We start from the raw sequence: 70,217 nt of genomic DNA, 5'->3' as shown, positions 1-70,217 counted from the left end.
TGCTCAAAGCTTGGAAAACACCTCGGTAGGCTTTTTTTCCCTCCACTTATTCGCATGAATAAGGTGTTTTGTGTAACTCCTCTCTTTCTGAAGGGTTATGTCTCCTTTTCTCTTTCTGTTCTCAAAGTCGGGGGTAGTGGGCATGTCTTAACTGCCAGCTGTCTCTCTGCCATTCTTTAGCAATTCAGGCACATGGAAGCGGAGAAACAGGGTGTTCCGGTGACAGGGATTGGGTTGCTCATCGGCATTGCGCCGTCAGAAGGCGTGGCTGGGAAGGTACTTCAGGTGCTTCAAGTCATTGTTCCTGCTGACAGCTTGGCTTTAGAATTGGAATTCGTCCTTTTCTGTATCACGGCTCATTATTTAACACTCTTAAAACCAACAACATGCTATAAAACACCAACAAATTATTTCTGACCTTCCTGATCCCAATTCTAACAGTAAACATTTAAATAGGTATTACTTACTGATTTTGCTTTTGTCACAATTGGATTAGGGAGGACTTACATGTGAACTTAAGACTCATTAAGCTCTGGTTGGTAAGATCTGGTGCACTAGATTTTTCATTTGGGGCAATGAATCAAGAAAGTGTACAGTTCTCAGATTTATGCTTATAAGAAGATAGTGTGCCTCCAAAAAAAAATGTGGACACTTGAGACACTTAAAAATGCATGAATTTATTTCCATCATATGACAAAATATAAAACTGAGTGGCATTTGTAAACAAATAAAAAAATTTTTTAATACACACACATCTTTTTTTGAAAATAAAGTAATTCTTTAATTCAGCAATGATGCATTAAATTGATCAAAAGTAACAGCAAAGACTTGTACATTATTATTTCAAATAAATGCTCAAGAAATATTTCTTGAGCAACAGTAAGGACTGCAGTAATGGCTGAAAATGTAAAATTCAGCTTTGGATCACAGGAATTAATTACATTTTAAAATATATTAAAATAGAAGTCAGTTATTTTAAATGGTAATAATATTTCTCATTATTACTGTTTTTGTATTTTCGGTTGAATAATTAAGCATAAGAATCTTCTTTCAAAAACATCAAAAAATCGTACCTACCCCAAATCTTTGAACGTTAGTGTATACATGCATAAATAATATAGTTGCTTTCATATAAATATCTATTTATATCATATTTTAAGAAGTTAAATTATTTAGTATATTGAATTTTTGCATTCATTTTTATTAATATAATAATGTATTATTTTGAATAATATAAAATATTTTTTTCTCTTCTGATGCTTTACTGGGTACAGGAGGTTTCACAACCTCCATACACCAACAAAGACAGGATGTTTCACAAGAGTATTATCTACATGTGGGTCCTCACAAGGTACGTCATTTCAAAAGGCTATTCTTTTACAGCGGCCCTAATACTGGTTTTATTATTTCTATAGACTCACATCTTTTGTTATGTTTGTTGGTTTTTCCATCAGCACAGTATCAGTCGCCCTTGGAGCTCTCACACTGTGGCATGCTATACTTATCACCCGTGGAGAAACCAGCATTGAACGCCATATAAACAACAAAGAGACCAAACGCTTGGCCAAACGTGGAAAGGTGAGGGTGACTTCAGCCCATTCCGAATCAAAGTCTTGACTATTCTATCTGTTTAAACAACAGGGTGATTGGGATTTAATTTTTCTTATTTGAGATCTCTTATAATTACATCAAATGCTTTTTTTTACTTTTAACCTTTTTTCTATTTTTAAAGGTCTATCGGAATCCCTTCAGTTACGGTAAAATAAACAACTGGAAGGTGTTCTTTGGTGTAGAAAAGAGAAGGTGAAATTACACATTTTGCTTGCTTTTCGTGGCAGTCTGCAGTCTTTTAAGCTATGATTTAATGTAAATTATTATAATTTTCTCCACAGTCATTGGCTGACACGTATTTTCCTCCCCTCTGGACACACTCCATATGGTGATGGACTGACATGGGACATTTACCCTCTTAAAAAAGACATGATGCCAGTCTGAGACAATAAAGACTTGACTGTATTATTAGTTGACAATGACCAGCACGCTCATCAGGGTGAGTCTCACCCGCTGTGCCAAAGCTGAATGCAGATCCAGGGCCCTGCTAACACGGGAGTCTCCAGAGCCCAGATTTAGACACTGATCTCAATGGATGACTTTTGCTCTTTCTGGCCAAATGAAAGGGCTTGTCCTCCAAAATTACAATGCATTTGGATGTTTTCTATCAATATTTTGTAATGAAATCATGGCAGTTGTCTGTGATATCTATGGAAGATAGGTGTGTTGCCATGAGGTTCTTAATGTATGATTGTGTAAAAATTGTTTTAACACATTATTTATGTCACTTACAGTATCATTATTTAAATTCCTCCTAAAAAAAACTTTCAAAAAAATTGCCTAGGATTTTATTAAATGTAAAATAAATGTTTTTCACTGCATTTCTTGTTGATTTTTTTTTTTTTTTACAGTTTCATCATCTTACAATTGCTTTTATCCTTTCTTTTTTTCTTCTTTTTTTATATTTTTAGATGCATCACTATGCATTCTAAATCACTGCCTTTAGGTGGCAGTGTACTATCATTTACTATTTCAGAATCTTTTACTAACTGCTATGTTTTGGAAAACATGTAAAATATTGCAATATTTAACTTAATATTGAAAATTACATTTATATCTAATAGTTTTAAAAAAAATCAATATTTATTCAACTTTTAATTTATAAATAGAGACATTTGGCATTTTTTTTAAGATATTTTTTTCATGAAATATGACTAAATGGTTTCATATGATGGCAAATCAACATTTATTTGCACTTAATACCTGATAAGATTTATACAGTACATATTCTGACATGGCTATTTTTATCAAACAGCTTGAGTGGTTAAGAAGACCAAGTGTTACATATTATCAGCACAAAAGAAACACTAAATTTAATTTAATGTCCAAAATGTTTTGTTAATTTAGTACTATAGAGGCAGATAAAAACAAAATGTTGGAAATAAAGGAGAATTTGGTGAGCATTAGAGAAACATTAAGCAGTTTAACAGAAAATAAACAAAAAATAATTAATTAAAAGGAAACGAGAATTAAGAAAATATAGTGGCTTGCAACCACAGAATTAGGAAGCAAATCTCGAGTTTCTTATCCTGTTTTATTAAGCGTGCCGTGTGTGTGGGTGATATATATATATCTCACTCACTCGCTTAAGAAAACAGTAATATATATATATATATATATATATATATATATATATATATATATATATATATATATACTCACTCGCTTAAGAAAACAGGATAAGAAACTCGAGATTTGCTTCCTAATTCTGTGGTTGCAAGCCACTATTTTCTTAATTTTCGTTTCCTTTTAATTCATTATTTTTTGTTTATTTTCTGTTAAAAATAATGTGCACGAGCGCCCTCTAGTCACAAATTTACGACGTCACCAGTTTCATCCTTTAGAGCTCTAAAATGATTTATTTTTCTTCAGGAGCCAACTGTGGACTACATAGGGGAGGATGTATGCGTTTAACTCAGAGGACAAGTAAATAGTTACTCCATTGATTGCGTTAGTTAGTAATTTGTCTTCCTGGTGGAAGGTTTACTGATCAGATCAGAATCAGATTAAGTCTTAGACACATGTCGACTCAGCGGAATACGGGCTTGTGTCTATCCTCGGATAACAATGCATCTGACAACAGAACATAACAGTAAACTAGACATAAACTTTCCTCTGCAACAACAAAATATAATTTACTGACGTCACCAACTAGGGCTATTTACATTTTGGATCCGAAATGCACTTACTGAATCCATGCATTCAAGACCCTTCAAGGTCCTTATGTGAGTTTGAGTGATGGGAAGTTGTTTTGGAGTGATACGTCAAAGGTCTCGCCTGTCCTCCAGGAATGCATCCAGATACAGCACCAAACGAGGAGGTAATTGATCTGCCGAGCAATTCTGCTTGCAAATGGTGGAAATGCATCTGATGTTCCTTGAATGAGAAAACTTATTCGTCCTACTCTATCAACACTGTCTTTGCAAGCTTATTCTGATATTTTAGAGAATGTATCAATGTAAAAAGACAGTATATGGGAACCTTAGGTAAGGGGTTTAAATCTTTTTAGATGCCACAGACATTTAGCATGCAAGAGCATGCGAGATTTTATGTGAATCAAAGTTGTATTCATTTATTTTAATCTTATTTTTTATTTATTTTAAATTTTTTACACTGTTTATCTCTAAACTTTTCCAGAGACCCCTTAGCACTCCCCTGCAGTCCTCTGGGGGTCCCCAGACCCTATTTTGAAAACCCCTACCCCTGTTTTGCCCATTTTTAAAAAGGGCAGTTAATTTTCTTTCTTTCACAAGGGCAGAACTTACACAACCTATTAGTTCCTGTTGGAACTCTAACAACTGTAACTGGTTCCTCAAATAACCACAACATAAGGGAAAGATTCCTCATGTGAAACATATATTGAAGTTCCATTAATTTTTTCTTGACTAATTTTCGATGCACGGTGCTTAGAAGATTGACATATTAGATATACAGTGGTGAGTGAATTGTGGATTTCTTCTCTGCTTAAATTATAAAATGAATGTTCTTTCTTTACCTAGAAATCCAATTAAGATTGGGACATCTTAGATAAGATGTATATTTGTGGAATTGCTTGGGTTCACCTGCTCTGGACAATCCCGGGATTTACCGTTTATTTTTGACTCTTATTTTTGTCCTGGTCTAAAATAGAGCCAACTGGATTAAGTTTGTTGTGAAAAGTCACTCATACACCTAAACCCAAGCCAGAGATTGTAAAAGCAAGGCTAGAAGCTATCTTGGTGACCCGCTCTGATTTATATTTGTACGGTCTGTGTTATTTTTAGTTTCAGAAAACAGGTGATGGGCGTGTACAGTGTGCAAGAAACTGGATTTACAAGCTGGGTGTCAAGAGTTTTGCTGTGAGTGAGGTCTTTTAGCACCGTGCATGTGGAGTTGATTATCCCTCAAACCCCTGCATGAAGTCATAGGAGCGACTGTCCAGTCAATTTTCACTGATTAAAGGAATAAGTGAGCAGTCAGACCATGGGAGTTGCAAACTCGAGAGACTATCGACCAACGATAACAGTTGTGCTCAAAAGTAAGTAGCTTACAGCACACAATTTAGCTGTTTGTAAGATAAGATGTGATAAGATTGTTTAATGATACTTGAACTATTAGAACTGTTGAAGGTTGTTGACTTAATGTGTACATTAGCCTACTTGTTGTGTAGTTCAAGACCCTAAATTTAAAGACAATTTTAGCAGTTTTTATGGTAATATTATCTTGTTTGAAAATGTAGTTCTGTCACCTGTTAACTGGCCTGAGTCATCCTGCCATTGTTTACGGAAGCCAAATTAAATGAACAATTTAATCTCCTGTATTTCGTAATCGAAAAGGATTTGTAAGTCCTTAAGTAAGTCTGATTTGTATGAGTGTGGCACTCCAGCAATACCTTTAATGTTATTAATGTGTTAATACAGTACATATTTTACAGTACATCATGGACTTGTACTGTATAAGCCAAGTTTGCCAACATACATTTTGGTCTTTTTTTATCATAAGAATTCATACTGACTAGGTAAGTTTAGTACTTATGTCTAAATGGTTCTAAATGGCAAAAAACATATATTTATTTTGCCACCCAGTGTTAAAATGAAATGTTGCAGTGTGTTTGTTTTGTGGCGTTCTAAACTCTCGTCTGGCTAGGAGTGATGCATGATGGGAAAGAGGCCACTAAGTCCTGTTTTGCATCACTCGATTAAGGCTTTAATCTCAGACACTATAAATAATTTGTTTTTCTCCAGTGTATCCACTGCTTTGACTCGAGAGCAGGTTTTTATCACGTTGTATGAAGATTCAAAGTTTCTTCTGAAATCTTTACTGTGATTCTGTCACGTTTTGTTTGTATACAAATAATTAAGCCACTTGTCTGCAATAGCTTTCTTCCTAAAGGGATTTCCCTTTGGTCCACATGAGCTCATGTTCTTTAGCTGACATCCAGCTGGGCTGGCTTGACTGTTGGGATTTAGGTTGTGTTTTAGATGGAGATTTTTACCGCATTATTACATTTGATCTGTAATAATGGGTTCATAGTTCACTTAAGGGACAAGTAGTTATTAAACCGGCATTTATTGTGACAAACAAGAGTCCTGAGCTTAGATAAAATAGAATTATCTTTGCTACACGTCAAAGAGAAGCTTCTAGCATGGGAAATCTGTCTAGCCCCCCTGAATCTAATTTGTGCAAAAGCTGTGATGTTACATGTGTGACATGTATTTGTTGTCCTAGTTCTTTAACAAGAGGTCAGGACCCTTTTTGCGAAACAGGATTTTTACAAATGGCATCCGGATATATAAGACTGACCACTTAATGCATCTTTAAATGATCCGGATATTGCTTAGGTAACATTTCTATCTTTGTGTCTTTTTCTTCTGTAGGACGCAATGAGCCCCTGAAGAAAGACAAGCCCAAGTGGAAAAGTGACTATCCTATGACGGAGGGCCAGCTGCGCAGTAAAAGAGATGAATTTTGGGACACGGCTCCAGCTTTTGACGGCCGTAAAGAGATCTGGGACGCGCTGAAAGCTGCAGCCATAGCGACTGACTGTAACGACCATGAACTAGCACAGGCTATTGTAGATGGAGCCAGCATCACACTGCCTCATGGTAAACTTTTAAACGGCATTTTTAATTCATATATCACATGCTTCTATTTTGCATTTTATAAATTTAATGCAACTTTTTGTTTACAAAATATCTCATTATTAGATTTTTTTTTAAAAGAAATTATTACTTTTATCCAGGAAAGACACATTAAACTAATCAAATGTATCACGGTTTCCACAAAAATATTAAGCACCACAACCATTTTCAAAATTGATAATAATCAGAATCAGAATATTAGAATGATTTGTAAATGATCATGTGACACTGAAGACTGCTGAAAATTCATCTTTGCCATCACAGGAATAAATTACATTTTAAAATATATTAAAACAGACAACATTTATATAAAATTTTAATTTTTCACAATATTACTGTTTTTTGATCTTATAAATTCAGCCTTGCTGAGGATAAGAGACTTCAAAAACACTTTCTTGCCGACCCCAAACTTTTAAAACACTGTTGTGTATATATATCTACACATGCTAAATATACACATAAGCTGAATTATAGCTTTTGATTTGCTCTTTCAGGGTCTCTTATGGAATGCTATGATGAACTGGGCAACCGCTATCAGCTCCCTGCGTACTGCTTGGCTCCTCCAGTCAACCTGGTCTCTGAGTGCAACGATCATAATGTGTCTGAACACGCTGAGCCACAGGAGAAGAAAGAGAAGGAGTTCCAGCTGAAGGTGCGTCTCTCCACCGGAAAAGATCTTCGCATCAGCGCCACAATGGCCGATTCCATCCGTCAGCTAAAGAAACAGCTTCAAATTCAGGAAGACATTAATACCACCAATCAGCGCTGGTTTTTCTCTGGAAAGCTCCTCACGGATAAAACACGTTTACAGGACACCAAGATCCAGAAGGACTTTGTAATACAGGTCATTGTTAATCAGCCCATTGTTCCCAACTAGAAAGCTCATAAAACTGTGAAGCAGGACTCAATAAACTCACAGCTTTACGGATGCTTACAGTATATGTTTATGTTTCCATTATAGCCCACTGATCAGGTCGGAGTTTCTTTTTCCAAATGTGAAGCACAAACATTTCTTATAGAAACTTTGTAAAATTGCAGCATACTAAAGTGTGTTATACTAAATTACCGTAGATACCTTGCCTTCTTGGTTTTAATATCCATATGTTGTGTGGATATTAATGTCCATATTCTACATGGTATCATTTGCCTTGATCTTTGATACAGTTGTCTTTTGCTGAGCAAGCATAGACTATTTTCAAGAGGGTGAATTTACAGTGCAATCTTATTAAGATCTTATATATCTTATATATGTTCAATCTACATATAAATGGTTATTTCATCATGATGCCATTTTGATTTTGTTCAATCATTGACTGTTCGGAGGCTTATGAATCTTTCTGTTACGTCTGTGTTATCCAAAAAAAAAGAGATACTTGGTACTGTGTCCGATTTTGCTTTGCCAGTCATAAAATTTGTGTTTATGTTCCGAAGCAATTTGTATACATTTGTTTGTAGCTATGCTTTTATAGTGGTTTGTAATTTATTTTAGCACAGACAGGTTTATTTTATTATTTCTAATGTAAATGAATTTTTAATGAATAAAAATGATACGTTTTGTTTATTGTTGCTGAAACAAAGCAGACTTTAAAAACTTTAAATTGTACAGTTATTTCATAATGTAATATTATGTTGTTTCATTAAGAAGCAGAATTGTAGCTACTTGTGTATCTGGAGAAAAAACAATCTCACTATCTATATTTTACAAGTTTTTACTAAATTAGTTTTTTATACTGTGGTAAAACTGTAATTTTTGAGTTTTCTATTGAATTTTCTATTGAAAAAGGTTGGCTGGCTTTATTTACAAATTGGATTTTGTGGCAAGATGTCAATCACCACTGAGGATTTATTGTCTAATTTTTTTCTCGAATATGAGTGGAATTAAATAGCAATTTTAAAAAACACGTCAGTCTGTGTGTATCAGTGCATACCAGTGCATGGTTTATGTATGGATAAACAACCTGTACAGATATATTTCTCACTGACAAAGAATTCCTTTTTCCTTTCCTTTAAATGAATAGTTCACTTAAAAATGAAAATTCAAGTTGTTTCAACCATGTATGAATTTCTTTCTTCTGCTGAACACAAATTAAGATATTTTGAAGAATGTTGGGAACCAGACAGTTGATGTACCCCACTGACTTCCATAGTAGGAAAAAAAATACTATGGAAGTCAATGGGGTACATCAACTGTTTGGTGAAAAGAATAAAGAGATTGTAAAAATTGGGACATTTCAGGTTGTCATGAATTTAACATACAATTCGTCTTAAATAGTGGTCCACGAGTAGGAATGAGAATTTTAAAAAGTCATGAAATTCAATAGGAACAGTGGTCTTAAAGGATTTAGAGATATACAATAAATTTAAAAAAGAGCCGGAGAGAAGAAGTGATGACGAGGTTAAGGTTGGGACATTGTACACTAAATAAAACACTTAAGATGATAGGAAAACACCAGAGATGATTGTGTGAGATGTCAGGAGACAAAGCATATAATCCTGAGCTGTAGATATGAAGCAGAGAGAGATGATGATGAATAAGCAGTGAGTGGGTTGCAGGAGTTCACGTTGTATAAGGATTACTGAGTGTGCACGGTACTGTGTGTGTGTGTGTGTGTGTGTGTGTGTGTGTGTTTGTGTCCTGCTAAACCTATACATTATTATGGGGACAAAACGTCCCCACAAAGATGGCATTATCTGAAATCCTTGTCCATCTTATAAATCATAGCCTACTAAGGGATGTTTTCTGAAAATGTGAAAATGCATAAAGTTTTCTTTGATGGGTACGTTTAAGGGTAGGGTTAGTTTAAAGGGACAGAACATTTATAGTATAGTTTGTGCAGTATAAAAATAATTATGTCTATGGAAAGTCCCCATAAAACATGAAATCAACATGCATGCGTGTTTGTGTTGGTTGGTAAAGTACACTCCGGAGCAGAAGAAAGCGGTAATGCACCAATAAGTTGAATGTCATCCGCAGTAAAACAAGAAGGAAGAAGAAGAAAACGCATGATGATGACGCGTGTCAAGCGCGACACGCAGACTGGAGAGACCAACGTGCTTGTAGCACTGTAAGGATTTCCACCTGCAAAAATGGTGAAGTCTGGAAAACTTAAATCAGGAGCAGCCCAGAAAGTAAGGCGGTGGAAGAAAGGTCACAGTAGTGATAGCAATCCGGTGACATGTCGCTATCGAGAAGCCGCGAAGAGCCGATATTTTAGCCGTCCCTCAGGTGAGACTCTAGCCTGCGTGACAACACGTGGGTAGCTGATCGATCTTTGTAAACAAGTTAAAAATCATGCCTCTCTACTTTTAGAGAGAGACGACTAATTTATTTTCGCGTTTATTGTAAGTCACTTTAAAGCACAATATATTTTACAATTTCTGACAGTTATTAGGACTGCACTTTCTTTTTATTGTATTAATGGCTAGGGTACCATAATATTGTTTGATTGTATGATTGATGTAAATGTGAGATTCATCGAACCTCTTTCTATTTAAACAGAAAAAAGTGATCTGACAGTAGATGCTTTGAAACTCCACAATGAGCTTCAGGCAGGATCATTGCAGAGAACTGGTGATGTGGCAGGAGATGCCATGGAAGATCAAGCCCTCACAGAGAAGACCTCTGGGACTTTTCTAAGTGGACTGTCGGACTGCTCCAACATCACTTTTAGAGTTGTACAGCGCTACTGGGAGTCGAGCTCTGCAGCACACAAAGAGGTTTGTTGTCAGTTTATGGTCAGAGAGCTGTATTTGTTGTCATAATTGCTAGATTATCGTTATATGTGTTTAATTCACATTTTATTCTTCAGATCTGTGCTGTATTGGCGGCCGTAACTGAAGTGATTCGCTCTCAAGGAGGAAAGGAGACAGAGACGGAGTACTTTGCAGCCTTGGTAAATTAAAGTCACCATTAAATCAATTAGTTTTGCTGTCAAAATACTCAAAAGTGTCTACGCTTTCTGTGGATCAACCTATGAATGTCTTTCCATTTTCAATCGGCAGATGACAACATTCGAGGCTGTAGATAGCAACGAAGCACGGGCAGCTGTTGCCTACCTCCTTAACCTAGTCATGAAAAGGTGATGATCGGTGTGAATTTATAGTGTAGTGATTTAAATTGCCTTGGCCTGTTGATCTTGATAAGTTTATGTTTATGCTTATCTTCTCAAGGATGCCAGTTGCAGTGCTTCAGAAAAAGTTCTCAGACACAGCCAAAGCCTTCATGCATGTGATGTCAAACCAAGCCGATTCTGACTCTTTGTCCTGCCTGCGATGGGTTTGTACAAAATTTTTTTTTTTTCATAAATGCAACCCTATGGTGTTCTTTAACATCATACTTGTGATCCTCAGCAGTCTAAATAGCCCCTACACAATAAGTGTTTTTTTTTAATGAAATGAAGGGTCTATATTTTGTTTCAATAATATTTATTATATTTAAAGAGTTTCATGGTATTAGCCAATATTCAACTCTAAATTATGCACTGTTTCTATATAAAATAATACAAACATTTTAAATGAATACAATGTTTAAGTTAAAAACAGAGCAAAGGATTTTAAAATCCAATGGAAGTCAGACTAGACATTGTCAAAGACTACTAAATCGATTCGTGGCTGATTTGTAGTTTGTACCCCAAAAAATTACTTTCTGTTTTTCATATTTCCCATTTCATTTCTTGTGATCTTTGCGGTCATTTGACAGCCACAAGTGTGACTTTAAGACCATTTAGCCTTTTGTAATCAAGTCCACAATATTTTTGTGTTCAAGTGCCATTAAAGTCAGCAAGTTTCTTACCATTCCAATGAAGTAAAAATGTTAAAAATCTAAATGTAATATTTTGATCTAAAATGACCAAAGACCACCAGAGGTGTAACCAATGTAATGACATTGTGATGAGAGGAAGTCTGCTTTGTGTATCCCCTATTATTTTACACTAAAGTTGCTTGTTTCTATATTCCTCACAGATCTTATCCTGTCTGGCGACTTTGCTGCGTAAACAGGATCTGTCAGTGTGGAGTTACCCATCAACTCTACAGGTGTACCACGGCCTGCTGAGCTTCATAGTGCACCCTAAACCAAAGGTCTGTCTGTTTGATTACCATCCAGTCAGAGCTAGAATGTTACTGTTGTTATAAGATTCCTTTCACGCCATGTAAGATTTTAGCCATACACCGCTAGTTGTTATACACAATAGATACACTGTTTCTGTACCGCCACAAAGTGACAGACTATAACTGTTTGAGGTTTCTGAACCATGATCATGTCCTTGTGCTGCAGTTGCGAAAGGCAGCGCAGCAAGGCGTTTGCTCCGTCCTTCGCTTCAGCGACTTCATGTTCTCAGATAATGCCCCGAGCCACCACCCAGCAGCCGTCACCACAGCCAAATTCTGCTGCAAAGAATTGGAGCAGTCAGGAGGTCAGTTGAACTCATGTTCCTTCTGTCGAAATGCTCAAAACGAACAACAATGCCTGCTTGTCATAGCTGGTCAAAACCTACTCAATCTGAGGCGATCAATGAATATTAATAAAAATAAGATGATAATAAAATGAGGAAAATTACAAACAGTGCATTTCTTTGAAGGACCCCAAGTACAGTAAACATGGAGTTCCTCTATTTTTTTACAATGGCACTCTACTCTAACACCTCACTGCATATGTCCTTTGTTTTTGGTTGAACTAATCTTTTAAGCGTACATTTAATTTCCTATAGTTTTTCAAGGTTGTTAGCAATTCAAAATTTAGAATCAAACTACATAAGGTTAGTGTGTAAGCGCAGAAATAACCTTATAGCACCACCTAGCATCCAACCAGCGAATAATACTGGTATAACCAGTCTTGATGTGAAAATGATTGTCACCAAGTTTCTTACCATTCCAATGTAGTAAAAGTTAAAAGTTCAAAACATCTAAAATGAGCAAAGACCACCAGAGGGGTAACAAATGCCAGTATGACTGGTTTAAATGTTGATATGAAAAAAAAAAAAAATTGTGAATGAAAAGATTGTGCCATAAAAGTGATCTTGCCACAAGTCACCAAGTGTCGTACCATTCCAATGGAGTTAAAAATGTCAATATATCGTTTTTTATTTTTATTATAATGATGAATATATTGTCTTTGTATTTGACTCAAGGCAACAAAGAAGACACAACCACTCTCCATGTGCTGGGTCTGCTGAAGGAACTGCTGTCTGCATTCCCCCTGAACTCGGTCAAGTCTTGCTGTGAGACCCTTCTCCGTGTCATGACCCTGAGCCATGTGGTGGGAGAGCAGTTTAACTCATACATTTGTCATTTTTATTTGATTTCCATTCTTAACACCTGCCTCTGATTCTTTGAAGCTGGTGACTGCAAATGCAATGCAGGCTTTCCACAGGCTTTTCAGCAGCAAACCCAGTCCTTCCACTATGTCTGCAGAGCTCAATGCCCAGATCATCACAGTGAGTGTCATAATTGATAAACTCATGCATGTGAACACAAAAGACATTGTGCTGGATTCCATTATCTGATTTTTGCCCTTTAATTTCATCATCTTCAAATGTGTGGATTGACATATCTATCAACACCTTCCTTCCAGGCTTTATATGACTATGTTCCTAGTGAGAATGATCTGCAGCCTTTACTAGCATGGATTGCTGTAATGGAAAAAGCCCATGTTCATCTCTCCAGGTAGGTCTTTTCCAGCACTGAGTGTTTTGTTTACTAGCTTGGTGAGGAATCTTTCTCATTCCATTATCTTTGGGCTCTAGTTTACAGAGCTCTCTGAGTCTCGGTCATCTTCCTCGACTCTTCTCGGTCACCATGTCGTGTCTTCTATCCTCGCACACGCAAGTCGTCTCTGCTGCAACACAGACTCTGAAGGTTTGCCACATGTTGTCTATAAGCAGCGTAATCAGTTATTTCTCAGAAGTGAATTTGTCTTAGTGTTTTTCTGTTTTTTTTCTCTCCCTCCAGACTCTGATAAATGAGTGTGTAGCTGCGCGAATGGAAGAGATTGAACTTGTTCTAAAAAACACATCAACTGGAAATGGAGCTTGCGTCCTAAAGATGTTTCAGTGAGCCTACCTGTGACCCCCATCTATCCTAAAGTCATGTCCTTTTCTAGAGCCTGGTCTTTCTAAAAATCTGACCTCTTGTCTTTTTCAGTATTGTGGAGGAAGGGTTGTCCTATCGTTTTCATGCCTCTTGGCCGTTTGTGCTGCAGATCCTGGGCTGCTTCTACCGAGCTGCAGGAAAACAGGGTCATCCTTTCATGATAAAGGTATGTTTAAAAAAATAAAAATGATATATATATATATTAGGGGTGTAATGATATTCAAACTGAACCAAAAAACCCTGATACACCACCCATGGTACGTATCGCAGTACTCTCATGGCGTACCAAACGCGCCCAGCCCTAGCCCATTGTTGAGGTTGACCTAACTTTACATTATATCACAAAACAATTCTTTCTTCCTTGACATTTGATTAAATAGTAACTGGGGGTGTAACGGTACACGTCCCGCGAATTTTCTTCGTTTGCGCTTCGCGAATTTTCACGTCCCGCGAATTCGTGTGTCTTATGTGTACAAGACGAATACAGCGTTGAAGCCTAAACACCAATAATCGCAATAAGCTCCGCTTTTTGCTACTTTCGATAAGAAACAAAGTGTCATTTTACGAATTATGTCCATTTTATCACGACATTCAAACAATAAATGCCGTTTTGACACTCTTTAATGTGGCGTGACAAATCACTATACAGGCGCCTCAGTTTACATATTATATCTTGTGTAATCGCTCAATCAGTATTTCAACGGTGGAAAGAATTAGGAAAACAGCTTGTAAACAATATCCCACATAGCATTGCATTTATCTCAGGCAAGTCATTCAGTGTCCACAGCTTGTTAGTCAGCTAGAGAAAGGAACTCTTTCGCTAAATATATGCACTATATTAGCCTATATATTCATTATATTTTACTTAACCTGCTGTTAGTGATGTCTTGATTATTTAATATATTTTGAAAATGACAGCCAGTGTGTAATGATTAAATTTAACAACGATTTGGAGTAAAAACATATTTAAAAGTTAATGCAAAAACTGCCTTATGTGCAGTTTACATGTTTGCATAAAATTTGTTATTTGAGTGTTGATTATTAGATCTAAAAATAAATAGCAACTGAATTTAGGCTAATACTGTGGTTTCTGTTGTTATCCTTTAATATTATAGTAATGTGAAAGTAAGGGTTCCCTATATAGTTTACAGCATTAGCAGAGAGAACTTTTTTATCCTTAAGAAACAAAACTGAATTCATTTAAAGACAGACACAATTTGTTCAGTAAACCACTGTTTCATAAAAAAAAGCAATTATATGTAGTTTTCTTCTCCCCCCTGACATCCGAACCATGACGTCTTATATATAAATATATATATCAAAATTACCTGCATGTAATTACAGCTGTGATTAATTTATATAATTACATTTAATTTTTTGACCCTTCAAACCACCAAACCTGTCCCTAATCTTGTCTCTAACCCACCTCAATAGCACCAAAAGTGTTTTGCAATACAACATGAACACAATGAGTACATTGTACCTTATAATTATTCTTTTTTTAATGCAAGTACATAGTAGTTAAAAACGCCTATAAGTGTGATGATTATTATTTTTTTCTCTTTAGTTTTTGTGTTTGTTTCCTTGATCGTTTATTATCTGTGTGTGATCTTCAGAGTCTGCAGTCTCTCAGTGACCTGCGGGCCACCCCTCAGTTCCCCTTCTCTGGGGAGCTGGATCTGGCTGTGGGCAGTGCGGTGGAGAGCATGGGTCCAGAGGTGGTCCTGAACGCTGTGCCCCTCCTCATCACTGGAACAGAGTGAGTTACTTTGCTGATGCTTCTCAGTCTAAAAAATATTCTCTGAGTGCTTTGAATGAAAAATTAAGTTATTAATGTGATGAAATGTGTTGTGTATTTGTTTGTTTACAGTGATGACCTTGAGTTCCCACGCAGCTGGCTGATCCCGGTCATAAGAGATCACGTGAAGAACACTCAGCTGGCTTACTTCACATCACACTTTTTCCCTCTGGCAACCAAACTCAAACAGACAGGTTTGTAATGGACACATACACACTGTGGTTTACATTGTAATTTAAATGTTGCTTAGTGTCTGTATTACTGTATTAAATGCACATGCTTATCAATCAACATTTATTTTCTCATTCTCTGGTTTATATCAGCTGATGAACTGGAGCAGTCAGGACAGAAACTGATGGCAAAAGTGTATCAGACTCTACAGATGCAGGTCAGAGTAATGGTTGACACAGTTATGGTCAGAGTAATCTGCCATTCACAATGTATATCTGAAAGAGCAGTTAAAGGAGTAGTTGACCCAAACAGATTAGTCATTTTTGGGTTAACTATTAATTTAATAATCTTACTTATATCTTAATCAGAATGAAAAGCCCTTATTTAAACACTTCAATCATGAAAAAATAAAATAACATGCGATTCGCAAGAGCTGGTGCAGATCTGGTCCATATAATGATACAAACTTTCACAATAAATTGTGAAAGAGAACTGATTGAATCCAGACAAGCGACATATACTTTGTGAAGTATAAAATGGTCCAATAAACACTAAAATGTGACCCTGGATCACAAAACCAGTCACAAGTCGCACGGGTATATTTGTGGCAATAGCCAACAAAACATTGTATGGGTCAAAATTATCGATTTTTCTTTTATGATGTCAACATTACCTTGTTTTCTCCAGCTAATACGTACACAGAAACATTTGGAATGCTGAAAATATGTATAAAAAAACTGGATGAATGGTTTTATCCATTGTATTATAATCTAAATGTATTTGTGTTTCCAGATTTGGACTATGTTACCTGGATTCTGCACTAAACCCACCGATTTGTTGGCATCATTTAAGGGCATTGCTCGGTCTCTGGGAATGGCCCTCAATGATCGCCCTGACCTCCGCCTGTGCATTTGTCAGGCCTTGCGGACTCTCATCAACAAGAGCTGTGATACAGGTCAGCTGATGGTCTCAATAGTCAGCTGTGACTATTAAAACATTAGTCTCAAAATCTGAACAGCTCTTTGTTGTTTTTTATTCATTGCTTTGGTTTCATTTTCACTGATGACTGCTCATTGAGATTTATGATTGTGTATTTAAATCTGCAGAGGAAGAGAAGGCGGAATTAATTCGCTTTTCCAAGAACTTCCTTCCCATCCTGTTTAATGTCTATAGTCAGCAGCCTAAACCAGGAGAGATGGCATCTGCTAGGATGGCTGTCCTTGAGACAATCAGAGTTTACCTCAACATCACAGACCAGACGGTAAATTCATCTACCATATTTACAAATAAATGTCATAGGGGTGGGCGATCTGACGATATTATATCGTGATCAATCTTGAAAGACGTCCACGAAATACTTTTCAAGGGAATCGTAGAGATCGTGATCTTATATGTCCTCATAATATTAGGACTTTTATTTTGACGGCTCTGAGAACGACCACACAGCGGTCACATTCTCCGTCTTCATTAGTTGTGGTCTCTGTTTAACAGTTTTGTCGAAATACATTACTGGATAGAACTGTTAAACAATGTAAACTGTATACAAATAGTATCATAGCGTTTGCTTTTGTTATATTAGTAACAAAGGCAAACACCTATTAATACTTTATCATTTACCGTCAGCCTTCAGCATATACGCATTTATATCATTTAAACATATCTTTGAATATCTAATACACATTTAATTTCACAAACCTTGCAGGCTTAGTCGAATCCAGCTGTCAGATATTCTGAAGTGTACATTTGTAGCCTGCATCAACGTGTTACTGTGCGTGACTGTCAGATCGACAAACTTTAAACCCTTGATTTGAAACTATGCTGCGCTATATTCAGTTGCCCACTATGTCATATGCATGCTCTATGAAAAATGAGCTTATTTTGAAAAAATATGATTCCCAGTGCGCACAAATTTACCAGATTACTGAGTGCCCGGTTGTTTAAAGTGTTTACTTCCTTTTTATTCATATTTTTTTCCAAACAATTTCTTTATTTGTGAAAAATACTGTAATATGATTACAGAATCAAGAAGTTACAATCTAAAGCAAGTCGGTTTAATTTAAAGATTTATTTAATTTACTTCTATTTTGGCCATTCTGCTCTTTTAAGATATCGGCATCGTCCTTCAAAAACCAATATCGGTCGACCACTAGTTTGACTATTTTGACAACTGATTGTTTAATGCAATACTGTGTTTTAAATTGTGCAAATCGATCAGTCCATAGGCTTGTTCCAGTCAGGATATTCTCAATAGTACATCTTAAAATTGTGAAGATCATGATTGTTTGTTTTAAGATTGTGATATGAAATTTTGGGAAAATCGCCCAACCCTAAAACGTCATCATTGCAAGAATTACATTCTGGCCTTCCTGTAGCTTAAACAGTAGAGCATGCCATCAGCAACGCCAATATCATGGGTTCCATTCCCAGGGAAAGCAAGAACTGATAAAATGTGTACCTTGAATGCAATGGATAAAAGTGTCTGCCAAATGCATAAATGTAAAATGACATCATTGCAAGGTTGCTCTTGTTGTCAGTTGTAAATATTTCTTTCCTTTTGATTTAGATGGTGTGCACATTCCTGCAAAAAGCCTCGGAGAGACTCAACAGTGAGGACAGCTTCACACGGTAATTCAGCTCCACACACCGTCTTTCTTTGAGATGCATATAAAAAGGCAGAGACCTAGATGGAAACCTGAATAATGCATAATTTGAAACCACATGTTTGAGTATCAGCCTAAAAAATGTGTCGAGTTTCATTGGAATAGGTTTACATTTTGCATTGTAAAATAAGTGGCTCATATTTTGTAGGCTTGCAGTTATCGACCTGATTGTTGCAATGGCTCCATTTGTGGATGAACCATCTATGACCCAGACATTTGAATTGATTAAACCTTTGGTGGAGGTGAGAATCTTCCTATTACCATTTTAAACCATATTTTCACTCTTTGCATTGAGTGTGCTTCATGTCTTTGTACATGTGTGTTTATAGAGCAAGGATGCTGGCGTCCAGAAAAAAGCCTACAGGGTGCTGGAGGAGATGTGTGGAGGAGAGAAAACATCTAGTAAGGCTTTTGTTCTGGCGAATCTCGAGCAGCTGAAGGCAATGTTGCTGGGCAGCCTGAAGTCTGCCGTCTCATCTGCCAAACGGGTGAGAGCCATGAAAAAACACCACCAAGTAATCACATTTTCACTGAGAATGTGTAATGGAATAATATGTGGTGTTTTTTTTATTACATTTTTCAGCCTAGACTCAAGTGTCTGATTCACATAGTGAAGCAGATCAATGAAGAGCACCGTGATTTTATTACTGCTCTGCTTCCTGAGGTACGTCTGGCATTGAGCTCAGTCGGTAACACTTTATTTTAGTGTCCTTGTTACATGTACTTACCATAACAGTAGTATAACTGTAAATTAACCATAATTACATGCATCTAACCCAAAACTAAACCCTATTCCTAATCCTATAGTAAGTACATGCTGTTAATTCATTTTACTCAGCATTTAAATGCGCATTAACCGCAAAGTCTTAAATCCGAGTGTTATTCTTTATAAAAGCTATGATATTGGGATTTTTGTGTTTTTAGGTAATTCTTTGCACAAAGGAAATGTCTATCGGTGCCCGCAAAAACGCCTACACTCTTCTGGTTGAGATTGGCCATGCATTTTTGCGGTTTTGTGGGGACCCAAAAGGTGAAGATAAAATCTTAATATATTTTTATTTTCATTACTGAAATATATCTTGCTAAAAGTAAGAAATTCACTCACACTAGAAATTCCTTTCTATATACTAGTGCTATAGCCTGGAATAATAAACTTTGCTGTATAAAGCAGATACAAGTTGAAAGTTAAAAAATGTCTGGAAATAAGCCTTTGGCTTTTTTGTGTATTTTATCCTCGTCAGTTTTGTTTGAAATGATGTATGATCCCTCTTTGTACAAATTTTCTGTTTCAATATTGTCTAAAAAAAAAAAAAGAGCTGAAATAATGATCTATCATAATGTGTTGTCAGATGCCATCAAGGAGTATTTAGACCATGTGTACATTGGACTTACTGGCTCTGTAACGATGATCACCTGCACAGTTCTTGCCTTAACCAGGCTGGTGTTCCATTACAAAGGTGAGAGTGACCACTACTTAATCTCATTCTGTTGTTTTGTTGGGAATCGCTACTTACATTTTCTGCAGAAAAAGTGAAACTGTTGTGATATTAGTGATTGTAAAGAATCATTAAAAGTTTGTAATAGTTGTTTGATTGTAAAGCAAAAATAAATGTGGAAATGTTGTCTGGTCTTTATCTGCAGATTCCATAGACGTGTCCTCATTGGAGCTGCTGCTACAAAATGTCTGTCTTCTGCTTGCCAGCAGGACACGAGACATTGTCAAGGCCTTGCTTGGCTTCCTAAAAGTGCTCCTGTTTTCTCTAGATGTCAAGATTTTAGCCAGCCATGTTAATGTTATTGTAAGTGAGGAAGAGAGAGTGTGAAGTTCATATTTGAACATGTCTGAGAAGTGTCTAATAAAATGACCATGTTCTTTTCCCTTTTTTCTCTATCATTTTGCAGATGGAAGGAATCAACAATATGAATGATATGCGAAGACACTTTAGGGGGAAACTTAAGAGCATTTACACCAAACTGATTAGGAAATTTGGGTAAGCTTTGCGGCTAACCACCAAACATAACCACTCAGTCCTTTCTTTCTTTATATGGTTTTTCTTTTATTCTATAAACTTTGTATGATTGTAATGTAATATGTGTTCAGATTTGAGCTGGTCAAAAGCATGTTGCCGGCCGAGCAACACAAGGTCCTAGTGAATATCCGTAAAACGGAGGCCAGAAATAAGAGACGCAAACTTGTGAACAAGACAGAAGGGGACGGCTCAGACACTGAGGACGAATCACCTAAAGTGAAAGGAGAGAGGTACAGATACAACTGAAATCTTTCGCTTTATGATTTGAGTAATGTGGCTGTTTTATGTGGTGTCCATCCGGAAATATTTTAGGGCTTAGCTGACAGGATGTTCTTGATAGTGTGTTTTTTTTATTATTATTTGGTGTTGTCCACACGAATACGTTTTCATTTAAAAACGCATCTTTTTCTCTCCATTTTGACCTTCCGTCTACACTGAGACTGTTTTCATGTTGTAGTGTGGACCGTGAAAACAGGTTTTCAAAAACGATGATGCATGTTGAGTCATGTGATGCATATTGCATATTGTGATATCTATGGTTATCCCGGCATTGTTGTGCCTGCTGTTTACTTTCAGTGTTGCTAAAGATGAATGTTCCTTTGTAGAATCTTCATATTGCATTCTTGCAAAGATGACACAAAATGTACTCTCAATTTCTGTCCTTTGGCAAAACATAAGATTTTGAGTGCGACCTGTGCTCAACAGTGATTGGTGGAATATTTTACTAATATAGTGATTGTGCCAGAAAATTAGTGAGAGAACTTTGACTGCTCTCTCTGTGTCATCTCATGAGCTTTTAAGTTTTCATATGTGCAAATAAGGTGATTTAAGTGTGTTTACGATTCAGTGTGGATGAGCAACTTTTGGAAAACGCTAGTGTGGACGGGGTGCGTTTTGAAACTAAAACGCCTTTTTCACATGTTTCCGGATTAATGTCCATTGTCTCCTTTCAGTATTGAGGACATTCTGGCTGAGACTGATTCTGCTGACTCGGATGAAGACGAGAAGCCCAAGAAGGGGCTGAAGAAGCCAATGAAAAAGAAGGGCCAGGCCTGGTTAAAGGAAGGTGTGTCCGACGAACCACTCAACTTCCTCGATCCAAAAGCAGCGCAGAGAGTTCTGGGTAAGAGATCTTTCCAAATGTTCAGTTAGATTCAGTCATGATCAAATTAAATTCATCATGTACATTAATATATCTTGTGTATTTCGCTCATTTTTATTGATTTAGCCACCAACCCTAACCGAAAGAAGGCTAACAGAGCTGAGCATGGATTCAAGATGACATCCGATGGTCGATTGATCATCCAAGAAGAGAAGGATGATGATTATGATGATAACAAAGCTAAAGGTGGGACATGATCATTTTTGCTGAAGTTTATTGACTCACCTTTATTATTGCAATAAACCACTGTATGTTAATATGCATATATCCCTCCAGACGCTGAAATGGATGATGTCCTCGAAGAGGCAGGAATCAAAACTGTGGGTGTTTTATGCTTTTCACTTTCTTCATAATCAGAATTGAGAAATGTACAAAAAAGTTTTGTAGTGTGTGACTTAATTTTAACCTTAATTTTTCTTTGTTGAACAGAGGAAGAATCCAAAGAGGCAAATGCATGACGATCTAGATGAGGACATGGATGTTAAACCTGCAATGAAATATTTAGGTAGGACAACATAATTCATAATCATTTTGTCTCATTTTTAAAAAAAGGACTGTGCTATAGTGTAAAGGTTCGTTCACACAAAGAATGATAACTCTATATTAGTGTCCACTCTAATGTATGATAACTAGGGCTGTCATGATTCCTCGATTAAATTCGAGTACTTGATTAAAAAAAAAAAAATCCTTGGATGCAATTTACCCGTGTGAATACATGAATAAATGAATATAATATACATGTATAAATGAATTAATGCCAAATTAAATTAATTTGGCATTAATTCATTACATTATAAATTTTATTATTATGTAATGATAAGTATTGTTACAACAAATTAATTATATAATGTTTCTGAACATGTTAACATTTCTATGTATTGTTGAACTTCTCAGCTGGTGGCACTGGAATCCACAGGCCTCTGGGTGCAAGACCAGATTTTGGGACAGAGTATAAATCTAAGGTGAGAAGCCTTAGATATATATAATAGAAAACATATAAAATGAACATCTGAAGGATCTCTGCTTAACCTCTCTGTTCATTGCAGAAGGGAAAAGGGGATATTAAGAAGGAAGGCAAGTGTGACCCATATGCCTACGTTCCTCTGAAGAAGTCCCAGCTCAATCGCAGGTAAGGGACTGATTCTGTCCTTGCACGCTTTTTCTTTAAATATGCCATTGATGCAGCTGATCAAACCTGACTGAACTTTAACAGGAAAAAGGCCAAACTCCAAGGCCAGTTCAAAGGCATGGTCAGAGGGGCCAAGAAAGGAGCGCTCTCTGGAACAAAAATACTGAAGAAGAGGAAAGCCTAAAATGTGTTCCTGTTGTGGTCTTCCTAGATCTGGCCTCATTTTACATGGCATGATCAAATTAAAAGCTAGAGATGTGTGCAAATGCTTTGTGAACTTCCTGTGGAAGTCTCTTTAATGATGATTTCAAGAGGTCCTAGTTGATGTTTGCTGTAGTTGGAATATGAGAAAATAGCAGTATGATAATAGCGTTTGCCTTATGTATTTATGTACTTGCTATGATGGACAGAAAATAAAATGTTCAGAAAATAGTACGGAGTGAATCTTTTTCTTTACAAATGGTAGTTTTTCTGCTTTTCCATCATTAATTTTATGCTTTGTACTTTTTACATATGAGATGTTTTAATCAATACACATGAAGAAAATGACGTCAATCATGAGATCATGCAGTTTTTTTTAAACGATCCCATACTTCCTTATGCTTTCTGCTTTATTAATATCATGTTTCCATTGTAAAACAATGGTGTTTTCTTAAATTTATAAATCATTCAAGATGCGCTTTAATAAAGTAATTCCCAAGTGCCCTTCAAAGTCTTAAATCTCAAATGTTACAGTGATAGATATTGTGTACCACGGTTTTTCTGCAGAGGATATTGGTGGTGTTAACGTAGATCCCAGCTGTGAGAGAGAGTGAATGAGGTCTGCTGGAGGTCAGACGTGTCCTCTTACTCCAATAAGCTCGACTGGATTTTCCCTGATGGTCCCAGTGAGAGTAGAGTGATACCGGCTCATGTTTATGGTGGCGTCTGCTGGCTTTAGCCACTACAGCTGGTTTTGAGAGCCATCTTTCATTGACAATGCATGACAAAAGCCTATTAAGGTTTTTTTTATGCATTGTGAATGTACACCAAAATAGACCAAAACTATGGAAGCCCATTCTGCTACATTTTCATGACTACATTCTGCTACATTTTTTACTGTCATAATTATGACCTGGTATCTCATAATTTGGACTTTTTTGATAAAACGATAATCATAACAAATTATAATTTACCAAATAATTATGTTTATTATTATTTTTATTTATTTACTTTTTGACAGAAATGGGCTTTCATAGTTTTGCTTCTATATTGACATTCACAGTGCATGGCATATGGATGCATATTATCTTACGATTTAGTAAATCATTTTGACTTTGTTTTAGTTCATAGGCTAATTGACCGTAATGCCTTTTTATCTCATAATTATAGGCCTAATTATGACAGTATATCAATTTGGACCTTTTCCCTCATAATTATGACATAGTATGTCAACTTCTGCTTTTTAATCTAAATAATTTAATTAAAATTATATCTCATAATTCTAACTTTTTAATCTCATAATTATGATTCTCCATGATTCATTGGCTGAAATCTGCTTCTGTGTTCTGCAAAACATTTATAGCCACCTTAGTTCAGACTCCATAAGACATGTATTCTATCTAAACCAGTTAAGTGCAGAAGGTCTTTTTAAAGTAAACACTGGCGTTTTGCATGTAGCTTTATCTGAATCAGTTTAGCATTTCTATTCTGTGTCTTACCACAGGTATAAACACCAACATTTAGCATTTTAATGCAAATCGTTATTTAGAGAGGCTTTTACGAAAGGTTTGACATGAACAAGACGTCCTGTGAGATCTTATTTTATTTTCAATAACGAACTGATTGTGAGTGGGGTGACTTCTTTTCACTAACTTTTAGTCATAAAATTACCATTTTAGGGGATTTTTTGAACTTTCAGTCAAATATAATATGTACAATGAAACTTTGACGTCTCACTGAAGGTATGGTCTTCGTATTATCATCACGACGAATTAAAGCCAGGTTGTAATAATATTAAAATGTCGTAGAATCCTGATGTACTGCAGTGATTTTGGCCAAGAGAGGGCACTGTTTCACTTAACAAGAAGGTGAGACGTCAAGGACGTGAAACTCATTCTTGTAGCTTAAATGCATTGATTCAGATGCATGCTAAAATCATTTCCATTCATACCTTTTAAGACTGAATATGGTATGGGGAATATATACTGTATTTTACAGGTGCAGGTTTAAGTGTGGTCACTGAATGAGTCTCCTTTGGTACAAAATGCTGTCACAGCACAGCAGGCAGAGGGATATTAGTCACAATGTGTGGCTGTCAGTGCCTGTAATGGGAACATCCTCAGTGCTGCCACAGGGCTCCACGTTTTGTGGCCACTGTCAACACATTGATGTTTCTCATGAGTGTTCGGTGCACCCAGCCAAAGGAGCTGCAGTCATCAGACCATATGAATCATGTCATGTTACATGATGTGAATCAAACTCCTGCTGAGTATTAATTCCTTACAGAGCGGAATGAGGTGAACTGTAAGTTATGTGTGGAAATAAAGGGAGTCAGAAAAATAAAGCTAAACCATGCAGTTCCTAGTTTCTCATTCTAACTCATTATCTATAGAATCTGGCTAAGCATTAGTATGGATATTCACATCATACAAGGATTTTTGTTACTTTTACACTCCCACATTTATCTGATTGAAAAAATGATACACAACAAAGACGGTAAGCTGACCAATCCTTCATGCAAAATGTTTAAAGATGATGCAATCTTTGAGGATGACTTCACTGAAAAAAAAAATAATAATAATCATGTTTTGGTGTACGCATAAGCTGGCTGTGTTGCTTGCTCGGCTGTATTTGTAAGATTTGCACAAATTTAAATAATCTGTAGAATTAAAGGTGTTCAAAGAAGAGCAAACAGGCTTGAATAAACAATAAACTTTAGGCTTTTGCACATTTCACTGCCAGTGAACAACTGTGATTGACTATAAAGCTTGTTCAACACAAGTTAAAACCATTTTAGAACCGAATATTTATTCGTATCTTATAAATTTACATAAAATGGGGATAATATTGTTCTTATTCTCATATCATAGGAGAAAAACAAATTTATATAAAAAATAATAATAATGGGTACAGAAAAAAAAGGGGAAAAAAATCCAACCCATGTCCATATTATTTATAACATTAACATTTTCTTGCTGTATAGGACTACTATTAATGACCATGATCCACAAAGCAAAACACAAAATATATTATATGAAATATCATGCTAAGTGTCCAGTACCAGTGATGGACACCCTGTCATTTTATATTCAAGTGCCTACCAGGAACTCAAGGCTAAATAAATTAGAGGTTTGTACTGCCCCGCAGTCACAGCAAGTCAAATTTTCTTTTTAAAGATGTGACCAGTTAATATTATACAAATTAAAACAGGGCATTATGAATCCGTGTATCATTCGTTCAGTCGTTTTTTTATTTAATATTGAAAGTAGAAAAATGAGAAAACAGTTCATTTTTCGATTTTTCATTTTTTCCCAAAAAACGAAAAACAAGAATTCAGCTTTAGTTTTCGTTTTTCGTTCTGAGGTAGCAAAATTAATAAACAGCTTGATATTCGATTTCTACACATGGGCGGGAATGAAACGCCCCTTTCCTCTGATTTGTCAGCCGAAGATCAAACTGTCCCGTCATCAGTTCTTCCTCAGATCTGCACTGCAGAATAAGAGTCCTCCGTTGTGTGGATTCTTAACGCGTTTATTGCAACTTTTTCATATTTTTTTCCATCAACCAGACTAACGAATGGCTCGACACAAGTTCTCAAGTGCCAGGGGTTTGCTATTTTCCGAACTGTAAAGTCACGTTTTTTTTTTTTTTTTATCATGAACCACGCTGTGTTTTATTCCTAAGTGACTATATAATGCATTTTACTTAAAATAATCTAAATGTTGACTTTGAAGAGTAGGCGCGTCAGAAGGCTATTCACTCTATTTTGGTTCATTTTTGGTGTGCGCCAGAAAGATGTTCAAGGAGTCTGAGACGCAGCGCATCATGTTGTTTTCTTTATTTTTTAAAGGTCATTTGTAGTCATTTTGAATGTACACAAATAAAAATATAAATTTTACTGCTTCGAATGACAGTATTAAAAGACAGAATATTAAGTTATTTCCCCTGCTGAGCAACAAATCCAAGTGATGGCGCTGGCGCATTGCTCGCTCACACAACATCTAGGCCAGGGCTATTCAATTAGCTTCATTCGAGGGCCGGATTATCAAATCGAAAAGTTGAGGTGGGCCGGTGGGTTGGTTTGGGGGTTTAGCTTATTTATTGAAACATAACAGTTTCAATAAATAAGTTAAAGTAAACCTAAAAAAGTATGGTATTTACTTGAAAATGTGGTACCCAACAGTATGCAGATATATAAAACCATAATAAATAAAAACTTGATAATTTACAGCTGTGTACAACTATTTTCCTTGGAACAAATAGATTAATTATACAAACTCGTAGCTGTTGGTGAGAAATAATAATTATTTTATTTATAGGCCTAATTGTTACGCTTAAATGAAAATATTCTGACAGTGAGACTTGATAACCACAGGCTACTCACTCCCACTGTATAAAAAATGCCTAAACACAGGTTAAAAACTATACGCATTACGCACCTTTACAAAGAAACTGACATAATTTCATAACAAACATTAATTATATATTCGTCTACCCACCTAATAAATCTAATGCAATATAAATCACTATATTTACTATTATACTGTATAATATTATAGTAAATATATATATTTACTATATTTATTTATTACTACACAGTAATTCAATATAAATATTACACATTTCTGCCCAACCATGGTAAATTACTACAGCACATTCATGGTAAATGTTTGTAAGGGTGATTAGCGGATTTAAAGTGTTCTAATTTCGTTCATGCCACAATGTTTCTTCTCCTGCTTTCCTCATCAGTCTTGTTGGGAATGTTGAGGCTGTTTCATCTGATTTAATACTAGTTAAATCGTCGAGTGATTTGTGGTTTGTAACAGAGAGGTTTCTGTCGAAAACGCTTCCCACTGGTTGTCGCAACGCTGTTTAATAATAGTGCCCGGGACCGGAGTAAACGCAACTATTTGTTGTTACTGTAGGCCTACTGACCGAGAAACCGCTTCAGATGATTCAGTGACGGAGCGGTCCGAATGAATCCGAATAGTTTTAGACCGTTACTGACCGGCCACTTTGACGCTCTCGTCTCGCTGGCGGCGGTGTGAACGCACAGTTATGCAAGCGCGTTTAGAAAGGATCGAACTAAAAGAATGATTCATTCACGAATGATTGGTATCGCTGGTTCAGTCGACATAAATTCGAGACACATAACTGCTGAAATATTCGCACGTAAAACGTTTCTCAGGTTAATCGGAGCGAGTATCAAACTGAATTAGCCGCACCGCCAGGAAAAGAGGGGGAGGGAGGTTGGTGCCGTCGGGCCGGATGGAGATGATTGGCGGGCCGCATTTGGCCAGTGGGCCGCCAATTGAATAGCCCGGATCTAGGCTATTATCAGTTCACTTCTGGCATTGCTAACTTGACATCGCAGCCTATTCATTATTAAAATAAAACACAGTTAACCAAATATATAAAAATTATTCTGCTTAATTTAATTGGTCTTTTGTACAATATAAAGGCTGTGCTGCACAGTCCTACTTGCTGTTATTCCAAACTCATTTCCCTTGCTGTGAAGATGATGATTTAGCATATACTTGTATATTGGGACTCGACTGAAGTACGAAGCCTTCTTTACATTACTAGTTAGCATCCAAATGTTACATTGCAAATATGGAAACCTTGGACGGAATGAGAAATGCGCGAAACCAATGTCCGTACAGTTTCAGTTTCAATAAAGGACATAATAGGCTATTATTATAAGTTATTAGGTTAGGCTATATTTTTATTATACGGGCTACTTATTTTTCATTCTTGTTGTTTTCTGAATACCATTCATTTAAGGATTTGACAGGCTACAGTAAGGGGAAGTAAAATACGCATAGACATATGTTATTAATAGCGTTTATAATGTTAATGTTGTATTTTATTTACGGTCTTTTACACTATTTCTGAATAGGCTAATAATAAAATGCGTTTGTTTCCCTCTCAACATGACCGTGCGCTGCGCGCAAGCGCACATCTTTGAGATATAAATTAATACATTTCAGAAGAGTATGTATTTTAATATCTCTGTTGTTCTCTGTTCTCCGGTTGTTAGATAGTCAGTCTGAATGACAGTTCATGCGTTTACGTTAAAATAGGCCTATTATATAGTCAATGCATTATTCTTTTCTTTGTGTATTAGTGTTAAAAATATTTAATTTACAACTAATTATATTGATTTATATCTTCATTTATTATTAAAAAAATAAAATAATTACTGGGTGAGGCGACCATGGTAGCCGTCACAGCCGTCATTTACCCTGCATACCCAGCTGATGCAAAGCGTATGTGAATTTATATCTACACAGAAGAAAGCCCTGTCTAGTCTATTCCCCAGTACGGGTTGTGTCGAACCATTCGTTAGTCTGGTTGTTTGATGAAAAGAAGATTAAATGTAGCCTAGTTGCAATAAACGCGTTAAGAATCTGCACAATGGAGGACTCTTATTCTGCAGTGCAGAACTGAGGAAAATCTTCGGCTGACAAATCAGAGGAAAGGGGCGTTTCATTCCCGCCCATGTGTAGAAATCGAATATTCAAGCTGTTTATTATTTTTTCTACCTCAGAACGAAAAACGAAAAATCAAGCTGAATTCTTGTTTTTCGTTTTTTTGGAAAAAATGAAAAATCGAAAAATGAACTGTTTTCTCATTTTTATACTTTCAATATTAAATAAAAAACGACTGAACGAATGATACACGGATTCATTATGTATACCATATTCACTCCACTATCCTTAAACATGTATTCATACTGACACAGTAACGTCATGCAAAATCTGAAATACAAATACCCCAAGTCAACATTCAACGTTATTAAGTGCATTAATTTTGCATGTGTAATAATCTCATGCATTGATGCAGTCCCTCTTTCAGTGCCTCTGTTTATAGTAAGAACACACACTCTTAAAAGTAAAGGTTCCAATAAAGGGTTTTCGCAGTGATGCCAGAAAAGAACAATTTTGGGTTCCCCAAAGAACCTTTCAGTGAACAGTTCTTAAAATAATTTTTGTGAAGAACATTAAAAAAAAAAAAAAAAAAAAAAAAAAATCAAAAGAACCTTTTTAAATTCTAAAGACCCTAGAATGGAAAGGTTGTGGATGATAAAGGTTCTTCATGGAACTATATATCCCAATAAAGCACCTTTATTTTTAAGAGTGTTCCACAGACACATACTCCACATTTCATTCACTCCAAATCAACATCAAACTCATGTATCTGAAACTGTGGCAAACCAGTGGCTTTAGTAAATATCACAAATTTGAATGAGAGATTTTAGGGTAGCTGTGAAGGCCCTCCATTGTTCTCAATGCCTGTTCCCAGGGCAGGGTGGAGGTCGTGAAGGAGGGGGTCCGTGGGGGCCTGGGGGGGGCCGGGCTGGTGGAGGTCTTGGGGGTGAGCGGTTGATGGAGGGTCCCCGGGATGGTGGTCTTTTGGGCGGGGGCTGCATAAGTGGCTGATGGTCTGAAGGGGGCGGCGGAGGTGGAAGGTGGCTGCGTGGCGGTGACCTTGGCTCCTCTGCTTTCACCCGGGTAAAGTTGATGCATCGCCCCTATGGACACAAGACAGATGGTGGGATCACTGTCAGTTCAAAGCTGAAATTTCATTGCTATCAGAAGCTATAACTTCTGGGGATAAAACGAAACCCAAACTCTTTACATATTTTGTATGGATACATTGTATTTTTAACCCCTGAGGTGACAAGTTCAACGCGAAACGCGTGGGATTCAAAAACAAAAGCTCAAGCGCTGGTGCAGCTGATCCTAAGCTGAGTTCTCTTGCTTGCTTTCGCTCGAAAATGCCCAGGAGATGAACCCACAGCACTTCAGACATTCAGAAACTCAGCTGTCAACTGCAATTCTGTCCCTAAAATCATGGGGGTGGGGTTGAAGAGTTGCAGCGCTGCGCTTAAGGAATAATAGCTATTTGTGAAAACGGTGTTGGAACAAGACACTGGTCTCTGAGAAAACTTACATTCTTAAAGATGAAGTGATTCATTGTTGTGAATTCACAACATTCAGAGAGGGTTCAAACTTTGGGACTGACTGACCAAAGCCATTCAAAACCCACTTTACGCTTCATTAAGTGCATAAAATGAAACTCTGGATGACTCAGGAACCACTTTTGTCGGGCCTAAATAAAAGTGACGTATTCATATGCAAGTGCATGAATGGAGGCAAAGCTTTAAATCTTTTTCCTCTCAAACACAGTATACGTGGTTACACGCAATAAAACATTTTGAAATCGAAGTGATAAATAAACACAATTGCTTGAACTTTTAAAAGGTATGTTTCTGAAAGAAGTTTCTTATGCTCACCATGGATGCATTTATTTGATCAAAAATAGGCCTACTGTAAAAACAGCAATATTGAGAAATATTACTATTTATACTATTTTCTATTTAGCCTAATATATTTTAAAATGTAATTTTCATCATCATTACTCCAGTCTTCGGTGTCACATGATCCTTCAGAAATCATTCGAATGTGGTGGTTTGGTGCTCAAGAAACATTTATTATTATTATCAATGCTGAAAACAGCTACTTAATATTTTTGAGGAAACCATGATGTATTTTTTTCAGGATTGTTTAATGAATAGAATGTTCAAAAGAACAGCATTTACCTTATTCTTTTGTAACATTATAAATGTCATTACTGTCATCAATTTAATGCTTGCTTGCTGAAAAGGAACTTGTGAATGGTATAGTATATTGTATATAGTATTACTGAATATGATAATAATATACTTTAAGAAATAAATCACAATATTCAATATGCTTATTAAAAGAATGAATGGTAAACAATCAAATATTAGCTAGAAATGCATGCCAGCCATGGCTAATAAATCACAAACACCACAGCAATTGATACTATCACCTTCAATAAAAAAAAAGCACAGTGTGAACTAATATGTGATCTTGCTGAACTCGAATTACTTTCACTCGAGTGGAAAGGAGAGCGGTTAGGGGGGAGTCAGTCTCTTCCATGCTGTTTGAGCTCAGACAAACAGATGGACAGTTTAAAGGCCACTAGCTAAATTGTCACAGGAAAGATTCCCTCTCTTTTGTTCAAGGGTCTTAGAGGACTGAGTCAGGATACGCCTTTTTATTGTGTTATAGTAAAAAGGGTGGTCTCAAATCACTGACTATGCAGGAGTGAAACAGTAACAGTAAATATGAAACAGACGGACAGAGAGGGACTCCATGTAAGGGGGTGTCTGTTTTCTATAATCGTTGTCTGAAAGTGTTGGGATGGTTTAAATACACGTGAGATTGGCAAGCAAAGCTGTCAGTTCATGTATCTTTCTCTTTAGCTGTTCAGTCTTCACATACAGATTGAAAACTGTCACAAGTTGTGACACAAGTCAACATATTGCTTGCAAATAAGATACCATTTACCTTTTAACAGCAACATGCTAGTGATTTTTTTTAAAGGGACACTCCACTTTAAAATGAAAATTCTGTCATCATTTACTCACCCTCATGTTGTTTCAAACCTGTATGAATTGTTTTCTTCTGCTGAACAGAAAGGAAGATATTTAGAAGAATGTCAGTAACCAGACAGTTTTTGGTACCATTGACTTCCATAGTATATTTTTTTCCTACTATAGAAGTCAATGGTACCAAAAACTGTCTGGTTACTGACATTCTTCTAAATATCTTCCTTTCTGTTCAGCAGAAGAAAAAAATTCATCTGGAACAACTTTCACTTTTGGTTAACCTCACCAAGCCCTGTCATTTTTAAGCCTTTTCCCTCTAACCACCTGTCATATAGAGAGCACTGAATGATCGGTTTTGGTTTGATTCTATTAACAATTTTTATGTTGGGTTTCCATGTTTTATGGGGACTTGACTTTCCATAGACCATTGTTTTATACTGTACAAAGTGTGTATTCTATCCCCTAACCCTAAACCTCCCCATCAATTAACATCCGGCATTTTTACATTTTCAAAAAACATAATTCTGTATAATTTATAAGCTGTTTTTCTCATGGGAAAAAATAAATAAAAAATGTCCCCACAAGATCATAAATTACTGGTATTATTATCTTAATGTAAATACTAAAGAAATACCTGATATAAATGTATTACATTTAAATCTTTTAAATGATTTATTTAAAAAAAAAAATAGGCTGTAAAACACCTGTATTAGTTGTAACTGTTCAACTGGCTCCTGATGGAAAGCAGCGCCTTGCTAGTGTCCTCCAGGTAATTTGAGTTTGAGACCCCTGATCTAAAGCCAGTAGAATCTTGTAGCCTGCTGGGGGTCATCCACAGTAGTTAAAACACCATATGGACAGATTTCTCTTCCCCACTCCCTCCACCCACATCTGCACAATATTCATGAGTCTCCATTCTCATTGGGCCCATATGCTCACCCTTGTGCAGGCCTGTTGCTGTGCTGCTCGCCAAATTGTCCTTTTCGCTGCACAAGACCGGCAAAGTGATGGCTTTACCCCCCAGCCAGACAGACGTGAATCAATCACCACCACCCCCCACCAACCTGACAATAGCCTATCACAATAATACTCAGCTCCCCCTTTGCCAAATGGGCCCCATGTCATGTTATAGGGCTCTCTGTTTAATAAGCTGTTAAATCAGACCACCAAGCATCGGCTACGCGAGGGTTAGACCCGCACATGAGAGGAGAATCCTCGAGAACAGTCGGAGGAGCATGTCATTCACCTTGACTCGTAAATTATGTATTTCCTTCTGTTAACCAGAGTCTTTCTTGACACAACTTTTATATTCCTGTGGGTCATTAGGAAAAACAAAACAAAAACACTCTCTGTTCCACAGAGTTTCTTTGTCTCAATTGTAGATGGCACTCAGACGTGAGGGGGCAGATACTGAGCATGTGAGGTGAAGCTTGTAAACTGGCCAGACAAAGACTTTCAACAACAAGAGCTTCTTTCTTTACACAACAACTATAAGTGAGTAATAAAGCAAAGCTGTCACCTTTGCATCACAATGAGTGCACTGAAGCCAATGGGTAAAAAGTTTGACCTAGGACTCATCTACATTATCTCAGGTTATACATGTAAATTTATAAAGGGACAGTTCACCCAAAAATGAAATTGTCATAATTTACAAACCTGTATGAGTTTCTTTCTTCTGCTAAACACAAAAGAAGATATTTTGAAGAATATAGGTAACCAGACAGTTGACGGCACCCATTGACTTCCATAGTATTTTTATTTTTTGTCCTACTATGGAAGTCAACAGGGCCTGTTTGGTTACTGACATTCTTTAAAATATCTTCTTTTGTGTTCAGAAGAAGTCAAATCCCTATTTTTTATCGACAATAGTGGCTAATCCAAATTACCCCAGTTTTACTGTAGTAACAGTAACTGTAGTAACTGTGGTATTTTATAGGTAACTGTGGATGAGTTGACGTTGACCAATAGAAAAAGAACAATTCCGTATGCAATAGGTGTAAGAAACATGACCAATCATAATCCAGAATGCAAATAAATACCATGACATCAATGCTGTTACACTTTGAATGCACAAGCATTTATCAGTGTAAATAAATGGGAGATTTTTTTCAAAAAGTAATCTTGTAAAATTTAAATATATATATATTTAAATGTAAAGTATAAATGTAAAAAATATAAAAATATAAAATTTGACAGGCTAAAAATATCCTCATGTTTAAAAGAATTTAAATTTGAAATGCTGAATTAACTGCAAAAGTTCAATATTTTTGCTTGGGATTTTGAAGTATGTGTTATAAAGGGAGAAAAATGTGAACTAATTTAGAGCAAATCCCTGACCAATGTGTTTGACAAATATCAATACAGTGCTGCTTTACAAGCAGTATAATGATAGTCTGTTTAGTTGCAATCCATCTTTGAACTCCTCAAGACTAGAGCCATGCACATAAGAGGCCCTTTGCTAAGAATAGAAAACAGAAGAAAAGACAAAGAGGAGACAGAGACAGAAAGAGACATCAGTCACAGCTAGGGAATGCACAGAGTTATAAAGAGAAAGACGTGGACTAATATAGAGATTAGGCCGTCTGTAGCTGAGCAGAGGTCTTGTTTGGGCACAGCGAGTTGTTTGTGTCTGCTGTCTAGTGGGCTGCAGGTGGGCATGAAACACACAACTACACCCCAGATCTCCCTGAATGGCACAGCTGTTTCCATCCAAACCTCGCCCTTTACAGAGTCTGCTGCCTTTACCAGCACCATCTAAAGCTCATGCAAAGTACATTGAGCAGCTGGACACTGGCGGTCCCTGAGACAAGTGGCCCATTATGGAGCAGTGAAGAATAAACCTAAAGTAAATCAGATCGGTCCATCTACAGTGTGGGAACGGACCTATAGTGTGCCCATGTCAATGGGATCATACTGTACAGCCTGCGGCACTGCGGTCCACATGAAAGATGCCTTTCACAGAAGCACAGATGTGTTGCCATGACACAGCTTGTGCTGATGGAATAATGCGGGGTGCAAAGAGCAGGCCTCAGACACTGAGGGACGTCTCTTACAAAAGGCACAAGAGAATGAGAGATTGTGCTCGGCCACACGACTGCTCCATGTGAGGAGGAATTAAGAGCAATGTAATTACACTGCTATTTCCTGTCCCGGCTACTGAGCATGCTCAGTTTCACAACAGCTCTGTTCCAAACACAAGAGAACTGCCTCACTTCCTTCTATAGCAGCATCCCAGCATACACAGAACACACAAATTGTGGATCACATATTCATTTTTTAATCATAATCTATTTATATTGATACATTTCACTATGGAATCAATTATTATTATTTTAAATGAGTATCTGATGCTCACCAAGCCAGCATTTACTGTTTGTAAAAACAGCAATATTTCAAAATATGAATACAATTTATTATAACTATTTTCTATTTAAAAATAAATGTATGTAATGTATTCCTGTGATGGAAAAGTGTATTTTTATATTTCAGTCTTCAGTGTTGCATGATACTTCAGAAATCTATGCTGACTTGGTACTCAAGAAAAATTCTTCTTATTATTATTGTTACTAATGTTGAAAACAGTTGTGCTGCTTAATATTTTTGTGGAAACCGTGATAATAGCATTCTTTGATGAAAAGAAAGTTCAAAAGAACAGAATTTATTTGAAATAGGAATATTTTGTGACATTATAAATGTCTTTACAGCCATTTTTGATCATTTTAATGCGTCCATAAGCGTTAGTGATTTAATAATCTATGTTTAAAGCTTGTTGCAATGCATTTTGGGATTGGCATCTCTGAAAAGCATACAAATGATGCATTACAATTGGGCCAAAATTCGATATCTTGAGAGCCGGCATAATCAAGTTGCCTGGCATTTGGAGCAGCCATCACAATCATGTCTATGATAAAATGCTGCCTATGGAGGATGTTCACAAGGTTTTGGAACAGAAACATGGCATGTGAATACTTGAGAAATGCCATTTATAATTTCATAGAAAAGTTACTTTAAACCAAAATCCACATAAAACATTTGTTCTGAGATAAAAAACAATAACCCTGCAATAATTTTAGCATTTTTTTAAACATAAATACTTTGATGACACAGAAGGTGGATTCAGTCATTCAAAAGAGCCGCTTATTCTTAGAGTAAATAAGATAAACAAAGCAGTATGAAGCTCAGTAGATCCTGCTTATGAGGAATACTGTATTATGAAATATTCAAGCCAAATTGTCAGGCCACTATTCTGACAAGGAATTGGGTCTGTAAATTGAATGGGTTCATGGTTGTACCTGATCTCCGGGCTGGGGTCTCATGAGTGACACCTGGTCGTATCCTCGGCGGAAAAGGGCACACAAAGCATCCAGTTTCCCCTATTACACATAGAATTGTTCTATTAAAACCTTTTGACCTTAAAACATTTCAAAGATTAGACAGATGATTTCATATTACATTTTATGGAAAAAAACTCCTGTACCTGAATGGGACTGTACCACTTTCTGTGATGGGCAGGTCTGTGCCCATAAGGCTTTCTGAGTTTGGGTTCATAGGGCTCGAATTCGTCTTCAGGCATTTTCACCACAGCGTTCTTTGGCTTCTCCAGTTTAGCTCCTTCCTCCGTGGAGCCCTTATCCCCCCAGCGCACCTAAAGGCCAATGGAACACAGTCCACTTATGAACCACACAAACTATGGAAAAATGGCTGTTTCCACATGAAAACAATATTAAGAAGCCGTATTTGCACCAGTGGAAAAGCTTGCATGTTTCAATGATCCTGAGAGCAAAAGACATTTCACGCAAGCTTGCATTAACACTACTGTGTTTAAGAAGTGCACTTAGGTAAGTTGTGTATTTTACAAAGAACAATAATGAATATGTCCAATATTGCTACCTTTGCAAATTACAGGAGTAAATCTACAGGCATCAGCATGTCTTATGATGTCACATGATGTAGTTTTGGCACCAGGCAGACAGGGAGCATTTAAGGTCACAGTGATGTGTTCTAGTGCCTTGAGGGTTCATAACATCACTCGTCACGTGTGGTCTTCATCCCCCTGTAGCCTGTGTTAACCTATGATCAAATGACACCCTATATAAAGCCATATCGCGTACAAAAATATGCATCACCTCCATTCTTTTGATTCCCCCAACTCCTCTTCCTCCATAGTAGGATGCATCTACTGTAGGCCATTTCTTTTTGCCCATGCCATCTTCATCATCGGACTCCTGTTGAGCACACAACATTTATGTAAAACTAATATCACACTAGTAAAAAATTTGCAAAATGACTATGATTCAAAGTCATGTAAACATTCCTTTTCTGTTTATTTTGTTGGAACTGTCTTTTAAAGGGATAGTTCACCCAAAAATTAAAATTCTGTCATCATTTACTCACCCTCAAGTTGAATTTCATTCTTCTATGGAACACAAAAGAATACATTTTGAAGAATAATGGTAACCAAACAGCTGCAGGGCCCAACTGACTTACTGAATACTAGGGAAAAATACTAGGGAAGTCAATGGGGTCAATCAACTGTTTGGTTACTGACATTCTTCAAAATATATTATTTTGTGTTCAGCAGCAGAGAGAAATTCATACAGGTTTAGAACAACTTGAGGGTGAGTAAATGATGACAGAATTATCATTTTTGGGTGAACTATCCCTTTAAATTTGCCGTTAGCAAACTCAACACATTAGCCTACACAGATAGAATAAACACAAAGACACTGTCAAATAATGTTAGTTAAAAAAAGTAGCAACCACAATGTGTCTCCAAATCAAAGAGAAGCCTTAGAGACAGAGCTCCTTGTTTGCACTTTCAGTGGTAAGAAGCACAGATGCACACACTAAAGCCATTTCCACAAAGCTCTTTTATTTCCTATCAGCCTCAGTGACTGCTTGCCTTTGACCTCTGGAAACAAAGCAAACACAAGAGGATCATTATGAGCCCTTTTCCCTGAATTTTGCCATTCAGTCATCCTGCGGTTGAGCCTGTGATTCGCACTGTGCCCACTTACACTGCTCACTTGTCTTTATTTACACGGCTGTGCCATAGAAAATGCCCTTAAATGGTGACGGACAGCTTTTCAAAGCAGTTGCACTCATATTTAGTAGCTGATATTGGCAGTGTTAGGGAATGTGGTTTACAAGAAATGATGGCATTTCTGGAATGCACTGGATTCAGCTTATGAGAGTAAGTCATTTTATCATGTAAAATTTTTTTTTTTTTAAATTGTCCTGACTCCTGATTCATATCGGCTCTAAATTTCCATGGTACACTTGAGTGTATGCTGTGCCTAAATACACACATACACAAACATGAGCACAAAATGAGGTTAGAGGGAGTTAGACTCACAGGCACAGGGGGAGGGGGTGGAGGCACTTCCTTGATGACCTGAAAGAAAAATAATTCTCAGCGAAAGAATGTAATCTAAGCAAAGAGCAGTACAGTACAAACAGAAACACTATATTATAAAGAATAAAAGCATTACATTGCATGAAGCATAATCAGAGTTAATGTCACTGGGGGAATGTTACAACACTGTTAAATCATTGTTTTTAGTATTAATAATACATAAAGCATAAAAATAATAATAATGATTAATATACCAATATTGTCAAATCACTGTTTAAATGTGTGAATGCATGATCTATAATAATATCTAGAGCTGCTGTAAAAGCCAAAACAATCTGTTACTTTAATTTCCTATTATCACTGCAAAGCTGCTTTGAAACAATCTTGTTAAAAGCGCTATATAAATGAAGGCGACTTGACTTGACTTGAATAACAATAATATATACTGACAATGTTAAATGCATGATGCATGTTTAAGTGTGTGAATAACAAATAAACGCCTGATTATCATTATAACAAGGAAAAATGTATTCACCCTCAAGTAGTTCCAAACCTGTATTAGTTTCTTTCTTCTGCTGAACACAAAAAAAGATATTTTGAAGAATGTTGGTAACCAGACGGTTGACCGTAGCCATTGACTTCCATAGTAGGAAAAAAATACTGGTTACTAACATTCTTCAAAATATCTTCTTTTGTGTTCAACAGAAGAAAAAAAACTTGTTCAGGTTTGGACCAACTTGAGGAAGAGTAAATGCTGACAAAATGTTTAATTTTGTGTTAATAACAAATAAATGCATGATTTATAAATAACAATAATAAAAATTAGTGTGATTGTGAGTCTTTAACATATGTGATGTTTTGTGCAATGACATTCATACATTTTAAATTGTGTTTTAATTTAATTTAAAACACACTGTAAATGTTAATTATGTACAGCTTCGACCTGTGAGACGTACAGACGTACCACTGTACAGCACAGAGGCCAGAACCACCACATCAGAACCAGACCCAACAACAGGAAAACAGCCAGTAATGAGATGAGCAGGATAGTCCCATCAAACTGCACTCAAGAGAGATACAAACATACATCTTCATGAGTATTTACTGGCATAACACAAATGAACAGGTAAGGAGAATGAAGAACAGGGAAAATGGCTGTTCCAAGAGATGGAATTTGTTTTTTTTTGTTTTTTTTACTGCTGCTAATTTTAACTTACGTGACAAAACCAGACTCCTCTGATGAAAGAAAGCAGAGGAGACCTCATAAGAGAAAAAGAAAGGGTAAGAGAGAAGGGAAAAGGAACCAAACAAGATGTAGACAGCAAACAACAATGTCAAATAGTCATTTGAGAAGACATTCAGGGAGGTTGAATCATTGTCACGCCAATTAGCCATTCATGTTTTTACAGGCAGAAGTGGTTTTGTCAAAGGAAGACAGATGTACTTACACATTCAGCAGTAGTGATGTGCACTGAACTTGTGATGTAGGACAATCCCTCATTCATGCTAACCTGCAGATATATCACCCTGAAACACAACAAAAACACCTCAATCATACCTGCTGAAAAAGGCACATTCATTGCATTCCTATGATGGACATGTGTGAGCTTGTTATGTGGTTATTAAAGCTGTTAAGATCAGCATTTTCTTGTTTAAATGTGTAATCTAGAGCCAGGATTTAAAAAAAAAAGAGTGGTTAATGTATGTTTCACACAGCTGCCTAAATGACTTCCAATGCATTCCTCTTGGATGGATACCAACTAAACACTCAACGACCAGTAGGCTGAAATCATGTAGGAACAGGAACTTGACTGATAAGTGCCATCTAAAGTAGATCAACTATGCATTTTAATATCCCGGAATACAAACAACAAGCCAAAGGGACTGGAAAAACTGATTAGGCAGGCTTTAAAAGAGATCTCAATCATCCATGTTCATCTATGTTCATCTATCGTCGATGTTCTCAAAGTCACAAATGAGATTCAATGGGAATCAAATTGAGACTTTTGCTTAAATCTTCTGCTTCTCAGGATTTTCTTCCGATAAAAGGCCCTTAATAATGTCACATGTGTTTGATCTAAAGTCTAAAGGCTGCATTTGTTTGATTAAATAAATAAAAACAGTAATACTGTAAAATATTTTTACAATATTGTCATAGTTATCTGGACTTATTCATCTTTAGTTTCACTTTCATGGACTTTCAGTTTTGTTTTCATCAGTCACATGTGTTCCTTTATTTGAGTTTTCCCCGGTCCAGAACACAGCCAGACCCAGAGTCTGTTCCACCACCATCGACCACAGAGGAAACGTGCGAGCCCCTCGCAGATGAAGAGCTGCCGCGCGACATGTCAGCCAGTGCCCGAAGATAAGAGGTCAGCGCGGACACTCGCCCCGGAAGAGGAGCCACCCAGTGAGTCTGATCAGGGGTGTGAGCCCATGACATCAGTGGCCTTGGCTGACTGACTTCAGCGCAGAGGTATCGTCTCCCACCCCATTTCAGATTTTTCATTGCTGTTTCTAGACAGCACAGACACCTGCATGGACAATGTATTTTTACCTTCGACCCTGTCTAGCCTTCATCTGCCTCCTGCTCAGCCAGTTCTCCAGCCCTCTGCTGGAGGTTGTCAGCCCTTCATCTCCTGCGATGCCAAGCACTCATGTCTAACCTCAGGTCCTACAACCACCATCAGCGCCTGAGCGGATAAATCCAGTGGCTCAGCCTTAGATTGTCTCAGCTTGTCGGCTCCACCTTGGCTCCTCCCACCTTCGGCTCCACCAGACACCCTCGGCCTTACTTCTTCACCAGGTTCCCTCATCCCACCAGCTCCCCCTTGGTCAGTTGTCACTCCGCCCTGGTCTTGTGGACATTCCGCTATGCTCCATTCCTCCACCCTACGGCTGCAGCAGACTCCTCTTTCCCTTCGGGTATGCCTCGGTCCTCCATCACACCGGTATTGCCTCAGTCCTCGGGCATCGCCCAGGCCTCCTGTGTCAGCGATGTCACTCGTCTTCATCTGTGCCCTGGAATCCATCGGCTCCGCCTCCGTTGGTCACCCCCCAGTTGATGTCAGCCTCCGCGCCACCTTGGCTCCTCCCTCGACTCAACCTTGGGCTGTCGTCTCTGGGCGTCTTTTGTCTCTTTATTCCTAATGGCAAAGCTGGATTTTCAGCAGCATTACTCCAGTCTTCAGTATCACATGATCCTTCAGAAATCACACATATGCTGATTTTGTGCTCAAACATTATTATGAATGTTGAAAACAGTTGTGCTGTTTAATTTCGAGGAAAACATGATTCATTTTCAAGTTTATTTGATGTATAGAAAATTAAAAATAAATCATTGTAATATCATAATTGGTGTCCTTGTGAAATAAAATTATTTCTTTTTTTTTAAAGACCACAAACTTTTTGAATGGAAGAGTAAATGTTTTACATAATGTTAATAATATATAGTGATTATATGTGATAAGTCTTATTTTAAGATCTTCAGTAAAACATGTTTTATAATCCTGTGATAAGAAAGAGATGAAAAAGAAGTGTTTGCCATGTGAATGACTGACAGTCTATGAAGATTTGTCTATGGACATCAAAACTGACAATGCCACGTCCAGTTCCCCCTGACAACTTTCTCAAGAATGGAATTTCTCCCAATATCAGATATGTTTGGCTCTACCATGGGCATTCACAGCGCTGGTACAGTGGAAAAAGTCTCAGCTTTCTTGATTTAGGCGACCCCTCTTCCTCTGTATTGGTGGGGGAGAAGACGGAGCTGAATATAAGTTACTACAGGGGTATTGACCCAACTCCTCTCTGTCGGTCCTGCACACCCCTTCTAGTGCCACTCTGTTGGCAGGATGGGGGATGGGCTCAAAGGGGGCACAACAGGATAAGGGGGGGGTTGTGGAGGGAGGTCCAGTGACAGATCCATCTCATTTTCCATCAATCAGGAAGCGGCTGGCTCTTTTTGAGCACGTCTTCAGGAGGCCACTCAGTCACCACGCGTTTAGGTGACAGCACTGACAGCTTCGTCTCAAAAGACGTGGATGCAGAGGAGTAGGAGAGGGCAGACTTTGCCCTAAAATTGCCTTTTTCTTACCCCTCAAAAACTCAAATGGCCTTTTACAATGGAATCAGTTTATACAGACATTATTTGACTCAATGGTTTTTCTTTTTACTGTGTTATTACTATTACTTATTACTCCCAACAACAAAGTTTGCATAACAGGATGGAAATATGTTTAATTTCAAGAGACTCTCCATTGGCTCTAATTAGCCTAAATAACCCCACCCTTCCTTGTAACTGGATTATAATGGAATGTTTCATCTCTGTTTTTCCCTTTCCCTATAAGAATACATACCACATCTGGCTGACTTTTGAGAGACCCAGACTCTACGAGATCTCTGAAACCAAATAATGGTATGCAGACGTCATTATATCGCGAAATAAACATCATCTTAACAATATTAATAATACAATATAAATATGAGATGAAAAACTTAAAAAATATATAAGTTTAGGTTGGAGAACTATAATTAGAAAAATAAAACTGAAATGGATATAAGTTAAAGCTGAAAAATATAAAAATTATAGAAATATAAAATAGCTAGAAATACAAAAATAAAAGATAATTCAAAATATCGTTTTGTATGAAAAGAGAGAGTGAGTCTTTCATGTGAAACGAAATAAATAAAAATAGTGCTGGTTTCAGTATCTGGATGAGTGGACTGATAAACAGTACAGCGTTGCCATGGACGATCGTGAAAATTAAGAAATATTTGACGGATGTTGGATGGTGCAATTGACCAATCAGAAATCAGTATTCTAGAGAATTGTAATAAATAAATAAAAAACGATGCATTCCATAATCTTGGGCAATGTTGTTATTAATCCACAAACGTGCATTACACTGTAAAAAAATTCTAACCCTCCCAAATCAAAAATTTCAAGTGACCAATAACATCTACATTTTTCAATTGGCCCAAGTGAAATTCTTGTTGCAATAGTCTGTTAACATTGGCTCAATGAGAAATAATACGTCAGACTAGTTGAAAAATTTAGATGTTATCGGTCACTTGAAATTTTTGACTTGGGGATGTAATTTTTTTTTACAGTGTATGATAAAATTTACAACAAATATGGCCAAGAACACATCAGTCACAATAGTTTGGAATGAATGTAAAACGCTGAATATCGATATGTCAACATCAGCTGCCATATAGTGTGTGTAGTGATGTATTAGGCTGACCAAGATTAAAAAAATATCCCTGTTTTGCTTAAGGTGGCATGAGACGCTCCTTCATTGGCATCTCAAGGAATTTTCCTGACAAGAACAAGACAGATGAAATCCTCAAGGTGTCTAGAGCCGCCGGTACACATAATTATTTGGAGGGCTCGCAGGGAAATGAGCCGCCAGCAGCAGCTCATTTGTTGTAGAAGGCCTGAAAAGTAACCTGTAGTCAGTCTCCGGGGCTCGGCTCCGGCTGATGTGGATACGGTCGGCTCTGTGTTTTAACTGTCTGTTCTTTTCTTTCTCAGCTCAGAAAACCACCGGAGCTTTGGGCTAACATGCACACTCACTAGAAACTTCTCATGCAGGTCAAGCCCATGGTGACTAATCTCTCAGAGAGGCTAATTATACGCTCATTTTATGTATTATACCACATGCCTGTTGTCTCTATGTGTTAGGGTGTGTGGAGATTGACTTATAAGAATAATTCCAAATGACATTGACCCAAATTTTCAAGGGTACCAATGCTTTAAAAAATAAAGTGACAGGATGAAGAACACCTACTTTCCAGCCTCATTTATGATTGGCGCGGGACAAAGAAGGAGCGTATCTTCAACACTGACAGGTCTTTCATCTGAAAGTTAATTGCAAGAAAAAGAAAAAGGAATATTTTGATGACACTTTTTTATTGCTATAAAAGAAACAGTCATATACATAGAGTGCATATAGTGTTGCATACATTATTTTTGTGTTTTTTTAAGTCTTAAAAAATGTGTCATTGGAAAATTTAAGGAAAAAGTACTGTTTGTAATGTAATATTACTTACTCAGTGTAACTGTGTCATTGACTCTGAAGCTGCACAGAACCTGATCGATGTTTCTGGCATGCAAAAATCCATTTCCCCTCACAACCACTTGGAAAGAATCTTTAAAAAAAACACAAATAATAATAATAAACATTTAGCAAGTCCCTTTACTACATAGTGAAATTCCTCTGCTTCTTTTCCAGAAAAAAGGTAACCAAAAAGTAGACTAAATATTGCTTTTATGTACTATTTATACTGAAATATAGTATGACAAAAATTCCTACACAAGGCGGTGCCTGTTTTTTAGATCTTTGTCTCATGTAGACCTTTAAAAAAAAATGCCATACTGTGAAATTATAAAGTGTGCTTAGCCAGAGGGCAGGTTTTCTTATTTTTTTTCCACCCTTAACCTTTCAGGAACACTCAACTCAACTGGGCAAATGCATATGCTCCAGTGGTGCTAATAATAAAAGTGAAGAGGTTCACAAATCTCTTGGAGTCGTGTAGCTGGGGGTGCTGCGTTGGTGGCCGACAAAGCTGGCTGGCTGACCTTTGAGACCCCCCAGGCGATGCTGTAGACCCTCTGACGGCTGCTAAGCAGCATATGTTAGAGAGAAAAACACCCTCACTTAGAACCTGTCTCAGCGGGCGTCAAAGGATGCAGAGCGGATGTGACCTTACTGAGGGAGATTTGAGTGGATTTGTACTGATTCATCTCTGAGTAATGCTACACTTTTAGAAAATGTTCTGGTTGTAAACCTTTAACATTTAAGTGCGTAAAGTTCACAGGATGAAAAACATTCTGTGCAGTGTGCCATAAGGAAAGATAGTGGTAAGGAAAGGTCAGGAGAATATCACTGCTGTGAGAAATAACACTATACTGTAAGTCTCAGTTCTCTTCAGACAGTTTTTACACCAGCATTTAAAGTATCAAATCCTAAATATAGTAGTTTTTTTTTTTACCTCCAATAGACACCTAAAAAAGCTTTTAAAAAAGCCTTGAAGTCAATTTAACTTGCCATTCACAACTCACTGCACTTTCGTAAAATGAGGATATTCAACAAATGTGTTAAAAAATACGACTTTATTAATCAGGAATCAATTGGATTGTGTAAAGTGGCCATTACATATCAAAATGGAACCAACTCTGAATGAGAGTTTGCTCTTGCTATTGGTTACCATTATTCAATAGCCCACATTGCCTAAGTGACATTAGCAGAAAAGGAAAGCTATTTCAGAGAAAGAGTTATTGAATTTTCATTAAAGTTGCGATGTAACAGAAGTAGCGATAGATCTTTTTCCGTATTGTGGCGTACATTTGAATGAAACGGATTAACAAAAAAGATTTTTTATTTTTTTTGTCTTCTGTCCATCAGTTGTTGGTTGGATTGAGGCAGGACAGGCTGAATGTGATTTTGCAGTCGATTGTAATAGAGTAGTGGGTTTTAAGCGGACTAAATGATACATCATCAGGGAGGAGTCTGTCGTTTCACCAAAAGATAAAAAATTATGAGGTAAATTAAACAAATGAAACATGCACAGATGAAACGTACACAATAAGATCATGCATTTAGAAAATAGATTGGATGGATTTTCATTTCATGCTGATTTAGGATTATAAAGACAATTTTATAGAATAAATCAGAAGACCAGGAGTGTGCATTTACAATGTGAACTGAATTAATTTAAATATCATGTTGTCTGTAAAGGTCCTTCATCTAGTATATCTACATAAGACCTGGCGATTAACGAAAAGGCTGGTCATGGGAAAATTTGAGTGAAAAGAATTCTCAGCATGTCTCTTGTCTCATCATGGATCTACCAAAACAAATTCCACTCCCATCCGTTCCAATTAACCTGTCATTTCCTCCCTAATTATACTAATCCTGTCTGCCATGCAGAAGCCCCTCTCCACCCCACCTCTGCGTCTAAATTTGCCCAGCTCCCTTGCTCATGCCTGCTTAATGTGACGTCCATACAACTGAAATGGCTAATTCCCTTTAATTTTAGAGGCCGGGCATCAACATCCATGTCCTTTTCTTCCCGCGTTACTGTCAGACATGGTGTGTCGGGTTCTGACAGGACAGCACAGGGGTAAAAAGGTCAACACTGGCTTGGCAGCGGGCAGCGCTGGCAGCGAGATGGTGGGCAGGGGCTGGTACGCTGTCGGCTCACGCCCGTTGTGCTGCACGGGAGAGCTGACGCTTCCCATCCACACCTGAGAGCTTGATGGCTCGGGCTGTTTAGAGCAGAGGTGCCACGTCCGAGCACGGACACTTCAATCACTGCCCGAATGGGGGATGGGGTGCGGCAGAATCACAAGGGTTAATCAAAGCAACGATTGCTGTCACGTTTGATGGCTGGGCCTCCTCTCAAAACAGCGAGTGATGGCCTGTTTGCAGGCTGCACGGGCTGGTCACTTCTCATCAGTTTGATCGCTGAGTCTGTCAGACACCGGAACTGCCTCCACAGCACACTAAACCAAAACAAACCACTAACCACGATCAAATGAGTCCCGTGCATCTAATGAATCTTCGGCTAAACTGTAATGTTTCGAGGAATATAGCACACTTATGGCTAATAGCAATTTTCACAGTGCATTACTTCAAGGATTGATTTAATTACACAACAATATGTTTCATTAATTATGACATTCATTGTCATGCAGTGTTTCCATTAAGGATTATGTTCATTAATATATGTATCTATGTGGTTTGGAGTCATCAACAAAAGAAATAACAAAAGATATTTGATATAGGGATAATTCACCCAAAAATGTAAACGATTTACTCACTGTCATGTTGTTCTAAACCTGAATGTATTATTTTTTTTTCTGTAGAACTCAAAAGAATATATTTTTTTTAAAAACAATCTCTCAGTATTTTCTGTCCATATAATGGAAGTCAATGGGGTCCAATGTTGTTTTGTCTCCACTGACTTTCATTGTGTAGACACATTTTTCAAAATATTTTTTTTATGGTCTGCAGAAAAAGAAATTCATACAGGTTTGTAACAACATTTTTGAGAGAACTATCCCTTTAAATCTAATCGAATACAAATAATGGGTAACACTTTACAATAAGGTCTCATTTGTTAACATTAGTTAATGTATTAACTAACATGAACTAATCATGAGCAATACATTTGTAACTGTATTTGTTAATCTTTGTCAATGTTAGTTAATAAAAATCCAGCTGTTCATTGATTGTTCATGCTAGTTCACAGTTCATTAACTAATATTAACAAATACAACATTTGATTCCCATAATGTATTTAACATTATTTAGTCTAACATTAAGATCAATAAATGCTGTAGAAGTATTGTTCATTCTTAATTCAAGAATGTTAATGTTAACTAATGAAACCTTGTAAAGTTTTAATGACTAATGACTGACAAATAATGACTGAAAGAGATAATTTAGATTTAAATGAACTCAATTAAAATCTTATGCAAAGGTAACACTTTACAATAAGGTCTCATTTGTTAACATTAACAAATGATGAGCTAACTAGTGCAATGCATTTTTACAGCATTTATCAACCTTTATAATGTTAGTTAAATACAATTGTTCATAGTGTTCATGTTAGTTCACAGTGCAGTACCTAATGTTAACAGACCCAAATTTCTATTTTAAAAATGTATTAGTAGATGCAGAAATAACATTAACTAAGATTAATAAATGCTGTACACATATGTTTCATTGTTCGTTTATTTTACAAATGAAAGCTTATTGTAAAGTATTACCGACGAAACAGTGTGAGTGTGTGGTCAAACTGCAGGGGTATTGTTGTTTTAACCATCATCGTTTGCCAGTGGTCACTGCATGCCCTCTCTCTCTCTCTCTCTCTCTCTCTCTCTCTCTCTCTCTCTCTCTCTCTCTCTCTCTCTCCTCCGTGTGCTTCAAGGTTTGATGTCCCACAACGTGACAGAGAACTTATTGTTAGGAATGCTCAAGTGAAACAAGAGAGCTGTGTTTTTTGCCTGGCTGGTTCTTCCTGGCCTAGTTTGCCACATCGGATCTGTTGTCTAGCCGAAGTGCTGCCGAATAACTGCGGTGCAGTTCCGCTCCGCCTTTACCAGTGAAATGCCCATTTGTTTAATTGGCTGCTGCTCAGCAGACAGGCCTGCCACATTGAGCACTGGTGTGTAGGCCAGAGAGGATGGATGTGGCTTGACATGACCTTATTAGCATGCACTTACTGCGCGAGAGTGCACTTACAGCGCCGTCTCCTTGGTGATGCGAACAGGCGGATTAGCTCTGCCCAGACATGATCAATTTTCATTTTCTGGTGAGTGCAAGAGACCGCAACTCGTGAGCCATCATTACAACGCTTAGGGCTTTCACAAAATTAGCACAGCTTTTTGTGTATTAATGTTTGCGCACTGTCCTCTCATATTCTTTTATTAACATCTTGATTTAATGTACAAATCAAGATGTAAATTACATTTATTTTTAATTATTACAAAAAAAAAAATGACCATGGCAAGTGCTGAGGTGACTCTTACCACCAGCGCATACACTGGACGGCTCAGCTGCTAAAATTTCAATGCAGGATTTCTTGATGATCTACAAGAAGAAGAAGAAAAAAAACAGTGCTTGGGTGATTAATAGTCAATACAGACAGACCTTAGCCATTTAAAGGAGCATTCACATTCTTCAACCAAATTCACTCCCAGATGCAAACTGAACTACTAACTGGTAATGCTGTAACATTACTCTCTGTAACGTCAGTAGCAAAATTATGACCCTGGATCACAAAACCAGTCACAAGTCGCACGGGTATATTTGTGGCAATAGCCAACAATACATTGTATGGGTCAAAATTATCGATTTTTCTTTTATGCCAAAAATCATCAGGATATTAAGTAAAGATCATGTTCCATGAAGATATTTTGTAAATTTCCTACCGTAAATATATAAAACATTTATTTTTGTGAGTGAATGCAGCACAATTGCGAACATAAATGGACAACTTTAAAGGGATTTTTCTCAATGTTTCGATTTTTTTGCACCCTCAGATTCCAGATTTTCAAATAGTTGTATCTCGACCAAATATTGTCCAATCCTAACAAACCAGCTTTCAGGTGATATACATCTCAATTAAAAAAAAATTGACCCATGTGACCTATGTGACTTGGGATATCTCCAAATTGCAACATTATATCTTGCAATGTGACTTTACACCTTGCAATGTTACTAAATTCTTGTGATATGACTTCATAGGTAACACTTTATTTTGGTAGTCCACTTTATACATTGTACTAACTATAAGTAACTTTGCAACTACATGTCAACTAACTTTCATAAATTTGCAACTACATGTCAACTAACTCTCAGTAGAGTAGTAGACTGTTATGTTAGGGTTCAATGAATAAGTTGACAGTAGGTGTGTTCGACCTGAAGCGGCGCTGCACAGACCAATCGGTATATGACATCAAATTACCGCGAGAGCGATTAGAAAGCATTCAGAGCTGCACTGGCGGTACTTTGATGTCATACACCGATCGGCCTGCACAGCGCCGCTTCAAGTCGAACACACGTATTGTCTCACAACGTGACTTTATCTAGCAACTTGACTATTTAACTCACAATGGCCCTCATTTATCAATCTTGCGTAGAAACGGGCGTATATATTGGCGTAAGATTATGCTTACACTCCTCTCATCGCCTGATTTATGAAGCTGTGCGTACCTTTGAAATTCTGGTGTATGCAATACCTGCCCTTGATAAATGCCGCGGCTGAAATCGATCGTCATTAGAATAACACGCCCCTATATATTCAAGTCTCCGCTTCCCCCACGCCCTCATTTTACGCCATGGACACACGGAAGACGGCAAAGAAGAGAAACTTCTTTGAGAAAGAGAAAGCGAAACCAGGGAAGTGGAAAGAAACAAAATTGATTTCTAGATTTTTATTATTAATGACGCTTATTGTTATTTAGAAGAAGAATGTCGTTATTATTATTTGTATTATTATTATTATTATTATTTAAAAGAAGAAGAATGGCATTTTTATTATTTTGTCAGTCTGAATTATTTTTTTGGTCATTGAAAGCCTTTCATTACTGAACCCAGTCCGTGCGCACCTGCCGGGCCTAACCCTGGCCTAACCATCGATTCAAAGAATAGTACAACGGCGAGCGCGTCGAGTATAAACGCCTCGTCCGTTTGGGGAGGTGCGCGCGCAGTCTGCGGAGACTCGCGCTGCGGAGCCAGGCGAAAGTATAATCAAGGCTTGAAACGTCAGGTAAAGCGCACAGGCTCGCAACTTAAGGAATACATATGCCTACAATTCAAATGCTTTGGTAAAGTCACACAAATTAAACATTGAAGTCCATGTTGCACAAAAATAAACACTGAAGTTTATAATTACTATGATGTTGTTTTTTTACAGTGGGTCATAATATATTATATCTTTTAGTTTGTCAGTGCGTTTTGTGGTGTTAGGAATTGTTTTTTTGCGCATTCCCGCACTCAAAACGTGCGTACACCACCTCCTGAGCTGGCGTAGGATTTGAGCGTGCCGTACGCCAACGTCCATATTGATAAATCTCAAAGTCAACGTGGTTTTGGGTGTACGCCAGGTGTACGCTGGAAATTTGGTGTACGCACTTTTGATAAATGAGGGCCAATATGACTATATTTAACAGTGTGACTTTACATTACACAATGCAACTTTATTTCATATTTTAAATTTTTCACTTTACTTTACTTTTTTAATTCCACACTGAGGTGGCTTCCGTCCTGGTCCCTTATATTGTCAAAAATATTTGACTCCAACTGAGTTAAACGGTTGGCATGGCATCCATGTTTGTTGATAACAGCCACGAAATGCCAACTCTTGCAATTTTAAAAGTGACTCCTGTATTCCGTACACACGCAAAGGGATAATTTAGGTGATTCACTCCCTCAAGGACAGAGACAGAGAAATAGAGACACTTACAGAGTCTATCATTCCTTCAAGGGCCTGGAATCCTCCAATAACTGGGAACACATGCTCTATGGTGTCTGCAATTGTGGCCAGCTAAACAAGCAATACAATATAGTCAATACAGGTTAACTGAGACCACCCCAGAACGGAAAAGTTATTATGGTTCAAATCTGAGGCACAAAGCAACTCATTGTACAATGTTGTTGTGTTACCTGTGTCTGATTAAAGTCTTTTACACCCACACAGTATACAATGGCTCCCAAAGACCGAGCTCTCTGCGCCTGCACATAGACGGGGAAAACACAGTCAGCTCCATTACTAAGCAAATGCCACTGTCAATTACACATCTGCCAGAGAACCCGCCACATCCGTTACGACATCACTGGCTTGTGTACTTGCCTCTTGCTGTGCTGTGACAAACTGATGGTCGTTTAACTCCCCGTCCGTCAGTGCTATGATCACACTGGCTGTCCCTGTGAAATAAACATCATCTCATTGAGGCTTCATTTTCCCATAGTAAAAGTGTGAATGAACTGCATGGTAATTCAAGGTGACGCTTACCATAATTTCCATGATATATCTGCTGATTTGCCTGCAATTTGATGTTTACAGCATTAATGCAGGAATTTTAACCATAGTAGAGGATTTAAATTGATTCAGTTGTTTCAAAAAGAAAAATATACCTCTTGCAATCCAAGATTCATATATGTATCACCTCCTGGTATTTGTCTCCTCAACATATTTAAGCCTCTGGTAATATCATCTCTGAATTACAGATGTTGGAGGAATGTTATTACAATGCAGACAAAAAATGTGTATTTGTGTGCAACATTAATGGTGTTTTGGACAAGTGTCCATAGAGGACCTGGATGCGTGTTTGGTCATACCTATTCTCTGTGAGTCTCATAATCGTGTTTCCACGAGTTGAAAAGACAATGAAGGACATTCGTAACATTGGGCTGTAAATAAAGATTCACATATTATTCCTTAAATGGATTACAGGACAATAGTGCATCAAAACGAAAGCACTTTACCTTATAAATTTCTCCGCAAGATGCTCCACAAAGGAGTAAATTTCAATCCAGTGGTTTTGGACACTTCCTGATCTATAATAAAATCAAACATGTGTGTTGAAAACCAACATGCTTCAAAGAGTCAGAGGCTAATATCTCTTCTGTGCATTATAATGGCTGCCTTAAACACAATTACATATCAATTACCATCTTTTCTTATACTATCTGAGAGTAGCAGGTCCTTAAGTACTCTATAAAATGCGCACATGCCACTAATTAATTAAAGGCCCCAAAGCGCTCCCAACAAGAGCTAATTGCCTTTGTGCCAGATGAATCTGCCTCCTGCTAGCAGCGAGCAACACCCCTTCCTCCTGGAGCCAGCCATTTGAATGGGAACAGATGGCAATGGTTGAGTGTAACAGGTTGAGGTCCTAAAACAGAGCTGGCATCTACATCAGCATCCAAAAAGGCTCACAGCTCCATCTCTGACAGGGGGTCAGGAAACATAAAACTGGACATGTGGAGCAATCAATGCTAATCTGACGTCAGTTCTAAACACACCTGCAAAATTAACACTTGGGCCACACTTATAATGTATGAATGGTATTGCATTAGATTAGAAAATATGAAACCAAGTGCCAAGGAAACACAAAACAAGCACCAAAAGAAAGTTTCTCAAAAAGATGTTTGACAGCTTTTAAATGATAAAACAACAAAGCTTTGGGACACTTTCTGACTGTCAAATGTTAGTGGAAAATGTCCATATAATGGGATGAACTACACTTGCTGGTTACTCTCCTAGGACTCCATATACTGCTACTGCATTCACTAAAAATCTGTTAAAAAGTGGCAGATGATACATATATTCGATATTTTGTTATCTAATGCAAAGACATTCAGACCTTTTTTAAGTGTGTACAAATACAGTTTGGGGCCACTGAAATAAATAATTACATTGAATACACAGTGGTGGTATGCAGCAGTCTAGAATAACAAGACTGGGTTTCCTTTGATGCAGTTTAATCTTGGTTTGATCTCTTTTCCTGTGAACTAAGGTCAATCTTCAGCAAACCACTGACTCTGAATATTGTTATATTAGAAACATCAGCTCTGTTTGCAAAGTCTGTTTTTATTATTATTATTATTATTAAAAAGGAGCCCCAAATTAAAAGGAGTCCTATATAGTGACATAAAACTAATTCTAGTTCCACTGATAATCAAAGGTGTTGTCTCTCTGAAAAGCACTGTGGCTGTTTTCTTTCCAAAAACTCTCTGAACCGATGGCCTGATATTTACAATTAGTGTAGGGTCACTGAGTGGCATTTAAGGCCCCAAAACTTCAGCCAAAACCATTCAGCTGATTAAAAGTGTGGAAGTGTGGCAAAAGCTTGATAATGCATGCAATCCCATAGGCCTCTAAAGGCATTCAGAAAACTTTACAAACAGAAGCGCTAACTGTTAAGTGTAACTAATATACATGTGCACTACAAACAGTGCAACAACGGATTATAGTTGGAAGAACTGACTATGTTTTTATATTGATCTAAATTCTTGTTACCTGAACTCAAACTGGAATTCCTGCAGATTTCACACAGATGTCACTATATGAACAAAATTATTGTCTACAGACAATGCAATGTTACTCTTGAGCCTTTAGTTCAGATTTGATCTGAATCTGAATTTGAATCTGATGGCCACAAAACGGTTCGTTTAATAACCGACATACAGAATGCTCCAGCATGTTTAAGCTTGTTTGAGTATTCACTCCAAGGTGCTATAGTATGAGAAGGATGCCACATACTCCTCGCTTACACTCACTACGAGCTCATTACACACTTAAATATTAAGAACTATTTGCATTTTGCAAACATTTACATGTAAACAACTGGATGCAGTTGTAAGTTTTAATTTATCTTGACATGACATGATACTTTTTTACAACTGGGTATTTGTATTAGATTTGTATAATAGTGCGTGATCTTATATCATGATGAGGTATATTTCTTTGCCTTTTATGAGTGAGACGTCCCTGAGATAATGATGCACAAATGCGCATGTGAACAGCACCAGGTGAGAGAAAATCATGCTTGTTAAAGCGTCGCCTGAGGCAAAGAGTCCTGTCCTCCTGCTGCGTCTAAAGCCATTTGACAGTAGCATTTTTTTGTGTGTTTTTTTAGGAATCCACAATTAGGAAAACCTTAAGCAACATTGCATGTTAATTTTGTACAGGCAGTGAATGGTTCAATGTTTTTATGGTTTGGAATTTTGTTCAAACTTAATGTCAGTTCCATGAGACATTGTTCTCTTATCCTGCCATGGTCTCCTTTGGGAATAGCTCCAGATCTCACCGGACGTTTCCTGCTAGTATATATTCCTACAAATTACTATCATTTTAAAAATATCAACAACTTGTTTGGACATCAAAGCATTTGGATCAATTCAGCAGTTATTCGGCTGTCTAAACGAATGACTTGTTATAATAGCGGTCCACGCGCGTCTGAGGGCGTCGAGAGGCGTCGCGCAGCAGTGCGCGGTGAGAAGAGAATAAGATACCATAAATATAAAGGCCACTTACTTGTCGAGGACAAAATACAAGTCGAAAGCACCTTGACAAGACCTCTTCTCTTCCTCAAAATAAGGCTCAGCTTTTCCAGTATGAAGACTAGGCATCAAAATCACTAAAATACCCACAAGAATCAGAGAACGTGCCATTTCATCAGTTGAATCTATCCAAAAGCACTGGGATAGAACTGCTTTTCATATTAATCCTGCAAAAAATGAAAACTACTCTTTTCCATGAAATTTATTGAATGTCTTGTCACTGTGTTATTTTCGGCAATCATCTGAGTCCGCTTTCAAAACATAGAAAGCTCCTCCTCAAGGAGAAATGTTTGGAGGAGCGACCACAGACCGGACAGCGAGCAGGCAACAGCAAATAAAACTTCCTCTTTCCGGGAGAGGGAGACTTCAGGCTTCAACGAAATTTCTTAAATACTATTTTGCTATTTATGTTTAGTGCTATATTTTGTTTAGTGATTATGTATGTATGTATGTATGTATGTAGGCTATATATATGTATATATATATATATATATATATATAATCACTAAACAAAAATGTGTGTGTGTATATATATATATATATATATATATATATATATATATATATATATACATATCACTAAACATAGCCCTAAACATAACATAAAATAGTATTTAAGAAATTTCGTTGAAGCCAGACTTCTCCCACTCACACACATAGGCTACACACACAGTTACATATAGGCCTATAATATATATATATATATATATATATATATATATATATATATATATATATATATATATATTTACTCACACATATAATGTAAACAAACTTTTATGTTATATGTAATCGCGATTAATCGATTTGACAGCACTAATTCGGCTGTTATTCGAACCACTCAAGCATTATAATGCGCAAAGTAAAAAAAAAAAGAAAAAAGAAAATTAATCTTTGAAAGTAGCATTTTTTTCAGATATAAAATAATCAGATAAGAAACCATTTATATTTTATAATCAATTAAATAAGCACTGTTAAAAATTATGGACCACAAGAAGAGACAGAAACGTTTCCATAATTGGAGAATCATCACAAAATCTAACAGTTGGATTTTGATAACTCAAAGACCCGTTTTAAATGTGCATACAAAGGCTACTGAGCATACAGTCTTTTGTGGTAGGTAGCCTACTTATTACAATCTAACGGTCTCTGACTTCTGTCATTGATTACCCTCGCTTCTAATTAACACGCCTTCAAAGCTGGTGGAGCACCAATCAAAACGCCACCTGGGGGGTTTGGGGAGAAATGAGGCGCATCAGCTCCGCGTCCTCAGCGTGGATAAGTGCGTGACTGCACAGCGCGAGAGACAGTCCAGAGACTGTCAGGATCAGGAGACAGTCGTGATCGCGAGCTCTCGGTGGATCATTTCAAATCACGTCTCCTTGGATTGTGCACCTGTTCCTGAACATCCTCAACCTTAACGTGATTTAGGTAAGTTGCGATTTTACTGCATATAATTTTAAGATTTTACATTTTATACAAAAATGCCGGCTGATTATTTAAACGTCATTAGCCTATACAGTCTAAAGACCACAAAATAAAAAAATAAAAGAAAAACTGTAAAGTTCTGATTCAACAATCAATTTCGCATAATACACAGACCGATTAATTAATATCAGTCACAGTAGAACTGAATGAATCACTACCCATGTCAATATATTTAATAATAATAAAAAATATTTATATGGCTGTAAGATTGTTCCATTAATTATATTTAAGCATGAATTTACATGTCTTCCTCTTTTTAACTTCTCATTATTTTTATTCAGATTTTCAGGAATAAAACATGGAGCAGAGTTTTATGCCTCGCACCTTGTGGACTAATGACAGCAAATTTCTCCATCACCACGTCCCGGATTTCTTCACTAGTGTACAAGTTACACAGGATGTACCAGCCGGAACATCATTCGGACCATGTGTTCTCCATAATAACTTTTATGACACTATAGCATTCATTGCACTGAAATCCTTTGACAAACGGAATAAATCGTATGTATTTAGGGTGAGTAATTTAGCATTCACTCTCACTTACATTATCTAAAGTTTTTTATTTTAGACTGCACTTTACAATAATTGCTCTTTTGTGCTGTGTTAGTAAATTAAACATGCATATTCCAGATATTTAATTTGTATTACACTATGCAGTGCAAAAGGTCAAATGGTGACTTTTCTTGTAAAGAAAAAAAAGTTTTCAGTTTTAGATTTCCTCTAATGGCAAATATGTCCCTCTATCAACAGGTAGACCCTGAGGCGATGAAAGGCTCTCCATTTGTAGTTCCTTGGCTACGGTTAGTACAGGCTGCAGTGAGCGCAGAAGAACAGAATACTGAGGCCTACTTGAAAGGAGGACAGCTGCACTTTCGGACTATTCGAGATGTGAAACAAGGGGAGGAACTGCTTGTTTGGTACGACAAGGAGTTGTCTCATCTTTTGGGGTTTGGAGACATAAAGACAAAAGCCCTGACAGATGGTGAGTAGCAGCTTTCAAAAAAAAAAAATAATAATAATAATTTGTTTTTATTTCTTTCATTATTAATGGCATAAATGCATTAATGAATGCTCAAATCATGTTAAACCAGTTAATGTAACTTCAAAATGTCATGGAATGTTCATAGGTCAATGGTTGTATTTTTGTGTATTTTTGACTGAATATATTAAGGAAAAAAAAACACACAAATATATTCTACACAAAAATAACTTGTACACCTCTTTCAACTTCTTTTTTTGGGGCTTGAAGTAAGAATATATGTAAAAAGAAAAAAGTAATTAAAATGCAGACGTTCTTGAAAAAAAAAAACATTCACATAAGTAGTTTGGCATAATATTGCATTATTTATTTAAGTATTAGATTAATTTTGTGAAATATTATTAATATTTAGGGAAAAAATAATTCGTCCACCAAAGCAATGGTCCTATAACCAAAATGCAGGAAGCCATTTTGTTTTCATGTGACAAGAAATCCACTCTTTATGAATGTTTGACGAGGTCGGGCACGTTTTGTTCAGATCAAATAGTTTAACTAAGGAAACTTATTATTCATAATTTAAAAAAAAATTATAGATAGATAGATAGATAGATAGATAGATAGATAGATAGATAGATAGATAGATAGATAGATAGATAGATAGATAGATATCGATTAAGGTTTTCAGAAATGCGTGAAAACAATATGGATACAAATATCACATTTAAATGGCCAACTTACGTAAAATTGCATGTTCTTGTTATCATCATGCTCTGACAGCGTTTGTTTCTCTTCATATGCAGACTACACATGTACGAAATGCGGCCAGGCCTTCAAGAACGAAAACCCTTTCCTTGCCCACTGTCGTTTTTTATGTGCGCAGGAAAAAGTAGATATTATCCGGCCAACCAACGAACAGAAACAAGAAGTCAAGCGACAACGCAAAGTCATAGATTTTCACAACATTGCAAGAGATCTGGAGCACAAAAGGAACGATTCTTCCGAAGACATGGCCATACCTCGAAAAAGAAAACAAGAGGCTTCCTTAAGCCCCAGGAACAGAAAAACAGTTTTATTGGAGAGAACCAACATCACTAATCACGCCAACGCCAACAAAGACTATCCGCCTTTTCAGGATTCGTCAGAATCTGCTGACAACCTTTCGACAAGTGAGTCAAAAAGAAATAAAAACAGTGCATTTACCGAGGTTAGAAAACCATCAGAGCAGTCAAACCCTGAACAGTCATCACGAGATGTATTGGGACCTGACGTAGGCCTACAATCCGACTGCAGCGCGTTCTCGTTCGTTGTACCCAAGAGCGCGCACTCGGAACAGAAGAGCGCGTTCTGTGAACCCAGCAAACGCACCATCACGGAATTTCAGAACACTTCACCACCCGATTCGGATACTATCTCAGACTCTTTCAAATCAAAACCTTCTCTAGGATACAGAAATGTACTGGCTTCGCACCTGTTTCACGCTGACTTGCCAGGCACTCATGCAGGTGGAGTGATGTCCGCTCCTCTGGCTACAGGAGGATCCTTCTATTACGCACCCGAGCATTGGACCAGAGCTATAGGTGGCCAGCTGCAGTCTACATCTTCGTTGACACTTCTTCCCCCTACTTTCACTCCAATGGGTGTTTCAGTGCAGAACTGGTGCGCCAAATGCAACCTCTCATTCAGAATGACCTCTGACTTGGTGTTTCACATGAGGTCCCATCATAAGAAAGAGTTCGCCGCAGAGGCTCAGGTGAGGCGGAGGAGAGAAGAGAAACTCACCTGCCCCATCTGTCACGAGTACTTTCGAGAGCGTCACCACCTCTCACGTCACATGACATCACATAATTAAGAAGAAAAACTCTGGCGCACTTTAATATGTTATTATGCATTGACCATAAATTGTGCATACTCTATGATGGACCATAAATTGTGCATACTCTATGATGGACATTTGTAGTTAGGCTACTATTGGACAGAGGAGGTATATTGCTGTAGCAAATAGCAATACGTTACAGACGTGGTAAAAACTTGAACCTTTCAACCATTAATCAACAGTAAAGCGTCGTCATTTTCTCCACCGGTCACTGTCATTTCAGCCATGTAGTACTAGTGTGAGCTTTGGTCGTGCAGTTCAAGGTACTGGGGTGCCACTAGGTGGCTATATACTGCATAACTTTCTCTTTATAAATAGCTGTACCGTTTAGTTGACTAATACTGTTGAATTGCCTGACCATTTTCAACCTAATAGTGCCTTACAAATGTCAGGATTAGGCTACATGTAAATGCTATTGAGAAACGGAGTGAAATGCTCCAGCATTTTTAGGTTTGCTAACAGCTGACTAAAGTATTATAAGTTTAGAGTAACATTGTTTTGTAAAGATATTTTATATTTGAAAAATCCATCCCATCAGAATGCCAAATCTTTATGTTACAATGTTCTTTACAGATGTCTACTTTTTTTAAAACATTTTTATCAGCACAACGACAAGGAGGATGTATTTATTTAAATATTGTCTTGTTCTTTTTTATTTTTATTTTTAGATAAGTACAGTCATTGTATTTCATTAAAGATTTTGAACATATTCCCTGTGTGTTTGCCTCTGATTTTAGCCATCTAGAAATATGGAACATATAAAGTACCATTTTCTTTGTGTGCACACACACAGTACATTTATATTTATTATGTAATTTTAAATTAATTTCAAGAAGCAAGTATTTAGGACTAGGCAAGTAACTAGTCAGTTTATATTTGTGTTAATAGCTAAATATCTAATATGTGGTAAATGTCCTTGCATTCAGCAGTCAATAATATCTCACACATGTGTTATATTGTTCTATATTTGTGAATATGGTGGAACTGCATAAAGTAAACTCTTTTTTCCTTATAACGTCACAAACATGCTCATTTTAAAATAAAGTTAACACTAATTGAAGCGCTCGTTTGACACATGCACTAACACTGAGTGACCAGTAGAGTGCCCTGTCTAACAAGTAAAGGTCTCATCATCACTCACAAAATGAGCTGTTATGTGGAAAATGTGAGGATGGCGTTGTGTTCAGGTTTATCTTCGCCATATGCACAATTCCGAAAAAGTTAGTTTTAGTCCCCTGCAAGTCTCCCTTTAATTAGGCTATAGGCAGGGGATAAACTCAACACTCTGAGAAAGTTCACCAAAAAGTCAACGTTTTGACCTCACTGCGAAGTTCAAAGGGACACCCGTCTGCATTTAGCTAGAAAATCAAACATTCTGCTCATTCAAGAAAGTAAATACAGAACTTCTGAAGACATATTGAATGAAAAGATGTGTATACACTGGCCTAGAATTGGTGCAATTAGAAGCCCAGCGGTCGCTCCTTCATACACAGAAAATCCTCTGTTCGCTCTAAAGAGCATCTTTCATCGCTGCCATTAATCGATCAGGCCTCATTTGGAAAAATAAATATTGACTTTGGTTTTCAGTAACTGTTGAGTATTTAGGCCTGTTAGAAAGATGCAGGGCAGGCCCATCACTTCTGCGCGTTTAAACTGTCACAGGCATGCTGTTTGTCACAAGTTGTGCTATTGTGGAAAGGTGTGAAAACGTTGACACGTGCCAGCCACATTGCTTTCATTTCCAAATACATCTGCTGATAGCCATCTACCTAAAAGCGATTCAGTTTTTACACATACACACAATGATTTTCATACCTGACCACATCCCATTTTAAACTCCCTGTAGTAGCATAGTGAAATGAAAGGCGTACGGATCATCTTACTGCACATTCAGTGACTGTAAACAATATAGTGTGGTTCAGACTTCTAAGTGCAGATATCGATTCATTTTAAGAAAGTATCGATTCTTTTTAGGAAAAGTAGCAATTAATTTTAAGGAAAAGTATTGATGCTATTTAGGGAAATTAGCAATTTAATTTAAGGAAAAGTAGCGATTCATTTTAGGAAAAGTAGCGATTCATTTTGAAAGGTAGTGATTCATCTTAAGAAAAATATTGATTCTTTTTGAAAAAGTATCAATTCATTTCAAGAAATGTATCGTTTCTTTTTAGGAAAAGTATCGATTCATTTTAGGGAAAGTATCGATTCACTTTAAGGAAAAGTATTGATTCACTTTAAGGAAAAGTAGCGATTCATTTTAAGATAAGTAGCGAATCATTTTAAGAAATGAATCAATTTTTTTTTGAAAAAGTAGTGATTCATTTTAGTAAAAGTATCGATTCACTTTAAGGAAAGGTATTGATTCACTTTAAGGAAAAGTAGCGATTCATTTTTAGAAAAGTATCGATTCACTTTGAAAAAGTATCGATTCATTTTAAGAAATGTAGAAATTCATTTTGAAAAAGTATCGATTCATTTTAAGAAAAGTATCGATTCATTTTGAAAAAATAGCGATTCATTTTAAGAAAAGTAGTGATTCATTTTAAGAAAAGTAGCAATTAATTTTAAGAAAAGTAAAAAGAAGTTGCAAATGCCTAATTGAGGTTGTACTGCGAATGTGACGTTGTATTTCTGTGAATGGCATTTTAACATTTGTGACTACTTGTCTGCAGCTTCAATTTCAGAATACAGGTTTGTGACTATTGTCTGTGAGTGCAAATCTCAACATTCAACAGGTTTTCACATTGGAGCTGTGAGTGTAAATTTTAGCATACAATTACAAATATTTATTGTACAAGTTCGCATATTCACATCTACATGCATTCTTAATATTATTAATCTGCCTGCATTGACACCATAGTGTGAGAACTGAACTGAGCTGGACGATGACATAACTGTTATCTCCAGATCTGCTCAATAGTTGAATGTACTCTTTTTATAATTTATATACTTTATACAGTTTTTGAACAGAACTGAATCAACACTGAATTCAGCTGAATAATGACACTATTTTCTTTTTAGAGCAGCCTTACAGCCAAATTGAACTCTGTTTGTATCATTGATCAGTTTATCCCTGTAAAGCTGCTATATAGCGCTATATATTTAAAGGTGACTTGACATTTGCAAAAGGTTAGTTAGGTTAGTAAATTATTTAGTATTAAAGAGAGTGAAAGAGAGTTTATTTGTGTGAAAGAGAATGATGTTTTTCTTTTTCTTTGGGGATATTTGGGGATATTTAATTTAATTAATCAATCAACAATACTATTGATCAGCATTACCAAACGTGGACGTTTTCCACTAGAAACAAGCATTGATGTATTATTTTAATTTAATACTGTGAAGCTGCTTTGATACAATCTGTATTGTGAAAAGCGCTATATAAATAAACTTGACTTGACTTGACTTTTAATAGAGTAAATTTAATTTACTTGTTATTTTGCAATTTAAAAAGTGTGTTGTTAGTATTTGTTCATTTTTAATACATGTTTAAATTAAAGTGTATTTGTTAATTTTATAATTAAAACCCTTAATCTTTGTAAATGGTTGAATTTGTGTTTCAATGCCAGTTTCTGGGCCACATCTGGCCTGGGGTACCAGTCGACTCTCAGCCAGATCTGTCTTACAGTGCCTGGGCCAGACCTGGGCCATATCAATAAATTAGAGTAATTTTACAGGGTGTGAGCCACATCTGGGCCAGAGGAAATTGTTTGTATCTGTTTTCAGTGTGTGGGCCAGTTTTGGGCCGAGGACCCAGCCAGAACTGGGCCAGAATTGAAGCAAGGATGAGGCTCAGAGGTGGGCCACACAAATTTTGCTGGTGTCCATTATACAACTGATTTAAATATTAAAGTGATCCCCATTTCTAAAGGGGATTCACCGGATAGTAACCCTCATTGTGGCTTTAGTGGATGTTGGCATTACATTCTCACATTCTAGTGGGAGACAATTACATGTTGACACTGTCAAAACTAGCCTGAGAGGTGAAAACAACTTTTGATTACATTGGAGACCATACATTTATCATCTCATTCGTTTGTTGCCGCCGAATATGCTAATAAATTAGTCAAAGGTTGATAAATCTACTGGTCTTTAGCCACATGCACTGTAAAAAATTTCTAACCCTCCCAAATCAAAAATTTCAAGTGACCGATAACATCTAAATTTTTCAATTGGCCCAAGTGAAATTCTTGTTGCAATAGTCTGTTAACATTGGCTCAATGAGAAATAATACGTCAGACTAATTGAAAAATTTAGATGTTATCGGTCACTTGAAATTTTTGACTTGGGGATGTAATTTTTTTTTACAGTGTGGTTTTGGAAGGGTTTGTAAGCTGGTAAGACTGGGAGACTAGTTTAAACTAGTTTTTATTTTCAGCAAAATATTTGTATTAATTATAATAATTTTTAGATATAATTACATTTTTCAACACACAAAATATTAATTTGTGACTGTTTTTGTATTCATGTTTTTAGTGCTAAACAGCAGTAAAAGCAGCAAACACATTCATATCTCTTTAACCTACAACTGACATCTTCAAGTGTCGTCTCTTCACACACTGACTGCACAGAGAAAGACATTCAACGCACTTGTTATGCAAAGGAAAGACATAGCAGACAGTAATTGGGTTCTGTTCTCTGAGACCACACTTCTCGTTTTCATTCATGGGCTAGTGGGATTAAAAGGGTTTACATCAAATTAGTTTGAGCCGGGTGACATCATCTGTTGAAGTAAGAGCTGGAACTTCCTGCACTGTGACCTGATGCTCTTGAAGTGGGTTGAAGGTGGGAAGTGTGGGTTAGAGATGTCTTTGATGTCTAGGTCAAGAAATAATGTACCAAGCAGGTTTCTGATGTCAAATCTAGTTGACATTCTTATTCTTTTATTCATTTTCTTAGTTTAGTAAAGAATAGGAACACATTTAATGCAGAAAAAATGCATTTATGCAGCAGAAAATACACATTGGTGGTTTAACATATATTTTATTCTACTTATAAGGCTAGTTGTCATAATTTAAAACACACATTTACAAAAATACATTCTCTAAAATATAATATATTGAATCCAAATGAACAATTGTTTATACACACTGACACATTTGGCCCAAATACTCCTTACATACGGCACCACACCAAGATCGTCAAACATGTCTGAATAAGGAAAGAGGAACATTGTGTAACTTCTCTTAAAATAAAACAAATGCACAGGAAAAACTAGTCAACACTAGCTATCAATGACCTTAGTGATTAGCAACAGCACCATTTGGGAATACCCCCCAACCCCAATAAAAATGTAATTGTTAATATTTTGTTTCTTAGTTTTCTAACAGACCAGACTTATGAATATATAAAAATAAGTTCAGATTACTTACTATGAGCATGTTACTTACATGCTAACTGTTTGATGTAAATGCTTGATGAAAAAGATTAAATAGTTCACATTTTCACATGTAGGCTACTTCATCATGTATGGTTTTAAATGTCCCAAATATCAAGTTACACTTACATTTTTAATATACACAAAGACGTTAACTTAACCTGCCACTACGTCCAACATTCATCTCAATAACAAAATAATTATTTATTCTAATTTACTTTCCAATGTATTTCAACAGCTCTGCCAAAAGAAAGTGTTTATGTTATATTCAGTATGCCTTACTGTATATCCAGTAATCTACAAGTATTATTCCAACAGCCATTTATGTCATGGAGCTGAAAAGCCGACAATTTAAGCAATAAGTTTAAGAGTAAGTGCTCATGTTACTCAATGAAAAAGGTTTACGACAGATCCCTCATGAATAAACAGAGGAAATGAAAATAACATAGATAAGCATTCATAAAATATGAAATGCAGTCCTTAAAAATGTGTGCACTTTCTAAGAAGTGCAAACTAAAGACAATATGCCTCTTCAAGGTAAATTCGGTTTCAAAACCACAACAATGCCCATTTGTCTTTTTTTCCCTCTGAGCAGCAAGTCTATCTACAAGCGCACGTCTCCACGGACATGTTGGGGTAGATCTTCAATACGATGTTTTTGCTCTCATCCATAAACAGTACACTGAGTGGTTTCATCTTCTCTGGGACACAGCAGGGCTCTGGGATACCTGGAATTATCCCAACGGCCTTGACTATGCTCTGGATGGTTGCATGGTTGGAGGGGCGGACCACCTGAAAAGAGCAGAAAAGAGAGGATAATGAGGTATGGTAGCGTTTAGATATGCAACTTTTGTTTTGCTTTCTTTAATGGAGCAGAGGAAATTATGTCTTACAACACCCTTCTATTATTCAGAACAGAGGAACTTTAAAACTGGCTCATTTCAAAAGAGAATGTGTCCAAAATGTGCTTAAAACCCCCATTAAGCGTACAACTATTTGACTGTAATTGCACATAAAGATGGTGTGCTTTAGTTGCGCTGGAACCGAAACATTTTCTGAAGGGATTCTTTGTTTAAAAATCTCTGGCTAGAGAGGCTGTATTAACCATAGTCATTTTTAAATATTTCAACATGTCTAAATGATTCACATTCGCATACGCTGATTCTCGCCGTGAGGTTCTCTGACCTTTGGAATGGGGAATTCACACGTTCCTGCGCAGTAGAAGGCATCGAAAGACTTGGGAGACAAGATCCATTCGTTCCAGCCGATGTCTGCAAAGTCCACCTTCAGGTACCTCCTGGAACAGCTGCGAGGTTCTTTCCACTGTCTCCTCCGGGCCTTCTTCATGGTTTTCTCATCAAACCGGAGAACCTGAGACTTGTCGAATCCATCAGCGTGCTCCTGGCCTTTCCTTCTATGTGCTTTTTTGAAGGGCTTTGGCTTGAGCGCAAAGTAAGCACTTTCCCACAAATCGTGCTGTTTGAAGCTGTTGTACTCCACCTCCGGGAGCTCGTTGTTCTCAATGGGATCAGAGAAGTCCGATTCCAGTTCCCGCTTCACACGTATGTCAAGTGAGGAGTCTGGAGATTGAGTTGGCTGCTGGTCTGCGATGAAAGGGTCATATCTCTGTAGGCTCACAGCCACACTGTTGGGCTCTGAAATGGCCAAGTCATTAGCATAAACCAGCAAGTATGGAAGACTGGAAGGTGATTGCTGATCATGATACCTTTGATACTGATCTCCATAGTCAAACTCCACAGTGATCAAAAGGTGATTCTTATCTTGGGCCTCCTTTATAATGACAGACACATCCTTGCTCTGCCAGGTCCCACGTCTGTGAGGAACTACGGTGATGTTTCCAAGCAGCGATCCTGGGTCTGAGCTGAAGGAGGGAGACCGGAAAAGAAGACGGACAGAGGGGAGCAGTTGGAAGTTCGGGATGCGACAAGAGGGGTTCTTGAAGCGCTTGCAGAACCAGGACCTCTGGCGTGGCCGTTTGTCAACAAAGAAGTGAAACGTAGATGTGAGAATCACCTCAGACCCCTGAAGGGAAGTAAGATTCAGCCAGTATGAGGCCCTCTGCTCCACATTCTCTGCAAAGATACGAGAGAAACTGCTGAGTTACATATTAATTATGAATATGGGCTCAAACAACAGGCTTTTTGTTCTGTGTAAGAAAGCACAAGGAAGTGAGGAGACATGTTACTCCTAGAGCAGACATATGGAAATGTTTATTTAGGTTCCCTTAAGAGTTAGAACCTGCAACAATGTCAGTCTTTTAATCGGCAATGATTAAATGCTTTAGCAGACTGCAGAAAAAAAGACTGTATTGTTTCGTGAGAGTGTGACAAATGTTATTTTAATGTTCCGGTTTAAACAGCTGTTTTCAAACAACGTTTCATTAACAAGAAGAGTTCACAAAACGTGGCGGATCGTCTGCGGTGGTTCCGCAACCCTTCCGATATCTACAAATCATATCCTGTCATTATTTATCACTTGACTAGATTTAGGTAGTACAAACATATATACAAATGTGCTAGGGGTGTAACAAGACATTTGCATTGCACGAAACAAACCTCATCAGAGCGAAAACTACTGACAGAAATTATTGTCATTAGAAAGTCATCATTAAGTAGCGTAATTCTTGTCATTTTTAAGCAAACATAAATCAAGCCATTTAGAAGATATACAATTAAGCGAATCGTAATAATTGCAGATTTTTTAAAATATAAATACCATGTTTGCTTTTACACGTCATATGGTGGCAGCATGGCGTTTGCATCATACATTTCGTTTTTTTCCATAGGCTACTTACCAGGTTTTGCTTTAAAACTTCTTACTGTATTTCCCTCTTTGAGTCGGTTAGGTTCAATGTTGCACTTCTCATACAGTTTAAACATATGCTGCGAGAGCGCGTCTGTGGCATCGAGCGCGTCCGTCGTGCTGTCGCGCGCGCTTCTCCAAACACCTTCAGATGCGCCAGGTTCGGATCCAACCCAAAGCAGTAACAGGTGCGTCAAAAAGACACATTTAAAAGTCATGTTGCAAAGAAAGAAAAAAGTTTCCAGACGACTGAATTCCGTGTAGATGAAGGGGGAAAAAACGCGCTAGCACATATTAAAACATACTAAAGGATTCCAGTATGACAGAATTACGTTTTCCAATGATGCGGTTTGGATAGAAGCTTTTCTCGCCTTTTAACGCAGTGCAGAGAGGAAGTGGTTTCAGAAGTTCTATCAGTCTCATGGATAACCTGTGATACATCACTTATTTCTTCTGACCGCCACAATCCACGGGAGCAGGCATAAGCGGAGTGAGGTGCTGACGTATCCGCCCACCAGCCAACAGGAGCTGCTGCTACATTACACCCGATCCAGCGGGAGGCCAACAAGAGGACAATCCAGAAAACATGCACATTCACAGGTTTTTTTTTTTTTTTTGGAAATGCTTTTTTCTTTTCACAACATTCCCTCAAATAAGTTTTTATTTATTTATTCAAAATTAGTTTTAAAGTTGTTTATTTTTTATGTTATAAAACCAGACTGCTGCTGTCATGCATTTTGTAAAATACTAGGGTTCACATTTTTCATAAAGGCATTTTTATGTATTTATTTTGCGTTGAATGACCCAAATATAAAGTTACTTTGATTTTACACACCAAAAGGGTCATTCCACCAAGCATTCATCATAACAATAAAACATCTTTGTTCTAATTTACTTTCTAAAGTAATTAGTTCAGTGTTGCATTCAATATACCATAAAACCTTTGTTGTATACATACAGTAATCTGCAACCATAAAATATCCAACAGCCATTTATGTCTTGGTGATGACAACAAAGTTGACATGTTATGAGAATGCAAGCATAAGAGCTCATGTTACTCATCTAGTACCAAAAAAAAAAAAAAAAAAAAAAATTGGAAATGAGGGAAAGGAAAACTGATTGTTGAATTATGCAGTCTAAAAAACAGATAAGATCATTTTTCCTTCTTGATCAAATAAGCATTCATTTTCTAAGTAAATATAAAACGTGCAAATGCATTCATTTGAAAGTAGAAAGGGTTTTGAATATTTGTGAGTGCCTTTGCTTGATTTCATTATAGTGATTTCATTCAGTACATGAAGCACACTGGGGGAACAGCCCTGTCACCTCTGTGTTTTGTGTGGAGTGTCTGCAGTGCCGTGCCAACAATGCTGGTTCTGTGAAAGCCCGGAGCTCCAGTGGAGAGACCATAACAAGCCCGGCCGTTTGGGTCATTGCGTGCCATTAAACACCTCCTGTGGCCCCTGGGGACCCTACTGGAGACCCCCTTTTTTACTTCACACTTCAATGTGTCTTAAATCTGCATTAAAAATCTGACGCTCCTGCCCACTAGGACACTGTTACTGAGTGAATCACGGAATAAATCGAGTAGGAGGAGATACCTCTGCTCTGCTTTGTTTCCACCCCTCTTTTTATTGTCCGACTGTGGGAAGGCGAAGCCATTAAGCTTCAGAATCCTATACCGCTTTTAAAAATGAATAAAAAACAGAACAAGGGAGGAAGAATTCAAATTAACTCTGGTTCACAGAGACCTTTGATTCTTCAATATGACTGCATCACTTGCTCTCTATAGCACCTGGGAGAAACTATTCTGTCTCAGATCCTGCTGGGTCTGGATACTGAGAATGTTTTTTTAATTAACAAGCTAACTAGGGATTGATGCTAATAAAGCACAAGGTCTTGTGTAAAGGCTTGTCTCTCCAGGACAAATTCCCTTAATATGTTTGTCCCTTATTTCGAAACAGCTAGTAGTCCTGTGGTCTTGTAAAGCACGTATTATTTTTCTCGCCTCCTCCCTTCCCTCCCATTCATGAGCTTTATATGGGGCTAGTTGCAAACGAAACACATCATTCATTGGTTGGAAGGGATAAAAAAAAAAGAATTCTGTGAATGAGAGTGATAAAACTTTGATGCAGAAGGTTTTACTGGAAATTCTTAATATTTAATTGGTTAAATCCCAATTAGATTTTAATGCAGGACTAATTTACAGGCATGGTTCAATAAGCAGTGGTTTATACAGGAATCACAAATTCGTAGGAAACGCCTGTGCAATAGAGGACGCAAAAAATGTCTGTAATGAATTATAATTCTCTTTATTGATTAATCTAACCATATTTGTCAATATCTTTTCTCC

General features: G+C 37.1%; 6 protein-coding genes across 14 annotated transcripts in view; 4 read left to right on the top strand and 2 right to left on the bottom strand.

The window, feature by feature from the left end:
• The window catches only part of zdhhc16a (zDHHC palmitoyltransferase 16a), a gene marked incomplete at its 5' end in the record, with an annotated part of 6,780 nt that extends 4,348 nt beyond the window's left edge, over positions 1-2,432 (top strand). For 3 of the 6 annotated variants that reach the window (XM_084093826.1, XM_084093825.1, XM_084093822.1), the window contains 5 exons: positions 181-276; positions 1,275-1,351; positions 1,455-1,578; positions 1,733-1,803; positions 1,893-2,432. In XM_084093826.1, the coding sequence (XP_083949952.1) occupies positions 181-276; positions 1,275-1,351; positions 1,455-1,578; positions 1,733-1,803; positions 1,893-1,995 (471 nt within the window). In that variant the 3' untranslated portion in view covers positions 1,996-2,432. Of the gene's footprint in view, positions 1-180; positions 286-1,274; positions 1,352-1,454; positions 1,579-1,732; positions 1,804-1,892 lie in introns of all 6 variants that reach the window. The other 3 variants (XM_084093824.1, XM_084093823.1, XM_084093821.1) reach the window with 1 other exon arrangement.
• A 985-nt stretch (positions 2,433-3,417) lies between these two features.
• ubtd1a (ubiquitin domain containing 1a) lies at positions 3,418-8,632 on the top strand. Of its 4 annotated transcripts, none has more exons than XM_084092471.1 (4): positions 3,653-3,931; positions 4,875-5,128; positions 6,468-6,695; positions 7,226-8,632. In XM_084092471.1, exons 2-4 carry the CDS (start codon positions 5,074-5,076, stop codon positions 7,606-7,608), a joined length of 666 nt encoding a protein of 221 aa, XP_083948597.1. In that variant the 5' UTR covers positions 3,653-3,931; positions 4,875-5,073; the 3' UTR covers positions 7,609-8,632. The 4 variants fall into 4 exon arrangements, with proteins under 4 accessions (XP_083948595.1, XP_083948597.1, XP_083948596.1 ...); XM_084092470.1 differs by lacking the exon at positions 3,653-3,931 and adding an exon at positions 4,426-4,547; XM_084092469.1 differs by lacking the exon at positions 4,875-5,128 and having other exon boundaries at positions 3,418-3,931.
• Positions 8,633-9,703: 1,071 nt separating this feature from the next.
• On the top strand, positions 9,704-23,202 carry rrp12 (ribosomal RNA processing 12 homolog). The gene is made up of 34 exons (XM_084092312.1): positions 9,704-9,957; positions 10,231-10,448; positions 10,541-10,624; positions 10,734-10,810; positions 10,902-11,007; positions 11,694-11,810; positions 12,007-12,145; positions 12,860-12,987; positions 13,067-13,165; positions 13,303-13,394; positions 13,475-13,586; positions 13,680-13,780; positions 13,872-13,986; positions 15,437-15,579; positions 15,691-15,812; positions 15,942-16,006; positions 16,582-16,744; positions 16,896-17,050; positions 18,353-18,414; positions 18,598-18,691; positions 18,779-18,937; positions 19,033-19,113; positions 19,374-19,479; positions 19,799-19,906; positions 20,091-20,248; positions 20,352-20,440; positions 20,551-20,709; positions 21,433-21,602; positions 21,708-21,827; positions 21,918-21,961; positions 22,071-22,146; positions 22,536-22,603; positions 22,688-22,770; positions 22,855-23,202. The coding sequence occupies exons 1-34, from the start codon at positions 9,819-9,821 to the stop codon at positions 22,952-22,954; spliced, it is 3,852 nt and encodes a 1,283-aa protein (XP_083948438.1). The 5' UTR covers positions 9,704-9,818; the 3' UTR covers positions 22,955-23,202.
• A 6,408-nt stretch (positions 23,203-29,610) lies between these two features.
• On the bottom strand, positions 29,611-55,570 carry antxr1d (ANTXR cell adhesion molecule 1d). The gene is made up of 18 exons (XM_084093892.1): positions 55,302-55,570; positions 52,748-52,819; positions 52,601-52,672; positions 52,397-52,478; positions 52,275-52,305; positions 52,113-52,186; positions 51,926-51,994; positions 51,726-51,806; positions 49,288-49,348; positions 44,802-44,900; positions 44,540-44,609; positions 40,196-40,274; positions 39,712-39,807; positions 38,748-38,786; positions 37,519-37,617; positions 36,870-37,037; positions 36,685-36,765; positions 29,611-30,505 (listed from the first exon to the last, which is right to left on the bottom strand). The coding sequence occupies exons 1-18, from the start codon at positions 55,436-55,438 to the stop codon at positions 30,260-30,262; spliced, it is 1,656 nt and encodes a 551-aa protein (XP_083950018.1). The 5' UTR covers positions 55,439-55,570; the 3' UTR covers positions 29,611-30,259.
• Positions 55,571-56,601: 1,031 nt separating this feature from the next.
• znf488 (zinc finger protein 488) lies at positions 56,602-60,375 on the top strand. The gene is made up of 4 exons (XM_084093891.1): positions 56,602-56,758; positions 57,097-57,329; positions 57,566-57,797; positions 58,595-60,375. Exons 2-4 carry the CDS (start codon positions 57,114-57,116, stop codon positions 59,641-59,643), a joined length of 1,497 nt encoding a protein of 498 aa, XP_083950017.1. The 5' UTR covers positions 56,602-56,758; positions 57,097-57,113; the 3' UTR covers positions 59,644-60,375.
• A 4,256-nt stretch (positions 60,376-64,631) lies between these two features.
• gdf10a (growth differentiation factor 10a) lies at positions 64,632-68,438 on the bottom strand. Its single transcript, XM_084093453.1, has 3 exons — positions 67,857-68,438; positions 66,227-67,134; positions 64,632-65,833 (listed from the first exon to the last, which is right to left on the bottom strand). The coding sequence occupies exons 1-3, from the start codon at positions 68,080-68,082 to the stop codon at positions 65,642-65,644; spliced, it is 1,326 nt and encodes a 441-aa protein (XP_083949579.1). The 5' UTR covers positions 68,083-68,438; the 3' UTR covers positions 64,632-65,641.
• Between the last annotated feature and the right edge of the window lie 1,779 nt (positions 68,439-70,217).

The sequence above is a fragment of the Abramis brama genome (assembly GCF_963993115.1).
Source record: "Abramis brama genome assembly, chromosome: 19".
NCBI classification, from domain to species: domain Eukaryota; kingdom Metazoa; phylum Chordata; class Actinopteri; order Cypriniformes; family Leuciscidae; genus Abramis; species Abramis brama.
This window is presented reverse-complemented; position numbering and strand designations above follow the sequence as displayed.

Excerpts from the sequence above, each read along its gene's own strand:
- ubtd1a (XM_084092469.1), top strand. The coding sequence starts at position 3,850 with ATGGGAAGTTGTTTTGGAGTGATACGTCAAAGGTCTCGCCTGTCCTCC. Across the intron at positions 3,932-6,467 it reads ATACAGCACCAAACGAGGAG|GACGCAATGAGCCCCTGAAG; the intron begins GTAATTGATCTG and ends TTTCTTCTGTAG. Across the intron at positions 6,696-7,225 it reads CAGCATCACACTGCCTCATG|GGTCTCTTATGGAATGCTAT; the intron begins GTAAACTTTTAA and ends TTGCTCTTTCAG.
- znf488 (XM_084093891.1), top strand. The coding sequence starts at position 57,114 with ATGGAGCAGAGTTTTATGCCTCGCACCTTGTGGACTAATGACAGCAAA. Across the intron at positions 57,330-57,565 it reads ATAAATCGTATGTATTTAGG|GTAGACCCTGAGGCGATGAA; the intron begins GTGAGTAATTTA and ends CTCTATCAACAG. Across the intron at positions 57,798-58,594 it reads GACAAAAGCCCTGACAGATG|ACTACACATGTACGAAATGC; the intron begins GTGAGTAGCAGC and ends CTTCATATGCAG.
- rrp12 (XM_084092312.1), top strand. The coding sequence starts at position 9,819 with ATGGTGAAGTCTGGAAAACTTAAATCAGGAGCAGCCCAGAAAGTAAGG. Across the intron at positions 10,625-10,733 it reads CGGAGTACTTTGCAGCCTTG|ATGACAACATTCGAGGCTGT; the intron begins GTAAATTAAAGT and ends TTCAATCGGCAG. Across the intron at positions 13,395-13,474 it reads GCCCATGTTCATCTCTCCAG|TTTACAGAGCTCTCTGAGTC; the intron begins GTAGGTCTTTTC and ends TTTGGGCTCTAG.
- antxr1d (XM_084093892.1), bottom strand. The coding sequence starts at position 55,438 with ATGGCACGTTCTCTGATTCTTGTGGGTATTTTAGTGATTTTGATGCCT. Across the intron at positions 52,820-55,301 it reads TTGTATTTTGTCCTCGACAA|ATCAGGAAGTGTCCAAAACC; the intron begins GTAAGTGGCCTT and ends ATTTTATTATAG. Across the intron at positions 37,038-37,518 it reads GGGGAATCAAAAGAATGGAG|GTGCGCTGGGGGGATAAGGG; the intron begins GTGATGCATATT and ends ATTGGCCTTTAG.
- gdf10a (XM_084093453.1), bottom strand. The coding sequence starts at position 68,082 with ATGACTTTTAAATGTGTCTTTTTGACGCACCTGTTACTGCTTTGGGTT. Across the intron at positions 67,135-67,856 it reads AAGTTTTAAAGCAAAACCTG|AGAATGTGGAGCAGAGGGCC; the intron begins GTAAGTAGCCTA and ends GTATCTTTGCAG. Across the intron at positions 65,834-66,226 it reads GTGAATTCCCCATTCCAAAG|GTGGTCCGCCCCTCCAACCA; the intron begins GTCAGAGAACCT and ends TGCTCTTTTCAG.